The sequence below is a fragment of the Oncorhynchus nerka genome, linkage group LG15, assembly GCF_034236695.1.
Source record: "Oncorhynchus nerka isolate Pitt River linkage group LG15, Oner_Uvic_2.0, whole genome shotgun sequence".
Lineage (NCBI taxonomy): Eukaryota > Metazoa > Chordata > Actinopteri > Salmoniformes > Salmonidae > Oncorhynchus > Oncorhynchus nerka.
In genome coordinates, this window is record NC_088410.1 from 61,037,361 (window position 1) to 61,099,099 (window position 61,739).

At 42.1% G+C, this 61,739-nt stretch overlaps 4 protein-coding genes across 7 annotated transcripts; 2 read left to right on the forward strand and 2 right to left on the reverse strand.

Annotated features, from left to right (window-relative positions):
- The first annotated feature begins 15,724 nt into the window (after window positions 1–15,724).
- Window positions 15,725–20,859, forward strand: LOC115143023 (tribbles homolog 2-like). Its single transcript, XM_029682987.2, has 4 exons — window positions 15,725–16,516; window positions 17,360–17,662; window positions 17,969–18,261; window positions 18,708–20,859. Exons 2-4 carry the CDS (start codon window positions 17,360–17,362, stop codon window positions 19,165–19,167), a joined length of 1,056 nt encoding a protein of 351 aa, XP_029538847.1. The 5' UTR covers window positions 15,725–16,516; the 3' UTR covers window positions 19,168–20,859.
- Window positions 20,860–22,925: 2,066 nt separating this feature from the next.
- LOC115143024 (repressor of RNA polymerase III transcription MAF1 homolog) lies at window positions 22,926–29,276 on the reverse strand. 3 transcript variants are annotated; one of them, XM_065001769.1, is made up of 8 exons: window positions 29,080–29,276; window positions 28,402–28,498; window positions 28,071–28,199; window positions 27,176–27,344; window positions 26,667–26,788; window positions 25,869–25,988; window positions 25,139–25,231; window positions 22,926–24,951 (listed from the first exon to the last, which is right to left on the reverse strand). In XM_065001769.1, exons 1-8 carry the CDS (start codon window positions 29,084–29,086, stop codon window positions 24,927–24,929), a joined length of 762 nt encoding a protein of 253 aa, XP_064857841.1. In that variant the 5' UTR covers window positions 29,087–29,276; the 3' UTR covers window positions 22,926–24,926. The 3 variants fall into 3 exon arrangements, with proteins under 3 accessions (XP_064857841.1, XP_064857840.1, XP_029538848.1); XM_065001768.1 differs by having other exon boundaries at window positions 22,926–24,954; window positions 29,080–29,274; XM_029682988.2 differs by having other exon boundaries at window positions 22,926–24,954; window positions 28,402–29,273.
- A 286-nt stretch (window positions 29,277–29,562) lies between these two features.
- On the forward strand, window positions 29,563–43,939 carry rbck1 (RanBP-type and C3HC4-type zinc finger containing 1). Of its 2 annotated transcripts, none has more exons than XM_029682992.2 (13): window positions 29,563–29,768; window positions 30,063–30,107; window positions 30,311–30,455; window positions 30,791–30,887; window positions 31,020–31,218; window positions 31,411–31,517; window positions 31,624–31,797; window positions 31,995–32,155; window positions 33,782–33,893; window positions 34,194–34,373; window positions 34,488–34,586; window positions 34,920–35,063; window positions 42,759–43,939. In XM_029682992.2, exons 2-13 carry the CDS (start codon window positions 30,071–30,073, stop codon window positions 42,837–42,839), a joined length of 1,536 nt encoding a protein of 511 aa, XP_029538852.1. In that variant the 5' UTR covers window positions 29,563–29,768; window positions 30,063–30,070; the 3' UTR covers window positions 42,840–43,939. The 2 variants fall into 2 exon arrangements, with proteins under 2 accessions (XP_029538852.1, XP_029538851.1); XM_029682991.2 differs by lacking the exon at window positions 29,563–29,768 and adding an exon at window positions 29,781–29,890.
- A 1,265-nt stretch (window positions 43,940–45,204) lies between these two features.
- LOC115143026 (TBC1 domain family member 20-like) lies at window positions 45,205–56,511 on the reverse strand. The gene is made up of 8 exons (XM_029682993.2): window positions 55,831–56,511; window positions 53,988–54,173; window positions 51,115–51,195; window positions 50,391–50,577; window positions 49,929–50,030; window positions 49,656–49,797; window positions 49,110–49,294; window positions 45,205–45,745 (listed from the first exon to the last, which is right to left on the reverse strand). Exons 1-8 carry the CDS (start codon window positions 55,886–55,888, stop codon window positions 45,478–45,480), a joined length of 1,209 nt encoding a protein of 402 aa, XP_029538853.1. The 5' UTR covers window positions 55,889–56,511; the 3' UTR covers window positions 45,205–45,477.
- Between the last annotated feature and the right edge of the window lie 5,228 nt (window positions 56,512–61,739).

The window sequence follows — 61,739 nt, forward strand, 5'->3', positions numbered from 1 at the left end:
AAAGAGTCCCCAACGAGGCTGTGAACACCAGATAAGCACTTCCCTTTCGCAGGGGGTGAATTTCTGGGGGGAGGAGGGGTGTTGTTGTTTTTTCCTGTGGGTGTTACTGTACGGTTGGCACCCAATCAAACCTGTTAAACTTGGGAGTCTACAAACTAGATCTCCATGATTAATTGAGTCAATATATGGATGACAGATGTCAATGTATTTTATTGTGTCTGTTGGCACTAAACATGAATAAATGCTCATTTTAGGTCATGTTATTTCAACAACCACAGGTTAACAGACAATGACAGTGACATCCCTACTGATGGATGCATAACTACTATATGCATTTACAGTATGTAGCATTTATGAATATATTACACATAGTTCATGAATATGTTATGCGTTTCCAGTCAAAAAAAAAAGCATAACGTTTCCAGTCAATCCTTTTCCTCTTCAGCACCTGGCACTGAAAACTCATGATCCAACATACACTCTCACCTCCTGCAACTCTCATGCAATCTATGAATAGAACTGCATTTTCCATTGCTGTTGACTCCTGTGGTGCCGCTTGAAACACGCAAGCAGACTATGTGTGTGGAGATGTGATGCCTAAGTGTTGGTCATCATTGCACACTGATTGCAACCCGTTACGGCATGATAGCAGTCAGTCCCGCTCTGCTCCATCTGTTGCAATGGAGACACTGTTATTGCCTGGCATTGCATTTGACGGTGTACACTACAGTATGTACACGGCCCTGTCTGGGCAGTTGTGTCATCCCTAAGAGCTTATACACACACACACACACACACACACACAAGCCTTAACCGTGGCGCTCTGAGGTCAGAAAAAGGGCTCTAACACGGAGATGTGAAGAAAAATCATTACTGAGTGAAAAAGTTCACCTCAAGGTAGTGATCAGACTGACAATTATAAAGTTGCCTGGTGTGTAGTACTGGTCTAAACAATGTTTCTCTCTTTCTCTTCCACTTTTTCCTCACTTTCTTTGCTTCCCATTCTCTCCCTCTCAGTCAGTCTCTCCTTTACTCACTTTCTGTGCCTCTACTTCTTTCTCAACCTGTGGCTTGTCTGCTTCTGTTTCTTTTTACTTTCTCTCTCTCTCTGCTCTCTCCTTTCTACCTGTCAATCATGCTCCTTGCCAATTTCTTAGCCCATCTAGTCTCTCACTCACTTTTTTATTATGTCCCTAGCTACTTCTCATTCACACACTGTCTGACTCAATACCTGTCAATCTCTTGGTTTCTCTTTCACTTCTTATCAATGCTCGTCTTCCCTTTGAATCTTTCTCCTCTTCTTTACTCTTCCTCCCTTAACCTTTTCTCTCAACCTTTCTTTATATCTACCTCTTGTTTTGTCTTCTCCACTCTTCCTCTGTCTCTCTATTTCTTCCTCTCTCTCGCTCACCCCCTCATGTGTTTCTGCCTGCCACTGTTCAGCAGGTGTCAGGCCTTGCACAACCTCCCCTGTGTGCTGTGTTGTCTGTCTGTGTAGCTGTGCAGTCAGTGGAGCTGGAGCAGTATTTGCATGGCATTACCTCAATCCCGCTCCTCTGACACGTATCACATTCCTAGAAGAGGCTTGACTTTCAGCCACAGAGACAGATTCACTAGCTCGTACCTGAAAGTGAAGGGGGCCAGCTTACGCAATGGCCCAGGGGATTGCTCAACCTCTCCCTCACCGCCAACAGGAACTGTGTCGACACACTAGGAGCGAAAACAAAAGTCAGCGCAAAGAAGTCACTATAGTAACTATCAACACATGCTACCAGCAATTAAATATTCAAAAATGTGGCCCTCCTCCTCTCTTCCCAAAACAAATCTTTGAGAGAGGTTGCTGCACTCCCAGATTAGCCCGAGGCATGTTACTGTAGTTAATTAAATACAGGTTTCACTGTCTGTGCTCATTTGTGGTGCATCTGTATGGAAAATCTGAGTGTGTGGTGTGAGAAATACTCATCATCACCATCATCATCTAGCCTCGTACAACCATCCTGATCTCACAGAATTTATGAGGCTAATTATCATCTCAGACAAGCAAAGATTTCAGGAGAGTCACACTGAGTTATAAGAATACACCACATGACAGTGGTCTGAGGCAGAGGCCACCTTGAGGACACCCAAACCCATCTGATCCTACTCTGTTGTTAGAAGTATGACATTAACACAGTTACACACTGCCTCTTTGTTTAAACCCAGAAGTTCAGTGGAACTATGTTGAGACTGAGGTAATAGGAAGGTTGCTTTTTCCTCATAGCATGCTCTTTGAAATAGGGATGTTCCACAGAATTGATTCCTACCGCCGATTGCAAAAATGTCTACTTAATTTATCAGGAAGAAGGAAGGCTCATATTATCACAGGCTTTAACTCGTGACAGAAACCCTACCTTTCAGAATCCTACTTCTCCAGAGTTCTCACAAGACTCTGTGTCGTTTTCATTAAGTGCATGTGATTATGTCTGAATTGCATCATGCAGCGCTGTACACACTCTCCCCAGTGGGAGTTCGCAAGAAAAATAAAAACTATTTAAAGTTATTTTTATTCAACTGTCAAAAGCGAACAATGCCTGCAATTTGAACCAAACAGAGTGCCGATGGTAGAGGAAGATTATTTTGACCCTGGTGTATGACCCTCTATTGAATTGTCATGCCGACATGCGGCATTACAGAGTGTTTCATCAGAGTTCCAATCCCAAGCCTGCGTGCACTGAAATGGCTGCCACTACCCTAGCAGTCATCTGGGCAAGGGGAGTTAGGTGTTGTATTAGGAATGCGGGTGATATAAGCCTGAAGTAATAAGAAGAATGGGGTTGGGGTTATAAGTGAATTCCTGTATAAATCTGCAGATTTACAGTTAATTCAGAAAGTATTCAGACCCCTTGACTTTTTCCACATTTTGATACGTTACAGCCTTATTCTAAAATGTATTAAATAAATGTTTTTTCTCATCAATCTACACACAATATACTATAATGATGAACTGAAAACAGGTTTTTTGCTAATTTTGCAAATTTATAAAAAAAATACAAAACACAAACACCCGATTTACATAAGTATTCAGACCCTTTGCTATGAGACTTGTAATTGAGCTCAGGTGCATCTTGTTTCCATTGATCATCCTTGAGATGTTTCTACAACTTGATTGGAGTCCACCTGTGGTAAATTCAATTGATTGGACATGATTTGGAAAGACACACACCTGTCTATATAAGGTCCCACAGTTGACAGTGCATTTCGGAGCAAAAACCAAGCCATGAGGTCAAAGGAGTTGTCCGTAGCACTCCGAGACAGGATTGTGTCGAGGCACAGATCTGAGGAAGGATACCTAAAAATGTCTGCAGTGTTGAAGGTCCCCAAGAACACAGTGGCCTCCATCATTCTTAAATGGAAGAAGTTTGGAGCCATCAAGACTCTCCCTAGAGCTGGACTCCTGGCCAAACTGAGCATTCAGGGGTGAAGGGTCTTGGTCAGGGAACTTGATGGTCACTCTGACAGAGCTCCAGAGTTCCTCTGTGGAGATGAGAGAACATTCCAGAAGGACAACCATCTATGCAGCACTCCACCAACTAGGCCTTTATGGTAGAGTGGCCAGATGGAAGGCACTCCTCAGTAAAATATATGACAGCCTGCTTGGAGTTTGCCAAAAGGCACCTAAAGACTCTCAGACCATGAGAAACAAGATTCTCTAGTCTGATGAAACCAAGATTGCACTTTTTGGCCTGAATGTCAAGCTTTTTGTAGTCCGTGATTGCCTGTAGACTCTGCCACATAGGTCTCGTGTCTGAGCCGTCTCAATTGCGATTGAGATTTGAGATTGAATTCTTCTGCCTGAATACCAAGCGTCACATCTGGAGGAAACCTGGCAACATCCCTACGGTGAAGCATGGTGGTGGCCGCATCATGCTGTGGGGATGTTCTTCAGCGGCAGAGACTGTGAGACAACTCAGGATCGAGGTAAAGATGAACGGAGCAAAGTACAAAGAAGTACAAAGAAATCCTTGCTCCATAGTGCTCAGGACCTCAGACTGGGGCGAAGGTTCACATTCCAACAGGACAATGACCCTAAGCACACAGCCAAGACAACGCAGGAGTGGCTTCGGGACAAGTCTCTAAATAGCCTTGAGTGGCCCAGCCAGAGCCCGGACTTGAACCCGATCGAACATCTCTGGAGAGACCTGAAAATAGTTGTACAGTGACGCTCCCCATCCAACCTGACAGAGTTTGAGAGGATCTGCAGAGACGAATGGGAAAAACTCCACAAATACAGGTGTGTCAAGCTTGTAGCATCATACCCAAGAAGACTCGAGGCTGTAATCGCTGCCAAAGTTGCTTCAACAAAGTACTGACTACTTAAGTAAATGTGATATTTCAGTTTTTTATCTTTACTAAACTTGGTAAATTTACATTTAAAAAAAAATGTTTTTTGCTTTGTCATTATGGGGTATTGTGTGTAGATTGATGAGGGAAAAAATACTATTTAATCAATTGTAGAATAAGTTTGTAACTTAAAATGTGGGGGGGTCTGAAAACTTTACGAATGCACCGTATATGGGAACTACAGTACAGTGCTATTGCTATTTTATCAACTGTAATCTCGGAAGTATATCGTAACCTATTCATACCACTGCATTAATTAGTATCTAGTGTATATCAAATCCCCTCTATCAATCAATATTTAATTCTTGATTGGGTATGAATACTGTACAACCACGCTGACTAGTCCTCATTAAAGTTGCACACAGGATGAACTTCAGTTCCAGGACATTTCTCATGTATCTGTCTGTACCCACCCAGCTATGCAAACAACGTGTTCACTTCCCTTTCCTTCCTGGTGTGCGACTCGGCTGCATGGGCGACAGGGAGACGGATGCTGTGGTGGCCGAGGGGAAAGCACTAGTACAAAGGAGGATATGAGGAAATCAATCAAAGCTCAGATAAAGCACAGACAGTCCCATCAGTTTCTTGCTCCTAGCAGGATGAAGCTCCCAACACTGAGATGAGTTGGCAACTGCTGATAAGAGTTATTTTCTAATGAACGGCAGTATTATTTTATCTACATTTGAATGACCTTGTCATGAGAGATATCAAATGGTATTTTCCCTGATCTCAATGTGCTAGACTCATATCAGTCTGTCAAATGTGTCAAGGTGCTAGTCAAGTCAAGTGTTTTTCGACATGGATTTCACAACCCTCTACATGCAGTTCTGGGGCCTGTTCTACCCGCAGCTGCATGGTCTAGGGGGTCTGGTTACTCACAGGAGTCATATGAGTGGGGAGCGGAAACGCTGGCTAAACCACAGACCTCAGCCACACCACTTCACTACAGTAGTTTCACCCTTTCCTGCTGGAATGGGCCTTGTTGTTGCAAATGGACCTGTGTGGGACTTTGATGGGGGCTGAGATGGGAAATCCTCTCAGAGAATCCAATGGGAAGTGTCCCAGATAATTGCATCCTGATTCCTGACTACTGTCCCAGCCCTGTCTCCAGGGTCCTTAGTGAAATCCCTTGATCACAGAGAACTATTTTAGACTCCAAAACTTCAAAAAGCTGTCTGGTGGAGAATCAATCACACGGAACCCCTTTACATCTATATCTAGCTACCCACTGTCTTAGTTCATCAGAATGACAGAGATCAGTTCAGTCAAAATAGTCCTCTCTCTCCTAAATACAGCTTGGAAAGCAACTAAGATGTTACCTGTTAGTAACACATGTATAAGGGTGTGATAGAGAGGAGCCAGCAGAGAGCAAGATACCAGGTGTAAAATGATCAGTAAAACTACAGAACAATCTACTTTAAAGCAACATTCTTATTGGGGAATCCCACAGGTTGTGACACGCCAAGTCAGTGAGAAAACACAGAAACAGTCACTATGGAGTCAACACCAAACCCTACTACCCACACTAGAGACCGTATAATCTGTACCACAGTCACAGAAAGACTGAGTCATTTATACCTTTGACAGCTGAACACATCTGTGAACTCAATAGCTCACTACTAGCCACTCAATATACAGTAGACTCTTCCAAATCAAACAGAAGGAAACCCCAGGTTAAGACCATTGAATCTGATTTTGATTGATGTCTATGTGGTGGACATCTGTCAATTGTGTCAAGGTGCTAGTCAAGCCAAGTGTCTCTGTATAGCCTTTCCTACTTTTGCTTTAGCTTTCGACATGGATTGATTGCACATCCCTCATCCAATAAATAGATATTTTGGGAAATATAGTCTGACAAAACAAGCCTAAAAGGTGATACTGTGAGGAAGTTAAAGTGAGTGAGAGAGAGCAAATAAGACTCTGTTTTGATGATCAGACCTTCATTTTGGATGGGAAAACAGAGCTTAACAATAAGCCAAGGAGAACCCTGCTGTTTTGGTTCATACTGTATGTATGTGTTAAGTGTAGCCAGACCAGACCAGGCTGTGCTCTGTCTCTGGGCATAGCCTGGCGTTAATGGCAGACCACCGTTGAGTCAGAGCACTTGGCCTCTGATTTCATCACATTTTGTTATGAAAGGCATGTGATTCAGAGAGAAAACGCAGCTGACTCGAAAAGGCCACTTTTGTGGCTGGGTGTGGAAATGCATCTGAAATGTCAATCTCAATATAGAGTTGGATCCGTTGCACCAGCTAGCAGCGATGGAACGAGATGAAACACAGTGGCTTGGAGGCCTTTAAAAATCACATCTCTTTGCATCCCAAAATGGCATCCTGTTCTCTGGGGTCCTAGTCAGGAGTCATGCACTATATAGTGAATAGGATGCCAGCCCTAGTGGTTTACATAGCTTGGACTGAAGGCTACAGTGAGCCATGGCAACACTCGGCAACACATACAGCATTACTCTTTACAAATGTATAAATCCTTTTCCTCATTTATTTTCCTTTTTACATGATAATTCCGCATTGGACACAAAATGAAGCATTTGGTTGACCCAAATCCTGCCTTGTACTGTACCAGTGAAAATCCCATGTTAATTTAGTGTTCTGTTGAAAATAGGAAATTGCTGATGTGTCATGTGTAAATCTCTTGTGTATTTGTTAGTGGTTTGCGTTAATGGTAGAGACACACATACTGTAGACTATAGGGAAGAGAATGGACTCATTGTGTGTGGCCTTGTCAGCAAAAAACAAAATACATTTCTCAGTATTTCACTGCATGCTCAACACGGGGTCTTAGTTATTCATTCTCTTTTGACCTGGGCATCCACTGGCTCTGTTCATGTAGACCCAGGCTCCTCGGCTTCTATGCCAGGTCGGTATGATTTTACTTAGCCCACATTATGATTTCATTACAGTCATAAGGCTCTCGTGAGATTGTATTGGTTGCCCTCGGCTACCGGCTCTGTTCGCTTGTGAAAGGTCATTTCGGTTTCAGAGGCCCCATTCTATGTTTACACAAGACTCGAAGATATGTGTTTTACATGACTCACATAAACACAAAGGCAGGAGTTTTTTTTATTGTTTTGATAGAAAAGGGCACAAAACAGCTGAACTAATGTTAGGGAGGGGATCAAAGATAGATTGTCTGCACCTTTCCATTGGCTAACGTTAGGGAGGGGATCAAAGATAGATTGTCTGCACCTTTCCATTGGCTAACGTTAGGCAATATAGCCTGCAGCAGGAGAATGAACTGGTTCAAACAGCTGTTCAATGTTCATAGATTTTTTTTCTTCATTTACCAAAATGTACCAAAATAAGTTACAATAGAAGAAAGTCTGTGTTAATTCGTCATTTTTATTAACCAGAAAATACCCAGCTAACCCCCCCAAAAAACTTGCCAACTGCTTGGAGACTTTCGGTTTCCTTCATGGTCATCACTTCCGAATAATTATTGCATCGTTAGGGACGTGACTTATAATTGTGAAATCTTTCACAAGAACTGCTTAACTCAGCATTTTCCGCTTTGTTTCTGTGTTAAGTTATGCCACACATTTCATCTGAAATAAACAAATAAGGGGAATGAACAGGGAAGTCCCTAATAGGTTATTGGGTGTCATGCTATGCTATCAATGTGAGCGATTGAGTTGAACTTTTCTCCCCCTCAAGTCTATAATCATACACCACTTAAATTAGCATTCCCATCTTTCCTCCCAATCATTTCTTAAATATTTCATCATGTAGTACACACTCTATGGAGTGCATTCACAATCATTTAAAAGCTAGATTCCTTAGTTGCTAAATCCATTTGTGGACTTATAAATGAATGATATATAGTGGGGTCTGAAAATGTCAACCTTGATAAAGATGTGCAATAATGACTGTATAAAATAACTCATTTAAATACTGTGTTACAGTGCCTAGTGAAAGTCTACACACCTATTTGAGTATTCACATTTTGCTGCCTCAAAATTTAATCTAAAAAGGGAACAAATTATATTATTTTTCTACAGATCTACACAACCTACAACCTGCTTATAGAAATATTCCTTATTAATCCAAAAATAAACAAAGATGTCTTGAATGCATGTCTTCACACCCCAGAGTTAATACTTGTTGGAAGCACATTTGGCAGCCATTACAGCTGTGATCATTTGGAAAAAATATTATACAAACTTTTCACAACTCTTAGGGCAATATATGTCCATTGTTTTTGTCACAATTGCTCAAGTTTAGGTACATTTAGTTTGGAATCATTGATGGACAGCAATACTCAAACCTTGTCTCTGATTTTCAAGCTAATTTAAGTCAGGACTGAGACTAGACCACTCAGGAACACGCAACACCTCTTGGAAAGCCATTCAGGTGTGTCTTTGGCATAAAAATGTGTGTAATTGTCTCTAAAAAATACAACCCTCTCCCAGGGTTAGGTTTTCAGAAGACTGAGGAGGCTGGTGCTTCCACCAAGTCTTTACTTACCTGATCCTCCTTGATATTTCATTCAGAGTAAAAAGCACGCATTCACCATCACATGTACTTGAAATGTTATTGTGAAATAAATGTATATGATAGATATTTATTAATGCTATTGAAATTATTCCAATGCATCGAGTACCATTTACCTTTTTGATGAAATTGAGCACATTGATATTGGGGAACATGATATTAAGTCAACTTTGAATAAGACCGTAATTGAAACTATACAGCCTACGGACTTTGTTTGATATCATTCTTCATTGGAGACTATCTGTGCTGGTGGACATCTGCAAATTGGTGCTGGCAGGCTTAAATAATAAATGAATGTCAAGTTGTTGTTATTTTTGTTTGCTGTCACAGTTTATTATGAGGTGTAAAAAATTACCCCAAAAAATGTGTAACTAGTACTTAAGTAGTTTTCTGGCTGGATACTTTTTTACTCTCACAGTACTTGAGTAGTTTCTTTGGATAGCTACTTTTAATTTTACTTCAGTAAATTACAATCTAAGTAACAGTACTTTTACTTAAGTACAGATTTTCAGTACTCTACCCACCTCTGGTTAACTTTTTCAAAAATAACAGGTCAAGAGAAACATGACCACAGTATATAATTGATTGTGGATTAGCCAGAGGCGGCAGTGCCCTTAAACATTCCTCCTTCCAACCACACAGAAGCATTCAATTCGGTCAATACACAGAACATCTATTAGCCAAAACTATACTGAACAAAAATATAAATGCAACACGCAACAATTTCAAAGATTTTACTGCGTTACATTTCATATAAGGAAAGCAGTCAATTGAAATACATTCATTAGGCCCTGATCTATGGATTTCACATGACTGGGAATACAGATATGCATCTGTTGGTTACAAATACCTAAAAATATAAATAAGTAGGGTCGTGGATCAGAAAACCAGTCAGTTTCTGGTGTGACCACCATTTGCCTCATGAAGCACAATACATTTCCTTTGCATAGAGTTGATCAGGCTGTTAATTGTGGCCTGTAGAATGTTGTCACACTAATTTGCTGGATATTGGCGGGAACTGGAACATGCTGTCGTACATGTCAAATCAGAGCATCCCAAACATGCTCAATTGGTGACATGTCTGATCAGTATGTAGGCCATGGAAGAACTGGGACATTTTCAGCTTCCAGGAATTGTGTACAGATCCTTGCGACATGGGGCCGTGCATTATCATGCTGAAACATGAGGTGATGGCGGCGGATGAATGGCACGACAATGGGCTTCAGGATCTCGTCACGGTATCTCTGTGCATTCAAATTGTCATCAATAAAATGCAATTGTCTTCATTGTCTGTAGAAATGTCTGCCCATACCATAACCCCACCATGGGGCACTCTGTTCATAACATTGACATTAGCAAACCGCTCACCCACACGACACCATACAAGTTGTCTGCGGTTGTGAGGCTGGTTGTACGTACTGCCAAAATCTCTGAAATTATGTTGGAGGCAGTTTATGGTAGATAAATGAACATTAAATTATATGGCAACAGCTCTGATGGACATTCCTGCAGTCAGCATGCCAGATGCAAGCTCCCTCAAAACCTGAGACAAGAGGTCGACCGATTATGATTTTTCAACGCCGATACCGATTATTGGAGAACCAAAAAAGCCGATACCGATTAAATCGGCCAATTTTTATTTATTTATTTGTAATAATGACAATTACAACAATACTGAATGAACACTTATTTTAACTTAATATAATACATCAATAAAATCAATTTAGCCTCATGTAAATAATGAAACATGTTCAATTTGGTTTAAGTAATGCAAAAACAAAGTGCTGGAAAAGAAAGTAAAAGTGCAATATGTGCTATGTAAGAAAGCTAACGTTTCAGTTCCTTGCTCAGAACATGAGAACATGTGAAAGCTGGTGGTTCCTTTTAATATTCCCAGGTAAGAAGTTTTAGGTTGTAGTTATTATAGGAATTATAGGACTATTTCCCTCTATACCATTTGTATTTCATTAACCTTCGACTATTAGATGTTCTTATAGGCACTTTAGTATTGCCAGTGTAACAGTACAGCTTCCGTCCCTCTCCTCGCTCCTCCCTGGGCTCGAACCAGCAACACAACGACAACAGCCGCCATCGAAGAAACGTTACCCATGCAGAGCAAGGGGAACAACTACTAGAAGGCTCAGAGCGAGTGACATTTTAAACGCTATTAGCGCGTGCTAACTAGCTAGTCATTTCACTTCGGTTATACCAGCCTCATCTCGGGAGTTGATAGGCTTGAAGTCATAAACAGCGCAATGCTTGACGCACAAGGAAGAGCTGCTGGCAAAACGCACGAAAGTGTGTATCTAGTAATATCATCAACCATGTGTAGTTAACTAGTGATTATGATTGATTGTTTTTTATAAGATAAGTTTAATGCTAGCTAGCAACTTACCTTGGCTTACTGCATTCGCGTAACAGGCAGTCTCCTTGTGGAGTGCAATGAGAGAGAGGCAGGTCGTTATTGCGTTGGACTAGTTAACTATAAGGTTGCAAGATTGGATCCCCCGAGCTGACAAGGTGAAAATCTGTCGTTCTGCCCCTGAACGAGGCAGTTAACCGTCAGTAAGCCGTCATTGAAAATAAGAATGTGTTCTTAACTGACTTGCCTAGTTAAATAAAGGTATTTAAAAATATATATATTTTTAAATCGGCAAATCGGAGCCTAAAAATACTGATTTCCGATTGTTATGAAAACTTGAAATCGGCCCTAATTAATCGGCCATTCCGATTAATCGGTCGACCTCTACTTGAGACACCTGTGGCATTGTTCTGTGTGATAAAACTGCACATTTTAAAGTGGCTTTATATTGTCCCCAGCACAAGGTGCACCTGTGTAATGATCATTCTGTTTAATCAGGTCATGAAACATGGGACCAACACTTTACATGTTGCGTTTATATTTTTTGTTCAGTGTACATGTTACTTTCTTAAGGGCGTTGGTTTAAAAGGATCAAATGTCTCTGATGATTTGTTTAGGGGATAATATAAACATTTGGGGTAGGTCATGGAATCTATTTAAAACTGTATAGTCTCGGGAACTTGTTTGCACAACAGCATTTTGGATGCATCACTCTTTAGAAATGGTTTGAACTGCCATTAAAAGTAATGTGCAGATAATGCAGTAGGCACAAAGGACTGAAAGCAAAACTCTGTCGTCACTGAGCTAAAATAAATAAATAAATAGGGACTGGTGATGGGGGGGCATGGGGATTTACTGCTTCCTCAAAGGGCATTAGACATTAATGAGCCATTAGAAACAATACACAAACTGTGCCTCCCTACGCAATACACAAACACCCACAGCCCAGTTATGTGTGGTGGAGCTGCTCCACCACAGCCAGCAGTAAGAAGCGTTAAAGGCCAGTCATAATGGAACCTGACGCCTGCGACTTTTGATCTGTAAAGAGATTAGCGCTCAGTGTCTAATGAGGGGGAGGTCTGTCAGTGCACAGCTAGTTACAGTCAACAGGGCTAAATAGGTCACGATAGGTTCCAATACAATGTCTGGATGAAGGCCTTAGGACAGGCCATAAGGGACGGTGGCAGCAGTGTGGCCTCTTATAATTCAATTCTAGAAAGAAGCATACATTGACAGATGCCAGCTAATTGAATCTCCTCTTCATTGAAATGCTAGAGGAAGGTGACAGGTACTTTGTAGCTTCTGCTTCAAAGGACAAATCTTTAATGTGATTAATAAAAGAGCAAACCAGATGGCATCATCAGGTTAAGTGGATAAATTAACACAATTATGAAGCTGTATTATAACTGTTCTGTTTAGTTAATGGGAAAATCAGGCTCAGTTCTTTTAATCTGTCTAATCAATCAATCAAATGTATTTATAAAGCCTTTTTTACATCAGCTGATGTCACAAATTATTGTCGTCATTAAATATCTTTAAGAACAATGAGCTATAACTGAAATAGAAGTTTTGTCAAATGTCATTGGGGAGCATGAGCAGCTTTTTTCAGGAGCACGGTCAGAGGAGCAGGTACCATTTGCCTGAGAAGAACACCACTGTCTAACTTGTTTATGCAAAAAGACCTGTCGCTGCAATGGAATTTCTGCTTTCGTAATCTCTTGCATTGCTGTGGCCGTGCCAGAACGAGGCCAAGCCGAGTATGGTTGGCTCTGCTGTTATTTATCTTCCTGGTCACAGTTAAAAAGTCCTGCAGATATTTTCCCTAACAGAGAACCATCCACCACAAAAGCAGCATTATGATGCAATACCCCAAACTTGCCCTTTTCTTTCCCCTGACTGAATTATTACAGTAGTGGGAAGAGGCCCGATTCATGGTAGTGTCTGTCTGTTGTGAATGCCAGGAACTCTGTGGTCTGATAGCTGAAGACCCAAACTCCAAAAGAGCCATTGAAACCCCTAGAAGTACTGATAATCCAATTACCCACAGAAATAAAAGATATAACCTCTTTGTTAGCTAGGCTAATTGAGATAGCCCTCTCATTGAGCTAGCCTCTCCGATCCATGTTCCCCAGGCTGAGAGTCTGTCACCACAGAACATTGTGTAGGGGTTACCAGGACATTTTGTATCATGGGTTACCAGAACAGCCAAGTCTACATGACTCCAGCATCAAGGCACGCCACTGTGAGAACAGCGACTTATGCTCCCATTGCGATAGGCCTACTGTTGCTCAACCCAGGAAGTATGACTTCAACACAGCTGAGAGTTTCAGAGAAATCTAGTCATTTTCCCCACTAATCAATTTCCTCTGATTGCCATCTATTGTACTGAGATAGTTATTGGTTTATCATTGCACTATTTGCAGACTGCTATGGTGCCAACACAAATTATTCTGTTTCATAATCCTTCCATGTAAATGTTAATACAGAGGGTGATTCATTCACCATCAAACTGTGACTCACAGAGTTAATGAAGGGAGATTGAGGCAGCAGGCAGGCAGGGAGAGAAAGGCTCCCAGAGAATATTTTAGGATATTTAGTGCTGCCAAGTTACATTGCGACGAGTGACAATTTCATGGCTGTAGCCTCAGGCAATGTCTCTACCAGTCATGCAATGCTGTGTGTGCGACTGAAATGTTTCAATATTAAGGCAAGGATGATCTCCCACTCATAGGTCTGACTAGGAGTCATCACGGCACAGGCACAGGACGCTTCCCTCACCCACACACGCGGTGGTTTTACTACCCAAGTAGGGACCAAAACTTTATTCCCATTCAAAATAATTTATTCCCATTCAAAATCATATATTTCCTAAACCTTAAATTAACCTAACCCTAATCTTAACCCCTAACCCTAATCGCAACCTTAATTGTAACCCTAACCCTAAAATGTACTTTTTTCTTTAGGTTGCCAGCAAAATGTCCCCACAAATTTTCCTTGAATTACTATCCTTGTGAGGACTGTTGGAACCCAAAAGCAGTAAAATGAGTAAAATGAGACCACACACAAACACACACCCTCTGACTCAGCTCAAGACCACACCAGTAATGAAGCATTACATCCTATCTTTGGTCACACAAAGACATGACTTTGAAGTGAACGTTGTGCAACTCAAGCACAAGCTCAGGCCATTAAAAGCTACCTATGCAGTACTAAAGATCCATGTGTTTCATTGACATGAATAATGTGAAACTGTCCTCCACGTGTGTGTTAGTGAGGCATACATACGTGTGTATGTGACGCATGCCGTAAGTAGTATCAATAGCCGGATAACATGTATTTGATCCTTGCCCACTTTATTTCCAGGCTACTGAATTTGTTTAGCTTTGTAATCAATGTTAGGCACTTTTTTCTGATACTTGCAAAATGTGTTGAACATAGATGGTGAGGACAACACACTTCTACTTTCAAAGTCAATTTCTCTACTTTTCCATAGTTACAACAATCAAACAGATATTTGCTAACCCAAAATAACCAATGATTTACATATACACAAGATGACTTGACAGGGGCCTCTGTTTTGAAGCCACCGCGCCTCCATCTTGGCAGGTGTTCAAAATATTTTGGAAGATATAGAAATGCATTTATTTCATTTCTACATTTGTTTTTGCCACTTTTATGATATTACAGACACCTTAATGCATACTTTTAAATTATATTATGTGAGCTAAACATAAAACAATATATATAATAATTAAAAAATATAGAGAGATTTTCCTTCAAGTATATAGTTTTTTATGTACTAATGTTACTGTCCCCACTACAACAAACCATATTTCAATAAATTTTGTCCTTGAAACATTTAATTGAAATACTGTAGTATTCCATTCATTTCTATTTAGGTCTGCTTTTCTGAGGAGTGTCAATATGGCCAACCAGTGGCTTCAAAGCCTGTCCTTGGTCAATACATAGCATCAGTAATCCATGGTTTATATACATGATTAATATTAACCCATCCCCATGTGCATGCCATCCAGAGAGCATGCATTGTGAAGAATGGTGCAATACAATCATTGCTATTGAGTCATAGCAGGGGTGTGGCAAACCCTGTCCAACATATGGTTGGGTTTAAAGTGACAATTTGTTTTATCTTATTAAATAACATGCCCAATGTCCTTTGGAGAGAAAAAAAATGTTTTTTTTATATATGCAACTCTTGCATGTAGAGTAAATCGTTTTGAATTCATTTGGTCAGTGCACATTTGGATGTATTCCACCTCAACTGGATTTTGTCACATAATTACTTTATGATCAATGACTTGCACCACACCTTGCAATTTCAGATTTAAATTGCAAGATTATTTTTGTTCCATTCAATAGATGTAAACTGCCTGGGTGACTATTGCGACGTTCCCCGGCTGATGTCGTCAGACCGGGGGGTGGAGCTACGATGTTGCAATCATGCTCAGTCGCGCATCACCAACTTCACTGCTGTAACAGAAAGGATATTTGAAGCCAATGTGCTGTCCAGTCCATTCTCAATCAGTCGGTGGGGGCACGTCTGATTAGAAATCTACTTTTTAGGGACTGCATTTGGAAATTAAAGGTTTACTATGCAATTGACCAAATAGGGGACGTGTAGCTTACTCTTCCCTATGACCAATTATTTATCTGGACGCGTCCACGAGTTTCCATAACTACTTCGGACAAGTAGGCGCTCTTTCTTCATTATTGTGCAAGAGTCTTTAAACGTGTATTTTCACTATTTATAGAAGGTTTTGCTGGTTTTCTACTAAAAGTCGCTGGCTTTTTCGCAAGGAAAACACTGGATACACAAGTCGCTACACACCGGGAATGGAACAAAGGCATCTGTACCAACAACAGTAGATACCAGTGTTGCCGCCTCTCTTCAAAGCAAAATAACCTATTCAATTTGTCAAGGACTTTAATACATATGTTGCTTTGGATATGTGAACAGACATCCCGCACAACAAACGACGAAAGCTAATTTGAACTCGTATGTTATGGTTACATAATTTGCACATGCAACTGTAAATACGTTAGACTCCCTTTAACCACTTTCTTCTAGAAGGAAGAAAAACATTTTGTCTGAAGCGATCCAAATTATTTGGTTTCCTCTACACAGCAAGGGTTTGCTACGTTTACTGCACATTTCGAGTTTCTTGACAAGCAAAGCACTACACCAAAAGCTGGAGTTACCATACCATTGTTCTGTTCTGGAGAGCTGACCCCTTTGTCTACCACTGCCAAGGTAAGAACTTGTTCACAATTTTCACCCTTTCTCAGTATCCTATTTTTATCATACAGTTGAAGGGGTTGCTTGCAGTCCCGACATGTATTGAAAATTCATACCTTTTTTAGTTGTATGTTGTGAAACAACAACGTTAAACTTTTAGAAAGTGATGGTGCAACTCTCCCTTCCACTCTTCGCGCTCGGTGAAGTATCCCGAGGTCGCTCTATTTCTCAGAATTGCTCGCTGGTCTGACCAGTTTTACCCGGTTCAACAAATATTTATTTCGACTAATAACATGACCCCCATGTGACCTCTTCTAGTTATAATGTAAATGTATCATGTTTATTTTACTTGTAAAACTTCAGGCCTTGGCGCAAGCTAAGGGAAGCCTGACGTCACTTTTATCATGACGTCCGTCCATGTATTTAACTTTTTTTCCATTTGGCTGGCTGAGAGTGACTGACTCACAAGCCGCATTTCGAAAGAAACAGTCAGTAATTTGAGTAATGCATATGACAGACAACATTGCTCATCAGTCAAGGCTCCATGGCGTCATCCAATAACTTTTAGCCTGTTATTTAGCACTGTTTAATGGTGGATATGATTCACATCTCCTCTCCAAGTTCCCCAAGTTGTAAATTATGCTTTGTATGTGCAATAAAAAATATACAGTATTTGCACACAGTAAGGTTTTATAGGTAGTTATGTCACTGTGTATTTGAAATGTGGTTATCAGCCTATCCAATCAAACACAAATCATACAACCCACTAGGATAACCCTACAGGTTACCATGTGGTTCAGTCACGTCCTACACATATTGCAATGAAACCCACTAAAACAATCCATGTGACTCTTTCAGATGAGTGTGAACATCTTTCCCGCCCCTGCGCCTACTCGTCCCCTGCGGCTGAAGCGGCTGGAGCTGGATGACCCCCAGGACTACACAGAGGCCCTGAAATGCAAGCGTCCTCGACTGAGCCTGCCACCCTCATCCCCCGGCCTGGCCCCATGCCTGAGGCCCCTGAGACACAGTCCTGGTCCTGTGGGCGCTGACCACCACTGTGTGTCCTGCATCGGGCCCTACGTCCTCCTTGAACCCACAGAGGGGACAGAGACTTACAGGGCCGTCCATAGGGTCACAGAGCAGGAGTACACCTGCAAGGTATGTATTGTAGCTACATGACCAGATAGTGGTGTGACTGTTTGCTTAATCAAGTCGCCCAACTGTCTGTCAGTACTTACTTGATACTGTGCCTGTGAAATCGACCTATGCACACACATCCCTTTTGTGCCGTTCAAGTTCAGCTTATTTGTCATATGCACAGGAACACACGGTGTTCTTTGACACTCGAATGGGTACATTATCCTCAGGCAATAAAGAATATGCATAGCTGTACTGTAGTCCGGTCTGTAATTTGACCATGAACTTATGAATTGTAACCCAACTCTACCCCATGTCCTCTACCAGGTGTTTTCTATGAGGCGGTACCAGGAGCTCATCGCCCCCTACACCCGCCTGCTGCCCCACGACAACATCTGCCGCATCGCAGAGGTGGTGATGGGCGAGCGCAGTGTCTACGTCTTCTTTCAGCATAACTACGGTGACATGCACTCTTACGTGCGCACGTGCAAGCGGCTCCAGGAGGAGGAGGCGGTCCGTCTCTTCGGCCAGATGGCAGCGGCGGTGGCCCACTGTCACGAGCACGGCGTTGTCCTGCGTGACCTCAAGCTGCGCAAGTTTGTCTTCGTGGACCAGCAGAGGTTAGTAGTTGACACTTTTCTTAAACTTAAATTGAGTTTTAGCTGAGGAACATGATCATCTGTTTGCAGGTTAGATTGCCTTGCAGTAGTGACTAAGAACTGTCCCAAATTCATCATCTGAATGTTTAGACGGCCAGGCATATGTGGACTATGTTAACTTCCATTATGTCACTGCTAAAGAAAGCCCTTTAGTTGTGTAACTGTTAAAATGACTCTAAAGATCTTCATAATGCCTTAATCATGACATCATAACTGTCATATAGGACTGCAATTTCTCTAACCCTGTAAACTCCGGTGTTATTCCAGACAGTTATGTAAGCCACTGTATTATGCATTCATATGACCCAGTGCACCACCTGTAAATCACACAAAGCAGAAAACATGATGTCCCACCATGGGGGTTTGATTACTATGATGACTCAATCTCTCTCTCTGGTTTTCCTTAGGACCAAGCTTGTTCTTCAGAACCTGGAAGACTCATGTCTGCTCCATGGGGACGATGACTCTCTGACGGACAAGCACGGCTGCCCGGCCTACGTGGGCCCCGAGATCCTCAACTCGCGCCACTCCTACTCAGGGAAGGCTGCCGACGTGTGGAGCCTGGGTGTGGTGCTGTACACCATGGTGGTGGGACGTTACCCTTTCCAAGACGTGGAGCCTGCTGCGCTCTTCAGTAAGATCCGCCGGGGGGCATTCACAGTGCCAGAGTCACTGTCAGTGCAGGCCAAGTCGCTGGTGTGCTGCATGCTGCGAAAAGCTCCCTCAGAGAGACTGGAGGCCTCGGAGCTGTTGTTCCACCCGTGGCTGAACTGTTCCAACAACACAACACCTCCCAACACGCACCTCAACCCCAGGAACTGCACTGACCAAGTGGTCCCCAGCTACACCGACGACACGTGTTTCTAGAATAAAAATGTTAAATATCCTCTGTCCTTCATCGTCCACTTTGTCCTACTGATGCAAGTACAGCGGCATAATCTCCATATAGGAAATACTGGTAATGCAGTTTTTTTTTCTCCTCCCTACCTGAATTTTTTGGTGACATTTAAGAAACATATCATAGTCATAAGGCATTGCAAATGTTTATAACTGCAGTGTTGTTAACCTGCTGTTAGACATTAGCATGTATATATGTTGAAGTTGTGCTTTTGAAGAAGTTATGAACATGTTCTGCATGGCTGTCAATCTGAAGTGTTACCAAATGTATAACATAGTTCTGTGTCAAAGCATCTGTTGGCATTGCAGACAACAAAGCAGTAACTACCAAATACTGTATCTCCTGGCCACGTGTACACCTACCTCCGTCGAGGTAGTTGTACACTTGCTGGTCTAGGGTCCAATGCAGTTAGTCCCACACTGCTGTGAAACATCAAAAGAGGTGCTTTTCAAAAGCTACCCAACTATTGTGCTTTAACCAATGAAAATGTTTTGTTGACTCAATGGGAAGAACAGGTGAAAAGTCTTCAGATAACATGCCCTATAGAAGCAGTCTGTCGAGCTGTATTCCCCTTCACAAAAAGCAGTAATTTTACTATTGTTTTGTTGAGCAACTCCGTTGGGAACACTAAATCGAATATCTATATCTGACCGGATTGATACCTGATACCTCCGAACTTGACAAAATCCTGGAATACTTGATGCACGTTTTGTGCCTTTTTATGTAGGCCTACTGTTTATATATTTCAGTGACCGATGGATCCTACCAACCGTTGAAGTGCCTTGTTTATCATAACCACAGTTTATGTTTAGTCCCCCTCCCTATATCCCTATCAGAAGTTGAGTTTTGCTTTACCAAAGACTAATGCTGCATTCATAACCAAGTGGGAAGGTGGTATTTACCACATACGACTGGGAAAGTCCACTTGAAAGCCCCTCCAACTGGTAATTACTAGTGGGAAACTCGTCTATCGTCCCTGCCTTCTCTTACATGCTGATCTGAGGTCACCTACTAAGGAAATTTCAGCAGTTAAATGCAACAAAACATTTATAAAAAGCAATCTATTAATATGGTTTTTGAACACATTGTATTTACGACTTGACAACTGTTAATTACCACCTTCCCACTTGGTTATGAATGCAGCACTAGGCTAGCCTCAATCATCACTTGTGGTGTGCTGATAGTTTGTCATCTGTGATTCAGTGATCGTTAGCCTCGGTCACAGGGTTTGTATGTTTTCTGACAAACGTATGATGTCAGAGTTAGCATGGTGTCCTAGATCCCTAGACAAGTGTAGTCATTACCTCAGGCGTGAGTTAATGTCTGTAGAAGTATATAGTGCAGTGGGTTAGATCCTGAAGAATACAGTGCTATAGTGTACTTTAAACATCTTAAACCCATGTAATGGTGAAACTGTTAGTATCTGTTGACCTGAAGAAACAAAGGCATCACATACATTACACAGTACTGTGTGTTAGTCGTGATGCCTGCATGCAGTTCGCTGACCCTAAATAGATCTAAGATCCTACACTAAGCCACAGCTCTTATTGTGACTTTGTAAATACTTTTTTGTAAGAAAAGTACACACTTTTTCTGATGTTTGTTTGATGTACTTTTGTGAACAAGTATTTGTTGCCAGTAAAAATAAACCCTTGAACTGACTGTTTGCAAATTAGCTTTTTTTGCGATAAGACCAAACTGTGTTGTCAGAGATGGTTGTAACACTTAATTACCCAATCTCTATTTTCAGGGTCAGAAAAATAATTGCAGGAATCAAGAAATTATTTAACTATAAGCACGCCTTGATTCAGCTTGGACTAATATCAGGATGTAACGTGCAAGGACCGAGGTTATGGCCAATTCATACTTAATAGTAAAGATTCTGTCGGGTTTCTGCTACGGCTGACAATAGTAATGATGCACTACCTAGCCTCATTCCAAGTCTTGTACTGGTTGGATTACACCGATTTTGAAGAAAAACACTCAGCTGAGTTTGTCAAGAAAATAACACATCTACATTATTTAAATCAGTGTTATAAAAACATGTTTTAGTCAAGACCTTTGTTGTACATGGTGAGTTGGTGACAAATGGAGAAAAACAACAAGTATGAGGTCTTTAAAAGGTGCCAGAAAGAAAATTAAACTCTTCTGCGATGTATTAAATAAATAGGTCAACCTCGCGATGGGAATTTAAAACCAAATGTTTTGACAGATAATATATCCTGGTCTTTAACACAGACTAAAATAAATGTGGCTCTGATACAAAAGCATTAGCCTTCTTTAGCAATATTATCTTGCTTCTTAGTATGTAATTGGACCATATCATCAGGAAGTCAGACAAAAAGCTTGCCTGTCCCTACCATGACAACCACCTGGTCATCACACATGGGCCAAATTGATCACAACAAATCAACAGTGACATCTACAGTACCAGTCAAACATTTGGACACAGCTACGGGGTTTTTCTTTATTTTTACTATTTTCTACAATGTAGAATAATAATGAAGTCATAAAAATATGAAATAACATATGGTATCATGTAGTAACCAAAAAAAGTGTTAAACAAATCAAAATATATTTGAGATTCTTCAAAAGTAGCCACCCTTTACCTTGATGACAGCCTTGCACACTCTTGGCAGTCTCTCAACTAGCTTCATGAGGAATGCTTTTCCAACAGTCTTAAACGAGTTCCCACATATGCTGAGCACTTGTTGGTTGCTTTTCCTTCACTCTGCGGTCCAACTCATCCCAAACCATCTCAATTGGGTTGAGGTCAGGTGATTGTGGAGGCTAGGTCATCTGATGCAGCACCATCACACTCCTTCTTGGTCAAATAGCCCTTACACAGCCTGGAGGTGTGTTGGGCCATTGTCCTGTTGAAAAACAAATGATAGTGGGACTAAGCGCAAACCAGATGGGATTGGGTATCGCTGCAGAATGTTGTGGTAGCCATGCTGGTTAAGTGTGCCTTGAATTCTAAATAAATCACCAACAGTGTCACCAGCAAAGCACCCCACACCTTCTCCATGTTTCATGGTGGGAACCACACATGCGGAGACCATCTGTTCACCTATTCTGCATCTCACAAAGACACAGCAGTTGGAACCAAAAATCTTGAATGTGGACTCATCAGACCAAAGGACAGATTTCCACCAGTCTAATGTCCATTGCTTGTGTCTCTTGGCCCAAGCAAGTCTCTTATTTAATGTCCTTTAGTAGTGGTTTCTTTGCAGCAATTCAACCATGAAGGCCTGATTCACCCAGTCTGCTCTGAACAGTTGATGTTGAGATGTGTCTGTTACTTGAACTCTGTGAAGCATTTATTTGGGCTGCAATCTGAGGTGCAGCAGAGGTAACTCTGGGTCTTCCTTTCCTGTGGCGGTCCTCACGAGAGCCAGTTTCATCATCATAGCGCTTGATGGTTTTGCAACTGCACTCGAAGAAACTTTCTTGAAATGTTCCGGATTGACTGACCTTCATGCCTTAAAGTAGTGATGGACTGTTGTTTCTCTTTGCTTATTTGAGTCGTTCTTCCCATCACATGGACTTGGTCTTTTACCAAATAGGGCTATCTTCTGTATACCGCCCCTACCTTGTCAAACGCAATAAGGAAATCAACTCCACAAATGTACTTTTAACAAGGCACACCTGTTAATTGAAATGCATTCCAGGTGACTACCTCATGAAGAGGTTGAGAGAATGCCAAGAGTGTGCAAAGTGTGCCGTCTTCAAATTCAAATAACATTTTATTGGTCGCATACACATGGCTAGCAGATGTTAATGTGAGTGTAGCGAAATGCTTGTGCTTCTAGTGCACAGTAATATCTAAGAAGTAATCTAACAATTCCACAAAGACTACCTCATACACACAAATGTAAAGGGATGGAATAAGAATATGTACATATAAATATATGGATGAGCGATGGCCAAGCGGGATCAAGGCAATGGGTGGCTACTTTGAAGAATCTCATATTTTGATTTGTTTAACACTTTGTTGGTTTCTACATGATTCCATGTGTTATTTCATAGTTTTAATGTCTTCACTATTATTCTACAATGTAGAAAATAGTAAAAATAAAGAAAAACCCTTGAAATCAATATCTGAGTAAATTCAGGACAGGTTAACATCTGTAGGGAGCATGTTCTACACTAGAGGCAGATAGATATACATCACATAGAAGGGACTGGATGCAACTTTAGAATACCCACCTGTATTTTTCTATTTTTTGTCACATTTTACTTGAACAAAAACAGCCAAGAGCAAGACTTATGCCACATACAGATATAGGATCTTAATTTGAGCCCGTTTGCTCCAGCAGGAAAATAATTCTGCAGCAACAGGAAATGTGAATTATAATTAATAATATATTTTGTAAGGGAAAAATCCGGTCTAAATTTTCAAAGTGGAAGTACACTACACGTTTAAAATGTCCTGCATTGCAGGAAAGTTCACCCGCAACAGGGCGATCAAATTAATATCCTACATCTGTTAGAGTAACACTGATACAGTGGCTGTGAGGATCGATATCCAGCTAACCAACCACTCACACTACTAGCCCTAAATAGGTAGCCTTCAGTCCTCCCATTAATCACAAATGCGTTATTCTATATTAAGTACATTTCCATCGTGTCATTTGATAAGGAAAGTTGGACGATAGGCATCACAGATCTCTACTAGCAGTTTTTTAGTGAAAGGAAACTCAGACTAGATTTGTTTTGAAACTAGAAGTCTAAAATTACATTTCAAAACACCACACATGGTGAGAGAGCGACAGTTGGACTAAACAGAAACTGCTCTATAGCTAGACTTCTGCGGTCATAAACTCTTCAGACAAACTAAAAACTGTTCAACTAAAGCAATACCTAAAAAGACTTTTAAAAGTTATTAAAACACAAGATATGTAAATTAGGTTCAAACAGTACACTCTACAGGCAGAGTTTGTATTTGGTGTGAGAATGCACGTCACACTCGTCCTTAAAACACATCATAGGATTGAGAATCAGAACTAGATTCTGCTGTACTTTTGGAACAGCGATGCAGCAGAATTGTATTTGCTGGCTTGACCCATAAAACTATAGACTGCACCAAGTCCTGTCGCTAAATAAATAAAAACATTGTAGGTTTGAGTAGCATTGGTATGGAAGGCATAACATATCCAAGAGGCAGACTGATTCAAGCTGGTATGTGAGTTTTCCATCAGCTAAGTTGAGTATGCCCCCTTGTGTTCAAACATGCCCTCAAGCATGCAGTCTGAGAATGGTCCTAAACCTAAGTTGAGTCAATTTGGTACGACGACATCCTACACTTTGGAATGGTAAAGCTTGAAAAACAGAACATGATCATAAAAATCCCAAACTGTGCTTACCAACACCAGCATAGACAATGTGAAATATGTTGCAAATTAATGAGTGCCAGAACTTGCTCCAATACCAGGTCAAACAACACACACCAAACATAAATGCTTTTGCTTCTGATAAACAAGGTATGGAGAACATAGCAATGGAAAACTAAAATGAGACACAAATAAAGTAACAGAGTAACAGAGCTCCAAGCTCACAGTCTGACTTCAGTAAAACATGAGGTCCACCAAACAAATTAATAAGAAAAATGTTTAAATAAAATCCCAACCCGAACGAGTTTAAGATTGTAAGAGAAATGGTGGCGACGTGGGTACAGACAGACATCCAAGTATACTGTCTGCTCCTGCATGAGAATGGGACTGGCGCGTCACTGGGCACACAGGGCACCATACCTACTGAGAGAAGAAATACATGGTTCAGATTAGACCGCCCCAAACGATGCATCCACAAACAGTACTAATTCAACATAAAGACTGTAAAACAGTTTCATTCTCCATGTTTTCCATACCAATCACATTTTGAGTTTTTCTATTTGGGGAAACATTTCTGTGAAGAATGCAGGCAGTGTGTTCTCCTCACCTCTCTTCATCCATGTTCTCATCATAACAATCTTCATCCAGCTCCAGGTCCAGTTCGTTGCCAATGCCAGAGTCCCGTGGGGCCATGAATAAACTAACATGCGGAGACAAAGGCAAATGTTGCTCACCACAGACCATTTTAATGTATAAGAAATTCTTTCAGGGATGGCATATAAGTATTTTGGGCATTCGCCAGTCGGAGTAGTAGACAGATTTCTACTGGTCCAAAATCGGTGCCATGCGATGTTTGAAAAGACAAATATCACTGCCGGGTTAGTTTCTAACAGCCCAGTCTGAAAAGTACTATCCTCAGGCTAGCGGGCTAGCTTAATTTCTATCCCTTCCCTGGTTCTTTGGCTATGTTGACTGACAGCCAAGGATATTTATCCATGCATTGAGCTTTGAGCAAAAGTTAAGTATTTATTTTGTTGATCGTATTGCCAGTATGCAGTTATATTGTCTTTGACCAACCATGTTCAGATCGTAAACAGATGATTTCCACTCAGATAAAAGAATACCATACCCAGACAACTGTCACTTCAAATGGACATGAGAAGTTAAAAAAAAGGTATAGGTCACTCAAAAATAATACATTCATATTTGGTTAATTAGTCCATTTTTAATACAACCCCAAAGAACTGTGCACATCAATCAAGATTATTACAATTGAGCACTTTCAATACAGAGCACAAAACTGTAATAATGATGTGTTCTTACAGTCTCAGTCTTACCTGACCGAGCGGCATGTGAAGAAGACGATCCTCTTCAGCCTCGTGTTGTAGAAGAAGTAGTTGAAGGACCACATGTTGCCCTCCTCTCCGTACGGGTCAGAGTCCAGGTCTGGGTTGTAGCTGCAACATCCAAAACAAAATGGCCTTTACATTCTGGTTTACAGATGACATGTACAGGTAACTACCAAAATAAAGCAAACCCTTGAGTAAATGACTATACAAAGCATTTTGAAAGCAGGTGCTTCCACACAGGTGTGTTTCCTGGGTTAATTAAGGAATTAACATCCCATCATGCTTAAGTTGATGTATAAAAATGCCCAGTTGCCCATTATTTTGCTTACCATTGTTAGAAGAAAATACCTCAGTGACTTTGAAAGAGGGGTCTCAAAGGAGCATAGGGGGTTTACAGGGTGTGAGTCTCAGTCACCAGATCTCAACCCAATTGAACACTTATGGGAGACTCTGGAGCGGCGCTTGAGACAGTGTTTTCTACCACCATCAACAAAACAACAAATTATGGAATTTCTTGTGGAAGAATGATGTCGCATCCCTCCAATAGAGTTCCAGACACTTGTAGAATCTATGCCACGGTGTTTTGAAGCTGTTCTGGCTCGTGGTGGCACAATGCCCTATTAAGACACTACGTTGGTGTCTCCTTTATTTTGTCAGTTACCGGTATGTCTCCTCGCAAATGTTTAAATGTGGCAGTGCTCGTGCCGGAGCCTGGTGTAGTAATAGCGCTGTCAACTCCAGACCACACATACCCTCTCTACCTTTAAGAAAAATGGAATTGCTCACCTGTAGATGTCACACTCCGACAGGCAGATCTCTGTGTCAATGGCCTCCCACAGCTGGGGCTGTAGCCGACTGTACTCCTCCCCAGCCGCCGCCGACAGACTGCTGTTCACCGCGTTGAACACCTAACATCATACACTGCGTTAATAATGCCACACAAACACAGAACTTTCGTATTTATCAGGCTCTGTTAGGATTTAGCCAACACTGACCATGTCTAGACATCAACTAATAGATTCAAGCAGTGTCCAAAACTTCATTTTGGAGTTGATCTGTTAGTCCCCTTCCCAAGCCTTTTGTCCTCCAGGTAATGGATTACAGACTCACACCACATGAGACCAGACAAGCTTTGGGTCGTGTACAAGCTGCCTCGGCACGTCAAGCCCAATCAACTCCAGCTACTGTGTAGTGAAAGCCACGACGCAAAACCAGCAGAATACGCTGGTTCTGGTGCAAGCAATTCCTACCAGCAACGTGAGGCAGGTACAGTTGTGTAGATATTAAATCCTCACCCAGTTTATGCTGGGCTCTCTGCTGAAGTCGTGGCTCTTGGTGCGGCTGAAGTCATAGTCGGGGCGGAAGGACTCGTTGAGGGTGGCAATCAGGTAGAAGAGGGTCTTCCTGCTGCACTTGTCAGAGAGAGGCCCCTCTCCCTCGTCTCCACTCTGACTCTGGCTCAACCTACACCACAGCACAAAACCACACCCTAGTTAGTGTTATGAATATGTTCAGTGCACACTTGTGAATACTTGTCATTCACACTGTCTGCTTGACAGGAACTAAAGGATTCTTCTAGGTCTTCCAAGTGACCAGGCCATGATCATTACAGAATACAGATAGAAGTGTAATGACTAGAACACATTCAATTCACTATCACTATATTATACATCTACTATAAAATGTGTGTGAACACTACATGCATTAGTTACATTTATCTGAAAAACACTGACCATTTCTCCCAAGTACTGAATAGATCTCTACTTCCTAAGGCGGCTGAAGAAAATTGACATGCTGCCCTGGGTCCTCTCCAAATACTACTGCTGCACCACCGAGAGCATCCCGGCTGGTGAAGACGGCCCAGTAAATCACTGGGACCGTGCTCCCACCCATCCAGGACATCTACTCGAAACGGTGCCTGAGGAAGGCACGCAACATCACCTAGGACCCCATACACGAGCTGTTCTCTCCCTTACTGTCAGGCAGGCGGTATCGGAGCATGAGGTCTGATACCAACTAGTGATGGGTCGTTCGCGAACTAACAGCTCTTTTTGAAGGGATCTTTTCGGTGAATGTCTGGAACCGAATCACCTCAGTGAAAGAGCTGTTCATTTAGCTCTCTGATTTGCATACTGCTATTACTGCTTCTTGAGCTCAAAACAATGTTTTTCTGCAGATCTGTAGTCTTACTTGTTGGGGCTGATTCCTGAGGACTGTGGAGGGGACAGGGCTTCCAGGACATGAGGCAGTCCCTCCTGGCAGAACTGTTTGAACATCTGCTTGTCCTCGCCTGCCATCTTGCAAGAGTAGCTTTCGATCCTGAGGAAAGACACAGTGCAAAACAAAAAATGGTTCTTCACATCATGCATCTACTTAAGCAAATTATGTGATTGTGAAAATCAACTTCCTGTGTAACAAAGTTAAGTTGTGTTAGGTCTGTTAAATTCTGTGAAAATGTTTTCCCATTTCTAGGTCTACATACCAAATGGGTTGGTGGCACATTGAAGTGTTGAAAACTTACCTTCCTATTATCTGACAGTCCCCCATTTCAATGGTGAGTCTGGTGTTTATGGCTTCAAAACTTGAATTTTCCAGGAGTTTCATCTTGAGTGTGTTTTCTTATGCAAAATATAAATGGTTTAAAATGCACTCATCCCCTGTTTAGCACCTAGGTTTGAATACTACACTGCTATTTGTCACCACCAGGAGGTCAGGTCATCAATTCTGATAAACAAAATTACACTTGTCTTTACACCCCTGTCTTGCTTTGTACACTTTAGTTAGATATTCAACAATGGTCGTACTAATTTAGTTAGGCTAACAATTAGCTATGCACTGGCCCACAACAAACTCGGTCAAATGTCTCGTTCAAAAAAACAACGAACGCTTAAACTTTTCAGGCCTATCAAGCTGCGTAGCTAATGGAGCTAGCCATTTTGCTAATCCTGCAACAAAGCTTGCCTTGCATTTAATACCTCCGAGACAACGGGCCGTGGAGAAGAAAGATCCTCAGCTCGCGCGCACAAAACAGTTCGGTGTATCGCTTAACTCAACACCAAAGTAACCAATTTCAATAACACACTTCAAATTCAATATTGCACGATTCATTTACGGATGATGTAAATACCTTTGTCGATGGCTTAAGGCACTTATATTTCTGATAAAAATATCTTCCTTTTTACTGTGAAATTTCCAATACCTGCCATTAAATAAACTGAAATTAGATACAAAAATCTTCATCCCAGCTTTTGTATCAGAACTTAAAGAGAAATCCCAGGCTTCTCGAAGCCTTTCGCATTCGATATGCACCTGAATTTGTCTAATAAAACAGCAAAGCAATTTTGTTGTTTTGATCCTTCCTCAGTGTAACTGCACTTCCTTCTTCCCTACAAGCCCTTCCTCTTTCAGCGCATTTTGCCTCGAGGGGGCGCCATGGGGCCATATAAACATGCAATGACGTATTATCATAACACCCACCCCCTCTTCGTCCATTTGTAGTATCCTTGCACTTGCATTAGAAGTTAACACACAAAAAGCAAATATCATGTAATAAATTATTAAAATACATATTGGTCTATCTGGATGTTATGAAACGGCAGTCTCTCATCACTATCTATGTACAGTACTGATATGTCATAAATTGCAATATGCAAATTAATCCTTTAAAAACGTACTTCCTGAATATAGCTAGCTAAGTTTCGTTTCACTTTTCATTCAGCTAGCCTTATAATCTTGATAATGAAGTAGCTACACGTAAAGAGAAGTGGTTTCAAGTTATATAATTACATTAAAAAAATTTGGCAAGAGAAAAGTTAGTTAATTGTCAACAGATGAGGAAACTCTATGAAGAAGCCTGATAGCCCTATTACGTAACTGCGCGCTGATCAGGTGAGAAACCCATTTGCAGTTTTATCAACTTGAAGCTCGAGCGCCTTTACCACCTTCACTCTGCTGTGTGACCCATTCTATGTCAATTTCTCTCAATTTTGGTAGTCTCTGGATACTTATGGGTAAAGTATCACATGTCGTTTAGCATACAATACCATATTAATAGTAATGGTCTTCCTTATGGGATAGAGTACTGTCAAAGTGAACGTTTCCGTTTCACATGATGTTGTTTTTCACAGTGTGTTATTCTTCTCTGCATCATTACTTTCTTATTCTTGTCATTTCTTAAAATAGGTCTAACTATGACTTCTCCTGAGGTCACAAGCAACTTAGTAGAAGGTAAGAATAGAGAGTTTTCATAATAGTCTCCTATCTAATTTCCTGATCGTGTCTAAATGGGTAGGTCAATAAACGGCCAAAGAGCAATGATAGTATGACATCATATGAACGTGAAACGTACAATAGCTGGTCTATTTTTGACCAAGTTTAATTGAGTATCGAGTGTTCTGTGCATTGATGAAAATGTAATTTTTCTATTGCAGCGGAGGAGCTAGCCCAGTTGTTGAGTGAGGCCATCAGCTGTGGTGACAAAGAGGAAGCCAAAAGGTGTTCAGAGCAGCTGGCAGAGTTGTGTGTACCAGTATCTGTCATGATCTCCCGCAAGGCTTACTCCCAAGACTCTATTCGGTAGGTGGAATCATTTAGTAGTATTCTGTTGGGTCATACTTTACATTAGTTACATAGGATTAGCCTATAACAGAATAAACGCAAGTGGAATAATCAACATGTAATTAGGCTGTAAATTTAAGCACGTGAAGCATAGAAATAGTGCACATAGAACTTCTTATGCTTGCTTTCAATGAGAATGGCACATCTATAACACCAATGTGTATGTGAATTTGGTTGGTTGGCCCACAAAGTGACATATTGCAGCTTTAATAAATTGTAACACCTTTGTAACTGTGTTGTTTTAGTGCTGAGACATTCAGACCCAGTTACCTCTATTGGTTACTTTGCTGCAGGTTGAAGGTGGGAGTCGGGGATGCACAGTCAGAAAACTATATTCCGGTTACTTTGTTGGTAACACTTGACATGACCATTTCAGATCTGAAAGAAAAGGTAAAATAAATAATTGTTGCAACCCATTTTCAACAACAGCTCTGATATTTACTCATTATCTTGAACACACATATTTGCAGTGAAAAAAAGTGGAGACCGAGACCCCATGCATTCTTGAATTTCTCTCTACAGATCAATACTGACTATGGATTTCATCCATCTCTGCAAAGCTGGGTGATCGGTAAGCGTCTGGCACGGGACTCTAAAACTCTGTTCAGCCATGGGGTAAGGAAGAATGGAGACCAAGCCTACCTGTACATCAAGTCTGCCCAGGCTGCCAACCTCAGCCGGGAGCAAGTGAACCAGGAGGAGGAGCACCGTCGGCTAGACAGTAAGGATACTCTGTCATACAGCACTGTTTAGTCTTCCAATAAGATCCTAGTATACTGAGCAAGGCACAGGTTGTCAACGTATCAGCTTGTGACACACACATGCACACTTACACCAACCTATACCTTAAAATATTTCCCCCCATTATAGACAGCCATGTTTTGTATTTTGACTTGTTGCCATCATGTTATAGGTATCATTGAGTCATTGAGTCCTCTACTGGCCAGAGGAGCAACTGGACCAACCCCACCTCCCAAAACTAAACAACCAGCACCTCCTCCTCTGCAACCAAAGCCTCCGGTAAGATTATAATGCAAACTGTGCAATGACTCATTGTATACATATACGATAACCATGACCGTTTCTACAATAATGTGTGCTTGCATATGTGTGTGGGGACAACTAGGTGGGTTGGTCATGCTCTGTGTGCACCTATGCTAACAAGCCAACGAGGCCGGGCTGTGAGATGTGTGGGTCTGAAAGACCAGAAGATTATAAAGTACCTGAGGTTTACCAGCCTGATGAGCAGGAGATCCAGAGACTCCAGCTAGAGGAGATGGCCAATCTACAGTACCAGCAGGTATGCTTTAAACAAGATATGAGTTGCAAGATATGAGATATACACGTGTTACTCAGATTTTCGTGACAATCATGTCATAATTACATATAGCTAAAAATACACTTGGTATGACTGTTTTAATGTGTGTAGCCACCTTATTAAATGAGAAAGACAGCGTTCCCTTAATTTTACCGCTCTGTTGCTGTGGGACGATGAAGGCATTGGATGAAGAGCGGGAGAGGAATTTCTTGAGTCTGGTGGAAACAGACGCCCACAGCCTCGTCCCCAACACAGAGGAGCTGGACTGTCCTATTTGCCTCTGCTCCATTCCGCCAGGGGAGGGAGCCACACTGCGGGAGTGCCTGCATGTTTTCTGCAGGTATAACACATCTTGGCTACATCTCAGTAAGGGGGTAAATGTTATTTATAATAGGGGTTACATGGAGAAAATCGGACCTCTCTGAAATGAAAATGGACTGCCCTCCCTTCAGCAAAATATATTTTACTTAAACCCTCTGAACGCTTGAAAAAACAAACAAGTGACCATCCCCTATACCCAAAATAATAATTAAAATAAAAAAGATAGCAGAGAATATGTATACCGTTTACCCTCACTTCCTGGACAGACCAGAGCCTTAGATACACAGTTTTAGAAACTGTTCTTCATCCTGTAAGCATTACATGGCAATGCAGGAAGAGTGATAGCGCAGAGGCCTGCAGGCCAGGAGGTTGTGGGTGGAGGAATTGACCGACAAAATGTATGGCTATAGCCTAATTTCGTCTGTCAAACAGGTAGGCCTACCTCTTATTTCTTAAATAGGAAGAAATAGACTCAAATATAAAGCCTTCTTGTTGTTAGTTAAGTCTAATTAAAAAATATATATATATGGTTGAAATGAATTATGTCTACTTGAATTTGCCTACTTTCAGCACCATGAGGTGTCCATTTCCGATTGATTGTGACGCGGCTGCTGCTTCAGGTTTTAGCCCCACGATGTAAACTACTCAAATTTGGCTTATTGTGATGTCAATAAATATGATAACTACATCATGGACAAGAAACATATTGTTTTTAATCAAATTAATTAAAGTATTAGCAAGCTATCAAAGTTCTCATTTTCGCGCTCTCTTCAAACTGATCAGCGCGCAAGATAGTGCATTTTGTGGACTTGGCCTAATAAATAAAAACATTTGGAAGCAGCCTCTGACTCTCCTCCTGAACTGCCACTGTAAGCCTACACAGCACAGCCATTGGCAGCAGACAAACAGTTTTGGATCAGCAAGAGCAGAGCAGGCCGGTGTTCAGGTTTGGAATATCCATTGCCGTGTGTAATGCAGCCTAGTTTTATTTTCACTGCGGCTATCTTAGAAATATAACTTTGTTCTGTGCCTCTCCGAGCATGCGCTTCATAGCCTATGGCCTATAGGCTATGGATCATTGGATTGAGACCAGACTAAATTTCCTATAGGCACACTTGATATTGCACGCCCAGTGGCAAATCAGAGATGAGGAGCGGCATTGAGCACACATTGATATATAGCCTAATAAGCAACTAATTCTAAAACCCTGAGAAATATTGAAATTTCGTCAATTACAAATTACATGACCCTCCCCTGGATTAGATTGAAAAAGTACTAAACCCTCCCTTTGACTGAGATTGAAAAAGGAGGACCCTACGCAATTTCCCTCCAGGTAACCATTCTGTACATTTTGATCAATCCTTAATATTATAAAATGACTTCCATTACTTGTCTCATGCACGAGGAAACAAAGCTACAACTATTGAGACACAGCCCTGGCTGGTACTCTCTGGAGTAGATCACTGTCGCTCCACTGCTATCAATAATATAGAAATTAAATACTTACTGACCTTGTATCAATTTTAGAGATGTTCCCATAAATGTTTTATCTGTAATAAATAAAAAAACAACCATCTAAATAATAAAATAATTTGAGACATATACAGGTTAAATGCCTTCTTATTTGCGTGTTTCCTTTAAACAGGGAGTGTCTTAAAGGAACCATAGTGAATAGCATGGATCCAGAGGTGACCTGCCCTTATGGGGATGAAGACTACAGCTGTGATAGAAAGCTGCAGGACAGGGAGATCCAATCTGTGAGTCCTGCTGGTGCTCTCGCCATTAGCCTGGCAGCCAGTCAGTTTATGCTTGGTTGGCTAAAGAAAAAAACAGAACTGTACCCAGGCTATCTCACTATAGCTCTCTGTATCAAGTGATGATAATGCCTTGTATCATTTATGTAGGGTGCTAATAATAATAATAAATAATAATACATGGCATTTATATAGTGCTTTTCAAAGACCCAAAGATGATTTTTGTGAAAGATATTCATCACCATAACATATATTTCATCCATTCCATTGTACTCTACAGTGTCCTGTTCTTTGTCTCTTTAGCTTCTCTCTCAGGAGGAGCACCAGAAGCTTCTAGAGCTGAGGCTCAGTATTGCTGAGACGCGGAGTGAGAACAGCTACCACTGCAAAACCCCCGACTGCGCTGGCTGGTGCATCTTTGAGGACGAAGTCAATGAGTTTATTTGTGAGCTCTGCAAAGAGACCAACTGCCTCCTCTGCAAGGTGTGTCAACTTTCTCTCACTCTTCCTCCTTTGTCCCCCCTTGAATGCTAAAATAAATTATGAAGATAACAATAGGTGCTTGGCCAACAACATTTCTGTCAACCTCTTTTTAAGGCCATCCACAAAGACATGAACTGCAAGGAGTATCAAGATGATCTCCGGATCAGAGCTGAGAATGACGTGGCTGCAAAACAGACCACACAGATGCTGGAGGTAATGTGGTAACAGGCAGATAGTATTCCCTTTCAGTGATATAGCACTGTCTTGGATTGAACATGACATACTACACTACTGAACTGCTATATGAAGTCTGTTTTTTGGGGGGTGAAACATACTATCGGCCTATTATAGTTTTGAACTGAAATATGAAGCTTATGGGTTTAGATTACACATACTGTCAGCCTATTACACTACCGAACCCATATGTGAAGTCTACTGGTATACCCAATCTTGATTAAACCCACTATTGGGTTATTATACGACTGTACTGTGATATGATATCTATGGGTAAACCTAACCTGGCGCTCCTGTTGTCTTCTTCGATAGTCCTTACTGCAGAACGGGGAGGCCATGCACTGTCCTAAGTGTAAGGTCATAGTTCAGAAGAAGGACGGCTGTGATTGGATCTGCTGCCTGATGTGTAAGACGGAGATCTGCTGGGTCACCAAGCAGGCTCGCTGGGGACCAAACGTAAGACAGTTAAGGCCATATCAAACGAAACATGAATGAGCGTTGCTCGTTCGACGCAAGAAAATTTGCTGTCTAATTTGAAGCGCATGGCGATTTTGACGGCATCGACGCTCGCGGCCCGTCTGATTTCTGTCATTCACTACCACTACCGTTTCGTTTGATTTGCCCTTCAGTTACAACAAACTGTACTCTTACAGCTACTTCCTCCCAACTCTAATACCTCACCGTGCTAGACCATTCTTCTTAGACCTACCCTATGGCACAATTTCAAACATACACTACATGGCCAAAAGTATGTGGATACCTGCTCGTCGAGCATCTCACTCCAAAATCATGGGTGTTAATGTGGAGTTGGTCGCCCCTTTGCTTCCATAACAGCCTCCACTCTTATGGGAAGGCTTTCCACTAGATGTTGGAACATTGTTGCGGGGACTTGCTTCCATTCAGCCACGAGCGCATTAGTGAGGTCGGGCACGGATGTTGGGCGATTAGGCCTGGCTCGCAGTCTGCGTTCTAATTCATCCCAAAGGTGTTTGATGGGCTTGAAGTCAGGTCTCTGTGCAGGCCAGTCAAGTTCTTCCACACCGAGCTCAACAAACCATTTCTGTATGGACCTTGCTTTGTCATGCTGAAACAAAAAAGGGCATTCCCCAAACTGTTCCACGTGTTGGAGCACAGAATCGTTTAGATTGCCATTGTATGCTATAGTGTTAATTTCCCTTCACTGGAACTAATGGACCTAGCCCGGACTATGAAAAACAGCCCCAGACCATTGTTCCTCCTCAACCAAACTTTACAGTTAGCACTATGCATTCAGGCAGATTGCGTTCTCCTGGCATCCACCAAACCCAGATTCGTCTGTCGGACTGATGGTGAAGTGTGTTTCATCACTCCAGAGAACGTGTTTCCACTGCTCCAGAGTCCAATGGCGGTGAGCTAGACACCACTCCTGCCGATGCTTGGCATTGCGCATGGTGATCTTAGGCATGTGTGCAGCTGCTTAGCCCTGGAAACTAATTTCATGAAGCTCCCGACGAACAGTTCTTGTACTAACATTGCTTTCAAAGGCAGTTTGGAACTCGGTAGTGAGTGTTGCAACCGAGGACAGACGGTTTTTACACACTTCAGCACTCGCCGTCCTGTTCTGTAAGCTTGTGTGGCCTACCACTTCATAGCAAAGCCTTCATTGCTCCTAGACGTTTATATTTCACAATAACAGCATTTATAGTGCTCTAGCGGGGCAGAAATTTAACGAACTGACTTGTTGGAAATGTGGCATCCAATGACGGTGCCACGTTGAAAGTCACTGAGCTCTTCAGTTACACCATGCCCAAACCGGACGCATGCGTGCGTGCACCATCGTGCGCAAATTGATTTTGTCCCCCCACATCAAATGTGATCACGACATGCAGGTTGAAATATCAAAACAAACTCTGAACCAATTATATTTTGGGGACAGGTCAAAAAGCATTAAACATTTATGGCAATTTAGCTAGCTAGCTTGCTGTTGCTAGCTAATTTGTCCTGGGATACAAACATTGAGTTGTTATTTTACCTGAAATGCACAAGGTCCTCTACTCTATTAATCTACACGTAAAACAGTCAACTGAATCGTTTTTAGTCATCTCTCCTCCTTCCAGGATTCTTTTTCTTCTTTGGACTATATGGCTTTTGACAACTAACTTTCATAATAAGGTGCATTACCACAACCAACCTCAGTTTATCTTTCAATCACCCACGTGGGTATATGTTCCAAAAAACCCATGAGAAGATGGAACGTGGGTATATGCTTCTAAAGACCAATAAGGAGATGGGAGAGGCAGGACTTGCAACGCATTCTGCATCACAAATAGAATCAACTTCTATTTTAGCGTCTGGCAACGCAGACACGCATTGGCGCGCGCGAGCAGTGTGGGTGCAATGATTGAATAACATGTATGTGTACATTTATTTTGCAACACTCGCTCATGCGACGCGACCGGTGTGGTCCGCATGTAAGGTCATTCTACTGCCATTGTTTGTGTATTGCATGGCTGTGTGCTCGATTCTATACACCTGTCAGCAACGGGTGTGGCTGAAATAGCCGAAACCACTAATTTGAGGGATGTGCCTTCGGAAAGCATTCTGACCCCTTGTCGCTGCACAGCTATTTTCAGGTCTCTCCAGAGATGTTCGATCAGGTTCAAGTCCGGGCCACTCTGTCTGGGCCACTCAAAAGACATTCAGAGACTTGTCCCGAAGTTACTCCTGAGTTGTCTTGGCTGTGTGCTTAGGGTCGTTGTCCTGTTGGAAGATGAACCTTTGCCCCAGTATGAGATCCTGAGTGCTCTGGAGCCAGTTTTCATCAAGAATCTCTGTCCTTTGTTTCCCTTGTTCAAATTAAAATCGGATTGTATTTGTCACATGCGCTGAATACAACAGGTTTGGCACACCTTACAGTGAAATGCTTACTTACAAGCCCTTAACCAACTTCACCAGTTAAGAAAAGTACCTAAAAAAATAAGAAATAAAAGTAACAAATAATTAAAGAGCAGCAGTAAAATAACAATAGCGAGGCTATATACAGGGGGTACCGGTACAGAGTCAATGTGCGGGGGAACCGGTTAGTCGAGGTAATTGAGGTAATATGCACATGTAGGTAGAGTTATTAAAGTGACTATTCTTGATAATAAACAGAGAGTAGCAGCAGCGTAAAAGAAGGGGGGGGGGGGGAGCCTCTTGGACCTAGACTTGAAGCTCTGGTACTGCTTGCCGTGCGGTAGCGGAGAGAACAGTCTATGACTTGGGTGGCTGGAGTCTTTGACAATTGTTAGGGCCTTCCTTTGTCACAGCCTGGTATAGAGGTCCTGGATGGCAGGAAGCTTGGCCCCAGTGGTATATTGGGCCGTTCGCACTACCCTTTGTAGTGCCTTGCGGTCGGAGGCCGAGCAGTTGCCATACCAGGCAGGGATGCAACCAAATGCTCTCGATGGTGCAGCTGTATAACCTTTTGAGGATCTGAGGACCCATGCCAAATCTTTTCAGACTACTGAGGGGGAATAGGTTTTGTCGTGCCCTCTTCATCGACTGTCTTGGTGTACTTGGACCATGTTAGTTTGTTGATGATGTGGACGCCAAGGAACTTGAAACTCTCAATCTGTTCCACTACAGCTCGGTCGATAAGAATGGGGGCGTGCTCGGTCCTCCTTTTCCTGTAGTCCACAATCATCTCCTTTGTCTTGATCACGTTGAGGGAGAGGTTGTTGTCCTGGCACCACACGGCCAGGTCTCTGACCTCCTCCCTATACAATGTCTTGTGGTTGTCGGTGATCAGGCCTACCACTGTTGTGTAATCGGCAAACTTAATGATGGTGTTGGAGTCGTACCTGGCCATGCAGTCATGAGTGAACAGGGAGTACACGCACCCCTGAGGGGCCCTTGTGGTGAGGACCAGCGTAGCAGATGTGTTGTTTACCTACCCTTACCACCTGGGGGCAGCCCGTCAGGAAGTCCAGGATCCAGTTGCAGAGGGAGGTGTTTATATCCAGGGTCTTTAGCTGAATGATGAGCTTAGAGGGCACTATAGTGTTGAACGCTGAGCTGTCGTCTTTGAATAGAATTCTCACATAGATGTTCCTTTTGTCCAGGTGTGAAAGGGCAGTGTGAAGTGCAATAGAGATTGCATCATTTGTGGATCTGTTGGGGCGGTATGCAAATTGGAGTGGGTCTAGAGTTTCTGGGTTAATGGTGTTGATGTGCGCCATGACCAGCCTTTCAAAGAACTTCAAGGCTACAGACGTGAGTGCTACGGGTCGGTAGTCATTTAGGTAGGTTACCTTAGTGTTCTTGGGCACAGGGACTATGGTGGTCTGCTTGAAACATGTTGGTATTACAGACTCAGACAGGGAGAGGTTGAAAATGTCAGTGAAGACACTTGCCAGTTGGTCAGCGCATGCTCGTTGTACATGTCCTGTAATCCGTCTGGCCCTGCGGCCTTGTGAATGTTGACCTGTTTAGTTCTTACTCATATCCGCTACGGAAAGCGTGATCACACAGTCGTCTGGAACAGCTGATGCTCTCATACAGTTTTCAGTGTTAATTGCCTCGAAGCGTGCATAGCTCGTCTGGTAGGCTTGTGTCACTGGGCAGCTCGCGGCTGTGCTTCCCTTTGTAGTCTGTAATAGTTTGCAAGCCCTGCCACATCCGATGAGCGTCGGAGCCGGTGTAGGACAATTCGATATTAGTCCTGTATTGATGCTTTGCCTGTTTGATGGTTCGTCGGAGGTTATAGCAGGATTTCTTATAAGCTTCCGGGTTAGAGTCCCGCTCCTTGAAAGCGGCAGTTCTACCCTTTTGCTCAGTGCGGATGTTGCCTGTAATCCATGGCTTCTGGTTTGGGTATGTACATACAGTCACTGTGGGGGTTCGACATCATCAATGCACTTATTGATGAAGCCATTGACTGATGTGGTGTACTCCTCAATGCCATCGGAAGAATCCCATTACATGTTCCAGTCTGCTAGCAAAACAGTCCTGTAGCTTAGCATCTGCTTCATCTGACCACTTTAAGTCCCTGGTGCTTCCTGCTTTAGTTTTTGCTTGTAAGCAGGAATCAGGAGGATAGCATTATGGTCAGATTTGCCAAATGGAGGGCGAGGGAGAGCTTTGTACACGTCTCTGTGTGTGGAGTAAAGGTGTTCTAGAGTTTTTTTTCCCTCTGGTTGCACATTTAACATGCTGGTAAGTTTCCCTGGATGAGCATTTTCCTGTTTGCTTATGGCTGTATACAGCTCATTGAGTGCGGTCTTAGTGCCAGCATCGGTTTGTGGTGGTAAATAGACAGCTACGAAGAATATAGATGAAAACTCTCTTGGTAGATGGCATGGTCTACAGCTTATCATGAGATACTCTACCTCAGGTGAGCAAAACCTCAATACTTCCTTAGATATCGTTTACCAGCTGTTGTTTACAAATATACATAGACCATCACCCCTTGTCTCACCAGAGGCTGCAGTTCTATCCTGCCAATACAGTGTGTAACCCACCAGCTTTATGTTATTCATGCCGTCGTTCAGCCGCGACTCGGTGAAACATAAGATATAACCATTTTTAATGTCTTGTTGGTAGAATACACGTGCTTGTAGTTCGTCAACTTTATTATCCAGCGATTGTACGTTGGCAAAGGCAGATTAGCCACTCGTCGCCGGATCCTTACAAGGCACCCCAATCTCCTTCCGTGATATCTACATCTTTTTCTCCCGCGAATGACGGGGATGAGGGCCTCGTCGGGTGTCTGGAGTAAATCCCTCTCGTCCGACTCATTAAAGACAAATGATTTGTCCAGTTCAAGGTGAGTAATCGCTGTTCTGATGTCCAGAAACTCTTTTCGGTCATAAGAGATGGTAGCAGCAACATTATGTACAAAATAAGATACAAACAATGAGAATAAACAAAGAAAATAGCACGGTTGGTTAAGATCCCATTAAATAGCAGCCATCTAGCAGTCATTACAACCCTATCCTGACTAGTCTCCCAGTCCCTGCCGCTGAAAAACATCCCCACAGCATGATGCTTCCACCACCATGCTTCACCATAGGGATGGTGAGTCTTTAGGTGCCTTTTGGCAAACTCCAAGCGGGCTGTCATGTGCCTTTTACTGAGGAGTGGCTACCGTATGACCACTCTACCATAAAGGCATACCCAATTGTTATACTTGAGTTAAAGGAACAATACCTTAATAGAAAATAACAAGTAAAAGTGAAAGTCACCCAGTAACATACTCTACTTAAGTATCAAAAGTAAAAGTATAAATAATGACAAATTCCTGATATTAAGCAAACCACACAGCACCATTTTCTTGTTTTTATGTACCGGTATAATTTTTTTTACAGATTTACTATCTCCAACACTCAGACACAATTAAGCATTTGTGTTTAGTGAGTCCACCAGATCAGAGGCAAGAGGGATGACTGGGGATGTTCTCTTGATAAGTGTGTGGATTGGACTATTTTTCTGTCCTGCTAAGCATTCAAAACATAAAAAGTTCTTCAGGGAAAATGTATGGAGTAAAAAGTAAATTATTTTCTTTAGGAATGTAGTGAAGTAGAAGTTGTAAACATAAATAGTAAAGTACAGATACCCAAAAAAACGACTTAAGTAGTACTCGAAAGTATTTTTACTTAAGTACTTTACACCATTGCATAAAGGCCTGATTGGCAGAGTGCTACAGAGATGGGGGAACCTTCCAGAAGAACAACCATCTCCACTGAGGAACTCTAGAGGTCTGTCAGAGTGACCATTGGGTTCTTCTTCCCCCGATTGCTCAGTTTGGCCGGGCGGCCAGCTCAAGGTCTTGGTGGTTCCAAACTTTTTCCATTTAATAATGATGGAGGCCACCCACTGTGTTCTTGGGGACCTTCAATGCTGCAGAAATGTTTTGGTACCCTTCACTAGATCTGTGCCTCTACTCAATCCTGTCTCGGAGCTCTATGGACAATTCATTCGACCTCATGGCTTGGTTTCTGCTCTGACATGCACTGTCAACTGTTGGACCTTATACAGACAGGTGTGTATCTTTCCAAGTCATGTCCAATCAATTTAATTTACCACAGGTGTACTCCAAGTTGTAGAAACATCTCAAGGATGATCAATGGAAACAGGGTGCACCTGAGCTCAATTTCAACTTTTATAGCAAAGGGTCTGAATACTTACAGTACCAGTCAAAAAATAATTTGTATACATTTGCAAAAATATCTAAAAAACAGTTTTCGCTTTGTCATTATGGTGTATTCTGTGTAGATTGCTGAATTTTTTTTTTTTAATCCATTTTAGAATAAGGCGTAACAAAATTTTGAAAGTCAAGGGGTCTGAACACTTTCTGAAAGCAATGCAGTATATCACTATGGTCACCAAAATATTTGAAAGTTACCATGCCCAGTTTGAATGCTATACTATTTATTAAGTCATTCAGATATCTTAGGTCAGATATTAAAATCTGATGGATTCTATAGTGAAAACACAAACAATCTATATTATTAGCTGATCTACCCCAATCCAGTACTGCTTTGGTGTTTGACTTTTGATACTTAATACATGGTACAGTACTATAAGGCTTTGCATATCCTGTAGAACTGAGTGTATTAAAGAGTTTGTACCATGGCATTGTTTAATACTCATTTCTGATTGGCTTGAAGAGCATTCTAGCGCGTGCATTATTTCCCCATAATGCATGGTATATTTTCGCAGTAGAATTCAATGGCTATAGTTCGTTCCTACATGTTCTATGTTTGAGCTGCTTTTGAATGCAAAAGTATAATTGAAAACATTATTGGCATTGTTGAGTTCAATTTTCATAATAGCAAGCTAGGACACCTGCATTGCTTGCTGTTTGGGGTTTTAAGCTGAGTTTCTGTACAGCACTGACATCAGCTGATGTAAAAAGGGATTTATAAATACATTTGATGGTTTAGTTAGCTAAACTAGCAAGTCTGTTTGTTTTGTCACTAAGGCAACTACTGTCACAATCTTATAAACTTGCTAAATACATTCATTTCTAGTGGCTAATGTGTTAAATTATTGCCATGGTATGAGGGATAATCAACTCGGGGCTCAATGTGTTCTCTGGAAAATAATTAAACTCGTGTTGGTCAGTTCCACTCCGCTAGTGCATCTTGGAACTTGTTGATTATTCCTTACGTATCTGATGCCTCTCTGCAGGGTTCTGGGGACAACTCAGGAGGCTGTGGATGTCGATTCGATGGGGCGCGTTGCCACCCTAACTGCCAGAACTGCCACTGAGGGGCCCCACTCCATCTCAACATGGTGCTGGATGGGTAGTCCATATCGGGACACACTTAGTGTCCTGTGAGGCAAGGGGACTATTTTTCACTCCTCAGTAATCCTAACCTGGACTAACCTGAAAAAATCATGCACGGATGTCAAGGGATGATTTGGGTAAAAACTTTAGTTCTGCACATGGATCTCAAGTTATTCAGTCCTTTGTGAAGACCCTGGCTGGTCTTACTTCCAAAGGCCTTTTATATTACTTTGAACACCAATTATCCCTGGGCGGTGTTCAATTGACGTTGGTGTATCACACATTTTATTACCTAGTTAGAGGAATAATATAAATGTTTTGCTCTATACATGTAGGACAATTGTTAAATATTATGTTAGACGTGTATAACCACATATCTGACAGGGGACACTCCATTTAAACAAAACAGGGTTGTGAAATACATTCAAGATGCTTTTTGTTTTCTTTGAGATGCACGCTTCTGTTTTGTTAAATGGCAAGAGTCTTAGACACTGGAAGAATATTGTATATTGTCCTTCATGTAGAAAATAAATGTTGGCTAATTGTTTAACTTCTCATCAGCAGTAAGGTTCTAGTAATGACCTTAAAAGCATTAACACTAGAGATACTAAAACAGATACATATTGTAACCTTGTAATGGGGATAACTATTTACTTTTCTTTGGACTGACCGTGTACAACTGTAATTAAGGGATATTTAACATTCATTGGTTCTGTTAGATTTTGTAAGTTATCAAAGGCGGTAACGGACCATCACAATTCTTCTGTAGTTTGGTTTGATCACTCCTCCAGCCTTATTGGAAGTGTTTTTTTTTAACACTCCAGCAGAAGCCATCCATACTTTTTCGTTATTGATGACTACAACTAAACCGATCTGTTCAGCGTAGCCAATTGTTTTAACACTGCATACAGTGCAGTATAATGCAAGTCTTAGCTATGTTCATTAGCTACTTTTTTGAAGGATGATACCATTGCAGGGCACAATTACTATTTTGTTTGGCGAATGTAAAGCATTAATTACTTTAGGGAAAATAACAACTTTTCTTCATGAATAATCCTGAATAAAGGGGTTTTATTGTGTTGTCTGTCTGCTGCTTTGAGTAATTTTTAGCCCTTAGCGTAAACAAAGATGGTAGAAACCTTAGACTCCGGTGATTTTCAACGTTTCCTTCATTTTTTCACTACTGCATTCACCTTGATGAAATAGTCTATATGTAGCGATACATAGGAACTAAACAGATATGTCCACTCAACCTATGCAGTTTGCATTGATCTTGTTTTTTATTCTTTATTGTTCTCATGACAAATATAACAATTCAACATAAAAGGCAGATAAAAACCATTGTAATGATACAGAATGAGGCTATTTCAGTGCAATGAAAACCATCCATGGCTAACACTGGAGTCAATAGGCACCGCTGAGTATCTGCGTGTCACAATCGAGTCGATTCTACTCATGTATCTCTGTTGAACCAATGCGACACATTCAAATTGTGTCAACTGTAGTCTTTAAGCTCAAGTGACATTTCTTAAAATTAAATGTGCAAAAAAACTTGTCATTTCTACAACCAGGCCATTTGGTGAGTTTGGTTGAAATGTGAGGATAGGGTGTGCAAACAATGTAATAGGACTTCATTATTGTGCAATAAAAGCATGGGATCAAGCCAAGGCTCATGGGATTGTCTGGGAGTGCTATCGGTGCTTTGTCGCAGATCACAAAGCTAACCTATTCCAAACCTAACCTAATTTAGGCATGCTGTGGAAAAGAGCTATTGCAAATTGTCATCCATAAGGTCAGAAGACCCAAGTGGATTCTGTTCATTTAATTTGATATAAATGTTAAATATGGGTGTGCTTGTACAAAAATTATATTTCCTATAACTTACTTAACAATAATAATGATGCTTTAGAAAATGTGAAAATTAAGTGCTAAACATACAAAGATGGGACTAAGACGTGTGTATTTGGTCTCGGTACAGAATGAAAGGAAAGGAAAGGAAGAGGGACATGATGTGCTGAAGGCAGAGGATTCAACTTGATGATCTGCGGGGGGGACCATACCAGTGGCGGGCTAGCGGGATCTCTGTCCTTGTGCCAATATGGCCCATGTGAGGTTCAGAGGGACATTTAACTCACCCCTGAACCTGACAGCACAGACCGTCTAAATGAAACCCTATTCCCTATACAGTGCACTAGATAGGGAGCCATTTCAGACACATTCACACACGCTCTTCATTGGCAACAGTTTCGACCCCAGTGACAACTCTTCAACCTAGGAAACCTAAGTCTTTGCTATAAGTTGTCACTTGCCATCACTCCTAATAGTTTAATATCGCTCAGCACAACATTTATCACCATTCGGTTTTATTAACAAATATAAATTAAATACAACGTTGACAGTCAAGTCTCTGTTCCATTCACGTCCTTCATATTAATGTGGAAAATAACTTCATATTCTCTTTACAAAGATCTCTATTCTCTCTCCTTCCCGTGGATGTCTTCTGCTGTAATGGCCATCAGCCCCCTTCACTCGCCTACAAGGCCCCTTCACTCGCCTACAAGGCCCCTTCACTCGCCTACAAGGCCCCTTCACTCTCTCACAAGTCCCCTTCACTCTCTCTCAGGGGAAGAGGTGTAGGTCCAGTTTGGGCGCCCACTCTAGGGCCGTGTTGACCAGGGTTAGGGCGGCTGCCCCCAGGGCCACAGTGAGCCCCATGACGGCCAGTCGGACGAAGCGCCGAGCCGTGGTGGGTTGGGCGGTCGCCACCATAGCACCTGCAGCAGCTCCCTTCAGTGCCTGCCTCTCTCTCCGCCGCCTCCGCAGCACCGTGTCCGGCCGCTGCTGCTCCGGGGTCAGATCAAAGTCTTTAAAGGTGGAGGCTGCCATCCTGAGGGACAGATGTCAATGGTTTTAACACCAGGAGGGCTACAGCCATGTTCAAATTCAAGAGTCATTGCTTAATATGCTGATAAGTACATGATAACAGACCTACAGGCTAATGTGAAGGAGGAGACAGAGGACAATGTTATTAACACCAGGCAGCTACTGCTGGGATAGTGCAGAGGAATTTGCATGATTTCATGGCTATTTGGGGCTAACCGTGTTACTTGTTCTAGTACAAACTAGTTCTATTGGTCTAGCTTAGGAGAACAAACATCAGAAGGACATGCATTTTCCTAAATATACAGAACCTTCGCTTGGGGTATGTGTGTATTTCTATAAACTAAGATACCCGTGAGGATTTCCTAAGCTGGACAACTTGTTACAGCTGTTGAGAAGTAATTGATAATAATCTGCCAATTTATTTCCATGTCATTATACTAAGATATAAGGGGGGAACATAACTAAATTCAAGAGTTGATTTAAAACCTGTTTCATGGTTTGTGTTGACGGATTTCTCAAATTGTATGACATAAAACATAACTTGTCTGTCCTTGCATTTATGGCTATGTAAGTTGTCATTATATAATATATTATGCATGAATCAGTTAAATTAGACATTGAACTTGAACCCTGTAAGAATCCTGGATTGTTTTGTATGGAGATCTCAGAATTTTAAATTTCAAGTTAATGTCACATGCATAAGTACAGTGAAATACCTTTCTTGCAAACTCAAAACCCAACAACAATGTTATACTAGAAAAAAAAAAAAAAGAAATAGGAAGAGCACAATAAGTAAGCAAGCATACTATATACAGGGTCAGTTTCAATACCATATTTACAATGTGCAGGGACACTGGAGTAATGGAGGCAGATATGTATAGGGGTAAGATGACTAGACAACAGGATATATGATAAACAGAGTAGCAGCAGTTTGTATGTGAGTGAGTGTGCATGTCTGTAGGGTCAGTAGAAATTATATTGTGCATATTAAGTGTGAGTGAACAGATGAAGTGTGTGTAGAAGTGTGTAGGGCCCCGTGAGTGTGCATGGAGACAGTGCACAAATAAAAAGTTCAATTAATTAGTCCATGTAGCTATTTATCAATCTTAATGCTTGTATAATCTGTTCAAGAGCCTGTTGTTGCCAGACTTGATGCACCGGTACCTTTTGCCATACGGAAGCAGAGAGATTAGTCTATGGCTTGGGTGGTTAGAGTCTTAGCGATTTTCCGGGCCTTCCTACCACGCCGCAGTGTAACATTTTGTGTCTCCTTAGGTTACGGCGTGAAAACAGTTTTTATGGGCACACAAATCCAAAATAATGTATGTGATTGCAAAAAACGAATGCTTCTAACCGAGAGTCACCGTACCTTTATACTTAAAACCTAAATTGACACTGTGGTTCTTCAATAATTATGCACAATACTTGTTGGATGCGTATTTTCACACATCCTCTGATCCAGGAAGGAATTTTCAGAATGATAGTCAAGTGACAAAAAGCTGTTGTGATCGCGCATGCGATTAAAACAGCCCAAGTGTTCGCAAGGAATGTCAAGAATATTTGTCTCTCATTCGTTACGCTGGTGAAGACAGTTGTGCCTGGATCCACGTTGGATCGAATATCCCTAGTGAATTGTTGTTGATCATCGGTTGTTGTCGGTTTGATTTACAACAGGATCTCGTTAGATTTAACAGAGAATGCATCAAGGTAACGAGTTCATGATTGGACAGTCTACTGTGTGCAATTGTGTAGGATAGGCTATAGCGCAACACCCAACGCTATTCCTAATAATTATTCTGCATATATATGGCAACAAATGACATAGCCTAGTGGGCTTATTGGACAATATGATCTGGTAATGAAATAACATGAACAAAAGCTGAAGAACATAAGCACATCCAGGTACTTTCTGCAGTTGCTGGAGCCAAAATGTATTTATCATTTGAAAAACGCAGCACACTGCTGCTCATGCTCCCAGGTGATATTTATCTACAACAACGCCTGATGAAGACCTAAGGGTGGAAACGTTGTTGTAGATAAATATCACCTGGGAGCATGAGCAGCAGTGTGCTGCGTTTTCCTTTCTGTTCTTCAATTAAAACAACATGATAAATACATTTTGGCTTCCATGTTACAACTGCAATGTTAAACAATACGAGGAGCTTGAAGTAGCCTACTTGAACTTGGAGCTCAGAAATTAAAGTACTGGTATAGGCCTACCTTAAACATGTGGTGGTTGAAAAGTCCTTGTAATTATTGTAGTCAGTTGATAAATTCCCATGCTCCCTTATAATTATCTGTGATTAAATTTTTTGCTGTTTTTGTGAGATGTGGCCACTTTTGTATGTTTCCCGCTACTTCAATTGAAGGGTGTTACTCTAGTCTGTTGAGGTAAAACCATGTGCGGTTATTATGAGGACAACATCTAATGTTGGCTTCAACTTGGCTTTCCATACAAATCCTTACGTTAAAAAAAGCAACCTGGGTTTTGGTCACTTTCTCATTATAAAAACAGCGACGGTGAGATTAATGCTACCGCTATTCATGGCTTTATGTGTGTCTGCGTCTGCCACACAGGAAACAGAAAAGTCGCCAGACTTACCCCAATCTATGTAGTCATGCAATGTCCACATTATTCTCATATTTTAGAATGTAATAATTGAATATCAATGCCTAAGCAAGGCCTAAATAAATAATTATTTCTAAAGTGGTTATGGCCTACTTTTGCATGCTTTTGGGGGAGGGAGGGTTCTATATTAGGCCCTATATGTACAATTATATAAATGAACCCTGCTTAAAGGATGTATAGTCCTAGACGCATGTTGTATAGCTGGAGTTATGGGCCAATTTGCATATATTCACATTTATTCCTCAAAGTACACATTTGTAACGGCATAAAATGTATTTTAGTTTAGTTTCAAACTATTTAGACATGTTTATCCCAATGTCACACATTGGCCACATTATTTATAGAAAGACACACGTACATGTTCAAATTCCTGTGTCATTGTTTAAATACGCTGGAAATAAGTACATGATAATTGTCGTACAGGCTAGTGTGAAGGAGTAGACAGAATTAGCTCAGTGTCAGGTTATTAGCGCACAGTTCACCTGTCAGGGGAGATGAAGGTTATTCTGTCAGATTACGCTCTCTCATCTCAGAGTGTTAATGAGGGAATTCGACTCGCAACAGCAGGTAAAAAGAGGGGGGAAAGAAAGAGAAAAAGAAAGGGGGAAAGACAGAAAAAGGAAAAGAGGCTTGGAGAAAGGAGATGTAGGAGGAGGTAGAGGATCTAGTGGGGGAGGGTGAGAGAATCCATGGGAGAGACTACGTGACAGAGACAAGCGAGAGAGGCAGGCAGGCTTACTGTTGACTGTACTGCTGGGCAGCCTCCCTGGCCAGCTCGGAGGGGGGGAACTGGACAAAAAGGTCTCCTGCGCGGCTGATGAGCGTCTCGTAGGGCAGGTCCTGGGGGATCTGGGACAGGAGATGGTGCACCGACGCCATGTCACACTCACAGTCCAACACCTCATCCTCCCGGTACTGCACAATCTGGAACAGACACAGACCAAACGGCGTGTGAACGCGCACACACCCACAGTACAACAAGCAGTTAACATCTATTGAATTCAATAAAATGTTATCAAACTTCTACGGCAACTTAGAAGACATTGTCCGAAGACAAGAACACAGCATAAGTGGTCAGCTAAGCTCTTTGCTGCTGGAACAAAAAACATTTATTTGTATTTTTTTTTTATAAAACACTATTTGTGAGGCACATTTGAACTCTAAGGATGGCTAATGCCACATTTCCAAATATCAGATCCATGTCAACTGACAAAAGGAAAAATAGGGTTATGTTTGGAGTCACTTAGAAAAATGCTCCACTTTACTCCCAAAAAGGAACACTCACCACAGCAGCAAAGTAGATTGGCATCAGGGGATGGCAGGCCAGGAAGAAGTCATACAACCGCACAACGTGTCGGAAATCTGACAGGACATGGCCAAACCAGGTGATGAGCCAGCTAAGGGCGAAGATGGTGCCCACCTCCGCCCTGAGGACACAAAACGTAGTGACATTTAGCAATAAGTCAAATAATTGGTATTATAGCTACATTAGTTGTGCTCATTAGTTATTTGAACAAATGACTGATTGTACTAACAGAACAAGAGAAAAGATGCTTACTGCTGCATGAAGTCATGCACCTCTGGATTGACCCTCTCGATGATTGGCATCAGATAGTTAAGGATGTGTTTAGTGTTGTCCATGGTGGGGTCCATAAAGTCCCTGCAGTAAAGAAACAGGAGAGAGAAACTGGACACTTGACAAACTGAACCAGAATCAGATAATCAACAAGACAGTCTGTCAAATCATAAAAATAGAAAGTAGCACTGCGTATTGTTAAATTAAATGCTTCGAGACTTGCCTCGTCTCCAGCAGCAACTGTATAGGATGACTCATCTAGCCAGCTGTGCGCAGTTTACAGTTATTTAAACCTGTACACAGTATAAAATGCTGAAACTAACAGGAGGTGCTGTTATTGTAACTGGCTACGTTCTATTTTCTACATGGCTTCCCTTCTACTTAAAACCCCTTTGAAAGCCAAGCTCCTATGGGAGGGAAGCACCTAGAGAGACAGAGACCCACCTGAGGTGGTGCGTGGAGAGTTTCTCCACCAGAGCGGTAGCAAGCCGCTCGCCCAGCACCAGCAGGAAGGTGACCACGATGTCGTGGTAGCCCTGGTAGTAGTGCAGCTGAGTGTTCCTTCCCAGCACCCGCAGGATGATGTCAATCAGCTCCTCCTGGAGGCCCTCACGCTGCTCGTTTGGCATGCCTACACAGGGAGATGAGTCAAATGTCAAAAGGTCACAAGTCAAAAGGCCCAGCTGATTTCCTCATTATGGGCCAAATCCTAACTAGGGAAAAGCATGTATAACTTGGCCTTTGTGTATATCTTATGCACGGATGTCAACAGGAGACCAAGTTATGCAGGCAGCTCCCAAATTAGGCTTCTATAGTATACAACTGAAAAAGAAGACGTCACACCCTTCCTGACAAAATGACCAAACTTTCACATACAAAAAGGTTGTCCTGAATTCTTGGCCAGTGAAACACAAGCATGGCAGAATTCCAAAGAATTCCCAGTAATCATTTTGGGACTTTCTGCTGCTTTAATAAATAAAAGCAGTAACATACAGACATCTAGGACACTCCCCAAAAGAAACAAATACAAACTGACAGGGTTGCGTAGTCTGTAGGCCTACATCACCCAAGTCAAATTCAAGCGTGACGCAGGCAGATCAGACAATGATGACAAACCACACCACTGCCTCACATGATTTAGTGCTATTCTAAGACCAGTGTCACTCACCAGGAGGGAATCTTCGCAGGGAACGCTGGACATCCAACAGCACCTGGTTATAGTCCTTATTATTCTCCCGCTCTACTTCCTCTGGAGAAGAGAGAGATCAGGTCACACTTAACTAGGAATGCACGATATATCGGGTGAACATATCGGAATCCGCCGATATTAGCTCAAAAATGCCAACATCGGTATCGGCCGATGTCTAGTTTAACACCGATGTGCAAAACCGATGTCAAAGCTGATGTTCATACCTTTTTTTATTTTATTTTTTTATTATTTAAAAAAAAAAAAATCAAATCAATACATAAAGCACATGAGGGAACACAAGCATACATAGATTACAAACAATAGACAATCGAGCTAGGGGGTACAATATCACATTACAATTACACAAGGACCTTAAGGGACATGCATATACTTACAATTCTAACAGCTTTTTTGTTAGTAGAGCATTTAACCGTCTTAAAATACAGTTCAATTTATTTTTGTAGGGTACGAAAATGTGTTTTTCTGTTTGTAAATTTACATTTGTGTATATGAAATTTGGCCAAAAGAATAATGAAATTAATTACATAAAAATTATTCCGCTTATTTCTATTGTATGTAAAGAATCCAAACACTACATCTCTCCACAATAGTGTAAATTCTTCATAAATGTGTTCAATTATAAACCTACTGATGTCTTGCTAAACCTACTGATGTCTTGCGATGTTCATACCTATATAAACGTAGGTACATTACGTAATGACGCCACGTACAATTTGCTGCTAAATGTGCAACACAGCATTCCTAACTTAGCCCACAATGTCTGCTGTGTGGCTCGAGCAGTCAACAAGTCGAGCAGTCATTTGAAAGAGTAAGACAGTTTCAGCCAGACAACTCAAAGGCGTAATCCATTAAAGCCAAGATAATGGAATTCATTGCCCTTGACAATCAACCGTTCTCTGTCGTGGGTGATGTTGGCTGTCGCCGACTGGTCGTGCACCGGTAAACACTACCAGGTGCGCTATTTTTCAGATGTTGCCCTACTGGAGTTACACAGTAATGGCGTCACTGCTATTAGCTTTAAGAAGTACATACTATGGAACACCGTTTGAGTCTTTGCGTGTCAAAAAAGATACAGTAGCACTGTCACAAAATTTACCCAAAAAATTCTGCAAACAAGAAAACACCGGTCACGAACGATGTGTTTACAATACCGCGTTGGTAATAAAGCATCATTTGTTTGACCACAACATCTGGCGTAGCTAGCACCAATACAACCAGCCTGAAAACAATGACCAGTAGAAACTGCAGTCATTTTCATTATTCTTAGCAATGATTTAGGAATCCGTGTGAGTAAGTATTAGCTAGGTTGCCACTTGTTGCTCTATTGAAATGTAACTTAAGTTCATGAAAATAAATAGCTAGCCAGCTACTTAACCTTGTTGCCCAAAGCTAACGTTATATGCAGCCAGCTAGCTTCATCTGGCTAGTGAGGCTCGACCGGACCGGGTTGTGAAGCTAGCCACATTAAAGGATTAGGCACAAAAAAGGAATTTGCGGTTTGCCTTCTAAATATGCCTTCTAAGTATGTCATTGACAGTGATGAAAATAAGTACAATTAGTATAATTATGCCATACTTTTATTCTGAAGGCTAACCGCAAGGTCCACTGTTGTGGCTAATCCTTATTGTGACTAGCTTCACATAGATGGGTCCGAACACCATTAATCAAATAAGAACTGTCTTATAAATTAGGATTATTTTTAGATACACCTAGCTATATAGTTAGCTAGCAAACTATAGCTACTGAAACAGATGTCGTTTTGCTATGTTTTTGGGAAAGAACATTGTTTGAATCCATGAGCTAGCTAGCTTTTTTTTAATGACCAGCTCTGTAGGTGCGCGAGACAAGATTACCAGCATCATAGCATACATCAATGAATTGTTATGACATATGAAATACGAGTGAGTGGTACATGACGTAAATGTGTAATAGCTACGTTGAAAAAAATTACCAACACGTTAAATTACTATATTATGTGCAGTCATATTCAGGTCCTGATTGGTCAACAAGCTTAATCGACGTCAAATCGTGTTAAATAGTATATTTTAAGACACGAAAAGACCCAAACATCGTTCCATAGAAATCCTGTTTGAGAATCAAACGACTGAATAACGCAACAGCGCAGCAAGTGAATAATGAATATGTTTTACTGGTAATGGGGACATATGTAAATGCCAACAAAATAACTTTTTAGTCAGTGTGGTGTGTATAACCTTTATTTAACTAGGCAAGTCAGTTAAGAATAAATTATTATTTACAATGACGGCCTACACCAGCCAAACCCGGACGACGAGGGGCCAATTGTGCACCACCCTATGGGACTCCCAATCACAGCCGGATGTGATACAGCCTGGATTTGAACCAGGGACTGTAGTGGAGCCTCTTGCACAGAGATGCCGTGCCTTAGACCGCTGCATCCATGTGTGTGTTAACTATTTAACTGTAAAAGAATGCTTAAAAGGACACTAAAATTCGAAATATTGGTATCGTTTTTGGCAAGAAAAATATTGGATATCTGTATTTGCCAAAAATGTTATATCGGTGCATTACTACTGTTAACCAACAACGGTTGTTGGGCGCATGGAAGATATATGGGCAATTGCAGTGGGGATGTGGACTCTACTGTAATTTATGAAACTCTTAGGTTCAGCAATTAGTAGACTAACTCAAGTGACAAAATCTGCTGTCAATTAAGCTCAGACCCCTGCCAAACCCTAAATCCCCCTTAAAAATAACTCCAATGCATGCCCCTACGCTTGATACAGGACTATTACCCTTTTTAGCCTTAGTGGCATCCCTGGTCTGTCAGTGGCAGTGGCAAGGCAGCTCACCTGATTTCTCAGGCAGGATGTCGGTGGGCACGTTGAGCAGCCGTGGCCACACTTTACAGCGGATCTCATCAGTGAGCAGCCCCCCCTCGCTGATGGCCATCCTCCTCAGCACTGCCACATCAACTGGCATCACATTCAGGGCCTGAGAGATCTCCGCCAACTTCCTCTTCCTCCGGGGGTCCCCATCTGTCCACATGACAACGGTTCAGGTGAGGTCTTAACTCACAGCAGTTACAGTAGCACAGTGGCCATTAGCCAGAACATCCTACTGAGATAGCTAAAAACTCGGAAGCAGACAGGCAAAGTATCCATCAGACCTGGAGTTCCTAAACGTTTTTACTCAGGCCCCCCTTCCAGCAGTGGGGAACATCCTGAACCCCCCACACACATGTCTATTTCTATAGGCACAAGCACTGTTCACAACCCTCTTGTTGACACAGAACATTTTGTATGTTAAAAGCTCATTTTCGTGCAATTCTACACATTTTGTCATATTTATTGTTTATTTATGTGATATTTGAGTGACTCAAACATTACAACAAAATGTATGGGCTAAAAAACATTAGCTGACATGGGCTAGGTGATCTGGACTTTTCTGACAAGTTATAAATAGCTCTCTAAGGTATGCAATGACCAGTGGTGTAAAGTACTTAAGTAAACTTTTACTTTTTCTCCACTACATTCTTAAAGAAAAGAATGTGCTTTTTACTCCATACATTTTCCCTGACACCTAAAAGTACTCGCATTTTCAATGCTTAGCAGGACAGGAATCGGTCCAATTCACTCACTTATCAAGACAACATCCCTGGTCATGTCTACTGCCTCTGATCTGTAGGACCCACTAAACACAAATGTTTTGTTTGTAAATTATGTCTGCGTGTTGTTGTGTGCCCCTGACTATCTGTAAAAAAAATACATAAAAACAAGAAAATGGTGGTGTGGTTTGTTTAATATCAGGAATTTGAAATGATTTATACTTTTACTTTTGATACTCAAGAAGATTTAAAACCAAATACTTCTTGACTTTTACTAAAGTAGTATTTTTCTGGGTGACTTTCACTTGATAATTGGGTACTTTTTCCACCACTGGCAATGACTGACATGACAAGAGGAAAGCTGATGATGCACTACGCAATTTCGAAATTGCACCTTGTGCATTCTACTATTAAAACTTTCAAGAATAAGTTGAAAGCTGGACGGAGTTCCTAAAATAAAACATGTTGTTTAGGAAACACTGCATCAGACAAGCAAGTACATACCTGACAAAACTGAACTGCAGACACCCAGCTGACTGAAGTGTGAGGGAGTACTTCAGTAAATTAACCACTGGGTTGGGGAGTTACAACCATCATGTAATGTAACGTTAGTACCTGGCTAGCCCAATTCATGACCTTTTGACAGTCCCCCTGCACTGTGCCTTTGCTGGATATTGATGTCACTGTGACACACAAACTGGCAATACTTGTGTGCTTTCAGGAGTATTAAATATTTATTATAGTTAATTTAGTTATGTATTTTAAGGAAGCCTGTAGTATAACCCCGTTCTCTTATACGTTCCTAGTACTGTTCCGGTGAAAGAGACCATGTCAAATAATGCCTGGGTAACTACCAGTCAATGGTGTGTTGTTAGCTAACGTTAATGCATTTCGTTTTCCAGCTGTTAACGTAAACGTTAGCTAGCTAATCTAGTTAAAACAAGTTTGCAAACATGCGTTATGGCATGACAACTAGTTAGCTAGCCAGACACATTCGTCACATCCTCTCAACTAATTGGGTAACTAGCTAACGTTAACTAGCTAGCTAAACAAAACAATGAATGTCCATGACGTTAGAATAACGTTACCTTGTTTTCCAATCCCATTCAAAGGTGAAGACGCACCAACACTTCTAGATCTTTTCATGGTTTCCACACTACAATCTTCTCGTCATCGTAGATTATACTATTGGATAGATATCATTTTCTTTCTCCAACAAACTGATTAGCTGTACATGACAAATGTTACCAAGCTAGCCTAGCTAGCTAAATAGATCAGTTATCTACGTCATTCAGCTATTGGTTATTTTATCGCAAAGTATAGCCAATTGCAAACATTTGATTACTCACATAATTAACAACGTAATAATTTAGAGAGATACAATTTAGCTAAGCAGCTAGCTACGTTAGGCTTTTGCCGGACAATTAATTTGATCAAAGACGGTACAGTATGAAGATAGGCTAAAACTGCTTATCCAATAGAATTCCCCGATCACACTTGTAGGCGATGTCATGGCGACGTTGTATAGCAAGGCTCATGCGTATAAACTTGTAATCGGGACTAACCGTCGTCTAGCGCCAAACTCCGCATGTGCAGGCCGTCAAATCAACGGAAGTCTTTCGATATCAAGCCGTTTTTGACGAAAATGAAAACGTGTCAGTTTGTTACTTTCACAAGGTTGGGGTAATACCATGTTTGATTACTTACAACATTGGCTCGAATCTAAGTTGTGCCTTTAGATTTAGAGAAAATTAAAAACTAAATAATAATTGTTCACTTCCCGCCTCGTCTGGTTAGCCAGCATTCCCGGAAGTCTCGTAATGTTGCGCCTCTGGGTTTAGAAACTCTGTGATTCGATGCTTTGGTGAAGGTGCCCGCGCTGATTGCTGTCGAGCAGGGGCATATTCATTACGGAAACCATTTACTTACAGAGTACTGTATATGGTTTAGCGTTTAAGAACCAAACGGAAGCAAACATAGCAAAACGAAGGTTTTTGGTTTCGTTCAGTTTGCTTCCGTTTAAAAAAAAAATTTCAACAGAATCGGCGTAATGAATACGCTATACAGGTCATGTTGACGTACAGAGCAAGGATGCTGCTGGAACCCGTCTTTTTTCATATATATATATTTTTTTTATACGAGGTTAGCCGAAGCCACTGTCCTTTTCAACAAGGGTTGTATGTAATTCCTACCACATACAGACCCAATCAGTCGATATAATGGGGAACTATCATCAGAAATCACGGGATATGAATCAGAGGGGCGCCGCCTGACCCACAAGTAAGTCAGACGGTTCAAATCAACGTTTCATATCGTAATTTCCGAGTGGGCAAAAAGCATCAACCACGGTAGTTATTACACCCAGCATAAATTGGTGGGGGTAATAAATTAATTCGGCCATAATCAATGGACTGGGAAGGTATCTGTTGGTCACAGATACCTTAAAAAAAAGTAGGGGTGTGGATATCTGGAGTGTAGCATATCACATCTCCTTCGCATAGAGTTGATCAGACTGTTGATAGTGTCCTGTGGAATGTTGCCCCATTCCTTTTCAATGGCTGTGTGAAGTTGCTGGATATTGGCGGGAACTGGAAAACGCCGTTTTACAGGTTGATCCAGAGCATTCCAAACATGCTCAATGGGTTACATGTCTGGTGAGTTATGCAGGCCAGTTTTCAGGAATTGTGAGTATGCAGACATTTTCAGCTTTCAGGAATTGTTTACAGATCCTTGCAACATGGGGTTGTGTATTATCATGCTGAAACATGAGGTGATGGTGGCGGATGAATGGTACGACAATGGACCTCAGGATCTCAACACGGTGTCGTGCATTCAAATTGCCATCGATAAAATGCAGTTGTGTTCATTGTCCGTAGCTTATGCCTGCCCATATCATAACCCCACTGCCACCATGGGGCACTCTGTTCACAACATTGACATCAGCAAACCACTCGCCCACACAACACCAAACAAGTGGTCCACGGTTGTGAGGCCGGTTGGACATATTGCCAATATCTCGAAAACGTAATTCTCTGGCAACAGCTCTGGTGGACATTGCTGCAGTCAGTATGCCAATTACACACTCCCTCAAAGTTTGAGACATCTGTGGCATTGTGTCTGTCGGCCACATATATAGGTCCGTCCAGCCGGCCAGATAGCTAGTTCCGGCCAACCGGCCAGATAGATATTTGGGTCCGGTCGGCCTGCCAGTCAGATAGGTGGGTCCGGTCGGCCTGCCAGTCAGATAGGTGGGTCCAGCCAGATAACTAGGTCCGGCCAGACAGATAGTTGGGTCAGGTCGGCCTGCCAGTCAGATAGGTAGGTCCGGTTGGCCGGCAAGACATGTAGGTCGCCTCCCGGGTGGCGCAGTGGTCTAAGGCACTGTATCGCTGTGCTAGCTGTTCCACTAGAGATTCTGGGTTCGAGTCCAGGCTCCGTCGCAGCCGGGAGGCTCCTGGGGCGGCACATAATTGGCCCAGCGTCGTCCGAGTTAGGCCGGCAGGGATATCCTTGTCTCATCGCGCACTAGTGACTCCAGTTGCGGGCCGGGCGCAGTGCACACTGACCAGGTCGCCAGGTGTACGATGTTTCCTCCGACACATTGGTGAGGCTGACTTCCAGATTGGATGGGCATTGTGTCAAGAAGCAGTGCGGCTTGTGTTTCAGAGGACGCATGGCTCTCGACCTTTGCCTCTCCCGAGTCCGTACGGGAGTTGCAGCGATGAGACCAGACTAACTACTACCAATTGGATACCACGAAATCGGGTAAAAAAAAAAAAATATATATATATATACCTAGTTTAGGTCCTGCCGGATATATAGGTGTGGCCTGCAGGCCAGCCATATAGCTCGGTCCGGCCAGCCAGATAGTTTGGTCCTGCCGGCCGGCCAACCAGATAGTTAGGTCTGGTCTGTCAAATAGCTAGGTCCCTTCAGCAGGTAAGATAACTAGGTCTGGCCGGCCAGATATATAGGTGCGGCTGGCCAGTCAGATAGGTTCCAGTCACGGACCAGGATGTCTTGCTCCCAGGCAGACTAAATCACTTTTTTTGCCCGCTTTGAGGACAATACAGTGCCACTGACACGGCCTGCAACGAAAACATGCGGTCTCTCCTTCACTGCAGCCGAGGTGAGTAAGACATTTAAACGTGTTAACCCTCGCAAGGCTGCAGGCCCAGACGGCATCCCCAGCCGCGCCCTCAGAGCATGCGCAGACCAGCTGGCCGGTGTGTTTACGGACATATTCAATCAATCCCTATACCAGTCTGCTGTTCCCACATGCTTCAAGAGGGCCACCATTGTTCCTGTTCCCAAGAAAGCTAAGGTAACTGAGCTAAACGACTACCGCCCCGTAGCACTCACTTCCGTCATCATGAAGTGCTTTGAGAGACTAGTCAAGGACCATATCACCTCCACCCTACCTGACACCCTAGACCCACTCCAATTTGCTTACCGCCCAAATAGGTCCACAGACGATGCAATCTCAACCACACTGCACACTGCCCTAACCCACCTGGACAAGAGGAATACCTATGTGAGAATGCTGTTCATCGACTACAGCTCGGCATTCAATACCATAGTACCCTCCAAGCTCGTCATCAAGCTCGAGACCCTGGGTCTCGACCCCGCCCTGTGCAACTGGGTACTGGACTTCCTGACGGGCCGCCCACAGGTGGTGAGGGTAGGCAACAACATCTCCTCCCCGCTGATCCTCAACACGGGGCCCCACAAGGGTGCGTTCTGAGCCCTCTCCTGTACTCCCTGTTCACCCACGACTGCGTGGCCATGCACGCCTCCAACTCAATCATCAAGTTTGCGGACGACACAACAGTGGTAGGCTTGATTACCAACAACGACGAGACGGCCTACAGGGAGGAGGTGAGGGCCCTCGGAGTGTGGTGTCAGGAAAATAACCTCACACTCAACGTCAACAAAACTAAGGAGATGATTGTGGACTTCAGGAAACAGCAGAGGGAACACCCCCTATCCACATCGATGGATCAGTAGTGGAGAGGGTAGCAAGTTTTAAGTTCCTCGGCATACACATCACAGACAAACTGAATTGGTCCACTCACACTGACAGCGTCGTGAAGAAGGCGCAGCAGCGCCTCTTCAACCTCAGGAGGCTGAAGAAATTCGGCTTGTCACCAAAAGCACTCACAAACTTCTACAGATGCACAATCGAGAGCATCCTGGCGGGCTGTATCACCGCCTGGTACGGCAACTGCTCCGCCCTCAACCGTAAGGCTCTCCAGAGGGTAGTGAGGTCTGCACAACGCATCACCGGGGGCAAACTACCTGCCCTCCAGGACACCTACACCACCCGATGTTACAGGAAGGCCATAAAGATCATCAAGGACATCAACCACCCAAACCACTGCCTGTTCACCCCGCTATCATCCAGAAGGCGAGGTCAGTACAGGTGCATCAAAGCTGGGACCGAGAGACTGAAAAACAGCTTCTATCTCAAGGCCATCAGACTGTTAAACAGCAATCACTAACATTGAGTGGCTGCTGCCAACACACTGTCATTGACACTGACCCAACTCCAGCCACTTTAATAATGGGAATTGATGGGAAATGATGTAAATATATCACTAGCCACTTTAAACAATGCTACCTTATATAATGTTACTTACCCTACACTATTCATCTCATATGCATATGTATATACTGTACTCTAGATCATCGACTGCATTCTTATGTCACTAGCCACTTTAACTATGCCACTTTGTTTACTTTGTCTACATACTCATCTCATATGTATATACTGTACTCGATACCATCTACTGTATGCTGCTCTGTACCATCACTCATTCATATATCCTTATGTACATATTCCTTATCCCCTTACACTGTGTATAAGACAGTAGTTTTGGAATTGTTAGTTAGATTACTTGTTGGTTATCACTGCATTGTCGGAACTAGAAGCACAAGCATTTCGCTACACTCGCATTAACATCTGCTAACCATGTGTATGTGACAAATAAAATTTGATTTGATTTGATTTAGGTAGGTCTGGTCTGCCGGACGGCCAGATAGGTGGCTACTTTGAAGAATCTCAAATGTAAAATATATTTCGATTTGTTTTGCACTTTTTTGGTTACTACATTATTCCATGTGTGTTATTTCATAGTTTTGATGTCTTCACTATTACTCTACAATGCAGAAAATAGTAAAAAAAAAAAAAACTTGAATGAGTAGGTGTGTCCGAACTTTTGACTGGTACTGTATGTATTGACGGCCTGCCAGAATGATAGGTAGGCCCGGCCTGCAGTCCTACCACATAGCTAGGTCCAGCCAGATAGGTAGGTCTGGTCTGCCAAATAGCTAGGTCCGGCCGTCCAGACCAGCCAACCGGCCAGATATGTAGGTCTGTCCGGGCCAGATATAGCAGTAAGGCTGGCCAGCCAGATAGGTTGGTACGGCAAGCCGGGCAGATCCAGTTGAAGTCGGAAGTTTACATACACTTAGGTTGTCATTAAAACTTGTTTTTCAACCACTCCACAAATTTCTGGTTAACAAACTATAGTTTGGGTAAATCGGTTAGGAAATCTACTTTGTGCATGACACAAGTAATTTTTGTTGTTGTTTACAGACAGACTATTTCACCTATAATTCACTGTATCACAATTCCAATGGGTCAGATGTTAAATACACTAAGTTGACTGTGCCTTTAAACAGCTTGGAAATTTCCAGAAAATGATGTCATGGCTATAGAAGCTTCTGATAGGCTAATTGACATCATTTAAGTCAAATGGAGGTGTACCTGTGGATGTATTTCAAGGCCTACCTTCAAAATCTTGCCACTTTGCTTGACATCATGGGAAAATCTAAAGAAATCAGACAAGACCTAAGGAAAAATTGGTAGATCTCCATAAGTCTGCTTCATCCTTGGGAGCAATTTCCAAACGCCTGAAGGTACCACATTCATATGTACAAACAATAGTACGCAAGTACAGTGGGGCAGAAAAGTATTTTGTCAGCCACCAATTGT

What these genes read in the sequence shown, in the direction of transcription:
- LOC115143023 (XM_029682987.2), top strand. Translation starts at nt 17,360, where the DNA reads ATGAGTGTGAACATCTTTCCCGCCCCTGCGCCTACTCGTCCCCTGCGG. An exon ending in AGCAGGAGTACACCTGCAAG is followed by an intron (nt 17,663 to 17,968) that starts GTATGTATTGTA and finishes GTCCTCTACCAG; the next exon opens with GTGTTTTCTATGAGGCGGTA. An exon ending in GTCTTCGTGGACCAGCAGAG is followed by an intron (nt 18,262 to 18,707) that starts GTTAGTAGTTGA and finishes GGTTTTCCTTAG; the next exon opens with GACCAAGCTTGTTCTTCAGA.
- LOC115143024 (XM_065001768.1), bottom strand. An exon ending in GACTGTCAGATAATAGGAAG is followed by an intron (nt 28,200 to 28,401) that starts GTAAGTTTTCAA and finishes GTCTTTCCTCAG; the next exon opens with GATCGAAAGCTACTCTTGCA. An exon ending in TTCACATGCCGCTCGGTCAG is followed by an intron (nt 25,232 to 25,868) that starts GTAAGACTGAGA and finishes TCCGCATGTTAG; the next exon opens with TTTATTCATGGCCCCACGGG.
- rbck1 (XM_029682991.2), top strand. Translation starts at nt 29,848, where the DNA reads ATGTCAATTTCTCTCAATTTTGGTAGTCTCTGGATACTTATGG. An exon ending in TACTCCCAAGACTCTATTCG is followed by an intron (nt 30,456 to 30,790) that starts GTAGGTGGAATC and finishes ACTTTGCTGCAG; the next exon opens with GTTGAAGGTGGGAGTCGGGG. An exon ending in AGGCTCGCTGGGGACCAAAC is followed by an intron (nt 35,064 to 42,758) that starts GTAAGACAGTTA and finishes GCCTCTCTGCAG; the next exon opens with GGTTCTGGGGACAACTCAGG.
- LOC115143026 (XM_029682993.2), bottom strand. Translation starts at nt 55,888, where the DNA reads ATGAAAAGATCTAGAAGTGTTGGTGCGTCTTCACCTTTGAATGGGATT. An exon ending in CTCTCCACGCACCACCTCAG is followed by an intron (nt 50,031 to 50,390) that starts GTGGGTCTCTGT and finishes TCTTTACTGCAG; the next exon opens with GGACTTTATGGACCCCACCA. An exon ending in GTGCATGACTTCATGCAGCA is followed by an intron (nt 49,798 to 49,928) that starts GTAAGCATCTTT and finishes TTGTGTCCTCAG; the next exon opens with GGCGGAGGTGGGCACCATCT.